Here is a 70914-nt window from a genome sequence, read left to right on the forward strand (position 1 = left end):
TCGAATTAAAATATGATCCAAAAACTACGTCGTCTTTTTGATTCTATGCGAATAATTTTTCTCTTCCATTGAATTTGGGAAGGAAAGAGGAAGAGGAGGAGAGGTGGGAATGGTTCTAGTAGAATCATCACAGACAAACTAATGTTAAGTTTTAGTTTTAAAACATCAGTTTGCAATAACTTTTTTTGGATTATACATATTCATACATAATCCCGAAGCATTTTGTTTTGGTGTTTTTTTAAGATACACCATTTTTTTATGACCAACAAATATTATTTTGTAATTAAGTGCGCTGCGTTTCGAGAAACTTCTTTGAGTATTTTTGAGTACTTGATAACATATATATATATAAAAAAAAGAAAAAACAAGGATTAAATCCTATTTCATAAGTAGAACTTTATTTATGTTAACAAAAACGATTTTGGTTTAAAAGTAACTCTGAAAATACGATGAAAATTCAATGGTAAAATTCGATAAAATTCTGTGAATGAAACTAAACCAATAAAACTACTTTAAGATTTCAACGGAGCCTTTCTGTAATATAATTTTGTATGCTAGAGTTTAATAAGCGAGTGAATGATGATCCCGCTTTATTTGTGAATGCGAGTACGATACTCCTTACACGTTTTTGAAACATGTCCCTAGCATCCGTGTAATGGTTGCCTACAAACAAAAGACTGTTCTATTAAGCTTCAAAATGGCAGCAAGGTTGTGATTTAAGTTCAACTTTTGTTTAACTAGAAATATTTAGTGACATTCACTTTGATTTTTGATAAGTTTTGACAAGTGTCTAAGTTCACTTTCCTACCAAAGCAAACTAAGCAAAACTTACCTCCGGAAGGTTTTCTGAGCAGTACATTTGCAACAGACTTTTCAAGAGGAAAAATAATAATAGCAAACAATATAACAGTCCATTTAAACAAATTTTTCATGTTTCATTTTCTGCAAGGCGGACTCATTTTTATCTTCCGAAATCAGTTCATGCTCAAATCTGTTTATATCTGGTTTGTTTCTTTTGCAAAAGTTTAGACACACTTGAGGCTTTACAGTGACGATTGTTGCCTAGCAATAGTTCGCAATAACTCACTGAGTTGTGCATTCATGCGATTTCTTCATATAAAAAGCTCTCAAACATTTTGAATTCAAATTTTATTAATTGCTTCTCCGTATAAACAAAAACATTAATGAATTAAAAAGTTGAATTAAGTGCTTCATAGAATATTCAAAGTTAGGTTTCACGTAAATATTCTTATAGCTAAGTATTGAAAAAAAATTTAACTTGTTAATGTCCATAATTGTTTCATTATTTAAGAGAATTTCTTGGCCGGGGACATTTAATGAATTGGAATAAGGTTTCTTAAAATTTGACATTAAAACCAATGCATTACCATTAAGAATTAAAAAGGAGGGAGACCTTTAAAATATATTTTTTTAGTGTATTTGCAGATATAGCTTTTAGCATTATGTTTGCATAGCGTATCATTTTAAAAATTATTTTAAGACTTAAAAAATGTCTTTTCAATTGGATCATTACATTGATCATGTAGAAACCATCCGGTTCACAAATTTTGAAGGTGAGATAAATGTTTGAGGAATTTTTCAAAACATTAAAGTAGTTGAAAATATTGCATCAAAATTTTAAAAGATTTCAGAAAATTTCAAAAGATTTTTTAGTTAAAAAGTTAAAAAAAAATTCATGGAAAAGTTTTGATGTGAAAAAAAATAAGAGTATTCAGTTGATGCTTTTTGATGTTTTTTTTTTTTTCTTTTCTTCATGGTTTTATTGACTCGAGAGCTAGGAAATCTTTCTATAAAAGTAATCGCTGATAATTATTTTTATTTTTTCTGATTCATGAAAATTGTTAATAGCCAGTACGCAGTGAAGAAAGTAACAAATATCACTTTATTGTCGACCAGATTTTCGGCCACTTCTTGACGCATTCCTTGTATGTTCTTTAAAGTAAAAAATTTTTTACAATAATGGTGTTAGATTGGATTCAAAATCAAGTTTTTCATTTTGCGAATTGGCTAGTTTCTGCATAACATAGTTCAATTAAATATTGATTTTAATGTTGAGTGGTGCGCCATTATTGAAAAATATCACCGACAATTTCATGTTGATTGATGACGAATTAATTAACGTTTTGGAAGATTATTAAATTGAATATTCCTAATGGAGTCCTGAATAATGAATAGTTCTAATGGAGTGAGTTTTCTCATATCGTTTTTTATGATAAATTAGAAAATTACTATCGAAACGCACGAAAAAATTAATAAATGGTGTTAAAAAGAAGATTAGAAGAAAAAGTATTGAGCTGCTCAATCCCTCTTGCTTATGCCTTAAATCAAATTTTTGTCAAAGTGGCTGCAAGATGTAAATACCAGTTTGAAGCAATCACTTAAAATGGTAATATTAATTTTTCATTTTCTCATTGCAACACAGTCGTGTATCTCAAAACAGTGCAAGTGGTGCAGAAAACTGTTTGGTGCAGAAAACTGTTTGGTGCAGAAGACTGTTTGGTGCAGAAAACTGTTTGGTGCAGAAAACTGTTTGGTGCAGAAAACTGTTTGGTGCAGAAAACTGTTTGGTGAAGAAAACTGTTTGGGATTATGTTAATGGAGATATTATACATTTAACAGCAAATTCAACGCACCACTTATACATGTCGATTTATTTTAATTGTCATCAATATTATCATATATTTTGACAAACGTATCAAGAAACAATCAAGACAAAACAAATGCCTCAAGACAAAACAAATGTATAAGAACAAATGAACACAGTTATTTCAATGATTATGATAAAATTAACTTTGAGGAGTGAAAAAAAAAAACAAAAACCCAAAATATGGTTCTTTTATAAAAAAAAAAGTAAAATGATTATTATTGGTATACACACTAATAGAGCTTAAATTGAAACATTTTTTACTTATCAATGACTAGTGTTACCACCTCTTCATATTATTGCAGCCTGACAGCGCCGTAGCATACTTTCAATTAGAGATCTAATCGTTTCTTGAAGGATACCTTCCCACCCGCGGATTAGCTTTTGTCGCAGCTCGTCTTGGCTCTTAAGTGGTAAATGTTGGCTTCTAACATGGCGTCCCATTATGCCCCAAAGATGCTCTATTAGGTTCATATCTGGGCTGCAAGCTGGCCTCTCCAAAACTTGAATATTAACATTATTTAAGTATTTAATAACATTATATGCTGTGTGTGTTAGAATTAGGCCAGATGAATAAAAATGAGCAACTGCTTTTACTCAGTAATTGGTCAGCTTTACGTGAATAAAAACTTCAGCAGTTTTCTTCATAATTTTATTCGCGTAAAGGTAAGCAATTAACTCAGTAAATGCTCAATTTTACGTGAATAAAAACTTAAGAAAAGTTTTTCAAAATTTTATTCACGTAAAGCTGACAAATTACTGAGTAAAAGCAATTGCTCATTTTTATTCACCCGGCCTATTATCCTGCATAAGAAGGAATCCATCTCCAATATACAGTGCAAAAGGTACCATAAAAGGTTCTAAAATGTCTGCTATGTATCGTTTAGAAGTCAGACGTCCACTATCAACAATAAAAAGCTATGTGCGAGCTGTTAAAGATATTCCGATCCATACCATCAATGAGCCGCCTCCATATAAAGTGGTTTCTCGAATGCTACTAGCAAAATATCTTTCATTTGGTCTTCCGTACAATCTTGGGTGATGATCAGAACTTACAAGCCAAAACCTTGACTCATCTGTAAATAAGACCTGTCTCTAATTATGCATATCCCAATTCATATGCCTCCTTGCAAAAGCCAGTCTGTTTCTTAGGTGGTCTACAGACAATCTGGGACCAGTAGCTTCTACCCGAGGTGGTCAATTTAAAACACGAAGTCTTCTTCTTATGGTATCTTGACTAACAGCAGTTCCACGAACCTCAGCAAGTTGTACTTGGAGACTTCGTGCAGTAGTGAACCGTTCTCTCAGTATTTGAAGCATTTAAAATTGGTCCTCCACGGCTTTGGTAGCTCGTGGTCTGCCTTGGCCAAGGCGTCTAGCGTGATCATTGGTTTCTACAAACCTTTGTAGAACTCTACCGACTGTTGTATGAGACACTCCAAATCTTTTACCAAGTTGGCGATTTTTTAATCCTTCGTTGGACAAAGTAACAATTACAACACATTTATCACAACTTAAATTTCGTCTAGAACGCTGCATTGAGAACAGATGTGTTGCTCAAATGACAGGTATCTTTTCAACTGTTAAAACAATTTAATTAATCTTTCTCTCTCTCTCTCTTCTCTCTTTTTTCCTTAAAATTCGCATTAAAAAAAAGCTTTCCTTTTTTCGCCTCAAGTTCAAATAAAAAATTCCTCTAAAATGTATCTTTAGATGAATGTATGCTATTCCAGTCAATGTTTTTTATTGAACAAGTTCGGTGAATCTGAGTAAGCTTGTAATATAATTTTCTAGCAAGATCATATGCTACCAATTACAAGTTATCACATTTTCCCTTTATTCTTATTTGTAAACTCTGAATACACTGCCGGTACAACGTAAAAAGGGCACAAGACATTTTGATCACTAAGTTGAACATTTAATTTTAAAGTTAAACTTTGTGACGTCTTGTGCCCTTTACAAGGTGTGCATCGCAGTTTAGTTTTTCGATTTTTTACGATTAAAGTTATTTATTTATAAGTTATTTAAAATTAATCTAATTTTCTGAAGTTTACTAAAATAGAACTCTTTATGCGCTTAAAACAGTCAGGAGTTCGGTGTGACACGTTTAGATTCATGTATGAAATTTTTATTAAAAATTTTTAATCGAATTAAATCGGCAACTCTTCGCAATGTCTTGAAACATAAGGATTGTGAGGCATTGAAACATAAGGATTGCGAGGCAATGCAGTTTCTTTCTGAAATCCAGTAAACTTCTATGTTTAAATATACAAATTGTTTTAAATTAGAGTTATCTTTTTCTTTTACAGAAAACTTTATTTTTAATCTTTATTAATCGTAAAAAATCGAAAAACCAAACTGTCATGCTTACCGTGATCGTAAAAAGTCGAAAAACGAGACTGCGATGCACACCTTGTAAAATACGCAAAATAGGCTTGCTCGACTAAAACAATACCATTCTCCATTTGAGTGGGAATGGTGAAACTGCAAAAGGTACGGTAAAATGAGGTTCATTTAATTAACAGTTGCACAATAAGAATCAAATAAAATAATAAAGATGATATAGTTAAAAAAAAACTTTGTGCAGACTCTTTTTTCACGATTTACAAAAGCCGTTCTTACAAAATCTGACATGTCTGGAGGAATCTGCACAGTGGGAGGAATTACGAAAATAGCTGACCAAAATGTTGGTGCTGTAAAAATGAAACATTTTTCGTTAAAAGCACACAGCATGTTTGTTTTCTTGGATTAAAGTGCAGTAGAATCAATAAAATTAGAAAAGAAAAAATTATTGAATGTACAACAGAATCCTTTTATTTTACTATTAATCGAAATTCTCATCAGACTTCTTTTCATCTTGCAAATGCATATTTCGCTATAACACTTATAATCGTAAGACAGGTGGACATAAACATAGTTTTCGGTACCATTTATGATGCCAAAATTATTTATTTTTAGCTAGCTAAATTTGTTATTCCTTCCACTGGGTTTCAATTACAGAAAATTTCCGTTTTCTTTAATTCGAGTCAGACTTTCTTTGATTGATTTGATTTTTCACGATATACATTGTTCATATGAATATACATGTATGTATGTATGTATGTATATACATACATGCATACATACATACATACATACATACATACATACATACATACATACATACATACATACATACATACATACATACAAAAATACATACATGCATGCATGCATACATGTTTTAATATATGTATGTACATATATATACATATGTATATATGTTAGATTGATATACATAAAAGTATATGCTAATAAAAGTAAACCAGTATATATATATATCATAAGCATAGTCCTAAAATCATGGTAAAAGCGACATTGAAAATTGTGGAAAGCCCATCAGAAAGTGATATTGAGAAATTGCGAAAAGAAAATATTGAAGCTCATTCTAGAATGTTTAAAGAGATTTTTCCTGATGGTATATTACTAGATAAGTCAAATCTTATCCAAGTTTCAACCAGAAGAAAGCCAAGGTCTACATCACGTTTTGCAAAACCTGTAATTCAGCGAGAATCTATAAAGCGCTCATGTAAGAGGAAAAGAAAGATTTCTGTAGATGAGCAAAGTGATGATGAGAATGAAGATCAATCCACTTATATACGTTTTTCGTGGAACAAAAAAGACTCTAAAGGCTGCTCTGAAAAAAATAAGTATATGTACCTGAAAGGATTCGAGGATACTTTTTCTGATGATAATGTAAAAGATGGTAAATCAAAAAAGATTTTCCAAAAAATTCGACCATTTGAGTTGATCAAAGAAGAGGATTTAATTCTGGTTGCTGAAAGAACAAGTGATAAACATTATGACTCAGTTGATGGTACTTCTTGTCATCAATGTCGACAAAAAACTGATGATTTAAAAACTGTATGCCGGGGGAAAAACTGTCAAGGAATAAGAGGTCAGTTTTGTGGACCATGTTTAAAAAATCGTTATGGTGAGTGTGCCAAAGCAGCAATAATGAATCCCACTTGGACTTGCCCTCCATGCAGAGGTATTTGTAATTGTAGCTTTTGCATGAAAAAAAAAGGCAAGCGGGCCACAGGTATACTAATTCATATTGCTAAAAAGAGTGGTTTTGATGATGTCAAATCATACTTAGGGGATTAGCTGTTTTTTGTTCTTTGTTATTTGTAATCTTTTAAAAAATGCTTTAAACTGAAATTGTTCTTCTTTATTAACTTTTTTCAGTTAGTTTTACAATTTTTAGTCAATATTTTAGCTTAGTTCTACTTAAAATGTTATCTTTTTTTATTTAGCTTTTTATTTTTTATTAACATTTCTAAAGAAAAGAAAAAGTTTAACTGGTTATTGAAAGGAAGTATCATACTGTTGTTGTTTTTTTTTATTTTTTTGCTCGTAGCATTTACATAAGAGTGCTTTTTTTCAGAAGATTTTGGAGCTCTTATCTTGTACTGTACATCAAAACTATATTTTTTGAATTCAATTACATAATTTTTAATGTACTATCTAAGTTCACCTTGTTCTAGATGTCACTCATGAATCCAAGCATTTTAAGTTTATAAAATATAAATTTACATCTTGATATCCATCCCCAAACTAATTTCATTTGACTTGTTTCAAATTTGTCTGCAAAAATTCCAAATTGAACCTAATTGTATTATAGAAAAAAAAGTCCTTAAAAATGCAGTTCATAAGAACCTGAAAAAAGAAATTGAATTATGAGTAATATCTTTATAACTGATCCAAGCTGCTATGGCTTGTTAAGTCCAGTTTCATTATGAATATTGTAACATTGGTCGAATACTTTTGACCTCTTTCTGATGTTATCTGTTTTAGTAAACTTACAACAATATTTGAAAAAAATTAGTGATATTAAGTATAAAGTTGGCTAAGATCTCCGCATTTCAAAAATCAAAACAATTCTTAAAAATAAAAGGAAAATCTGTTCTTTTTTATACTGGAATCCCCCTCAGTTTTCATTGTTATTAAAAGTCCTTTTAAAAAATTTTTATGTAGGTGAGAAAAAACATCATTCTACAAAGTTTTTGAAAACTTAGACTTTTTAATCGAACTTTGTTTTAGATCTATATTTTTTTTTAAATAAAGATACTAGTTGTATTACATAGTAGTTCACATTCATTAGCGGATCCAGTATTGATCCCCTGGGTTGATCCAGTATTTATGGTGTCAAAATTATACTCAGAGGTTTCTTCGCGAAGAGATTCGAATCATAATAAAGCTGAAAGTTTTTTTTATGAACTCATTGTTATTGAAGCCATAAGTTCAATAATTTTTCTTACGGAATAATTTTTTTCATTCGATAGATTATAAATAACAACAAAGTGTAATTATTTTTTTAGTTTATTTAGTGCACAGTTGAAGTGCAAACCAAATTAAAATAAACCGAAACAAAAAAAACGGAAAAACGTTTTAAAATCCCTTTTGCCATATTTACTGCTGCCTTAGCTACTACATCAACTTGTTGCCTTCTCAAAACTAGTTTTGCTGTAAAAGAGCTAATTTGTGAACATTTTTAAAAGAATCTTTAATTTAGAATAACAGTCACAGACTGAGATTTGTATTTCCACGTTTTTTTTACTGTCCTGTAAAAATCATTAAATTTTTACGCTCCAATAGAGATATCGTGTTAAATCTTTACTGGCATTATAATTAATAATCCCCAATAACCACAACATTAATTAAAATAACACAAAAATATTTAAAATAACTAGAATCTTAACTATTAATTATAAAACCAAAGTGGATTTCAGTTAAGTTGTCTTGAATTATAGAATCTTTTAACTTATTAAGTCTTAAATAACATCGCTAGGTCATCCATTTGTTTTTGCGCCATAAACGAAGCACATCCAGTTAATTTCGTATCAGTTGCCCGTATCGTATCTTTAACCAGGGCTGTGGAGTCGGAGTCGTGGAGTCGGAGTCGGAGCTCATTTTGGCTGGAGTCGGAGTCGGAAAAATTGTACCGACTCCGACTCCGGTTTAAAAAAAATCTTTCAAAGTTTCATAATTTTCATAAGGATTTTATAGTTGTTACAAAACTACAAGTCCCAGAATGCTCTGAAAGCTGTAGGATATCCTGACACAATGAGAATTGTAGTTTGCAACAACTGGAGGACAAGGAGTTTGACATGTTATTTTTAGGCCTTTAAAACAGTGATAAGCAATAGGGTATTTTGCTGCTTATCACTGAGAATCATATATCACCTCCCTTGCGCTCTCCTCTAGCTTCCGTTAAACTATATAACTTCGTGATCCCCTAACTCCCGACTTAAATTGTCTGGCACTGTGCTACATATTCTTAGTAGAAAGCTAGGCGTGCCACCACCAAGCACCAAAGAGTTGCTCCACAAACAGAAAGACTGTAAGTATTCAAATAGCTTTGTTTCTCTGGAGAGAGAGAATATTAGAAAATTAGTGATTGAAGAAGCTGTTAAACAAAAAGAAGAACTTAATGAATGTCTTAAGGGACGCTTTGTGTTTCTTAACAGAGTGAACTATTTTGCAATCAATGTTTAATTCTTTTTTGAAAAAAATGAAGCAGTTACCAAGACATTGGCAGTAAAAGACGCCAAAACTAATCACACCAGCGAATTTCTCCAGGTCTCAGTAGAAAAGATTCTTAAAGAATATGAACTTAAAGAAGAACAAGTTCTTTCATGTTTGAAATATTGTCCAACTGACAATATTTCAAACATGATTTTGACAAATTCATGTTATTAGCGACTGCATAAGAGTTTATTGCATAACCAGAGTTCAGAAAAGTTGTTTATTCAGAAATTGTTTTCTTATAAATATTGTTTATAGCACTAAGTGGTTGGATTATTTGTATCATAGTGATGAAATAGCCGATGTTAACATTTTACTACAGTTATTTGTTGTTACGAACAAATAACTGTAGTAAAACAAACAACTATTTGTTGTTAGAAATTGGTTACTTATGAAGGAGTCGGAGTCGGAGTCGGAGTCGGGAGTCGGAGTCGGAGTCGGAGTCGGTCCATGATAAAATCAAGGAGTCGGAGTCGGAGTTGGAGTCGGAACAGCAGCTTACCGACTCTACAGCCCTGTCTTTAACCGTTTTAGTCACAATTAAGCGTCTTAATAGCCTACTTAAAGAACCAGTTGTTGTTTAGTGTATTCCGTTGCACGAGAGGCTAACAACTTAATTGTAACTATGTTAAAACAAACTGCTCTAAAAAAAAGCAGTTTCCATTTTCTTAAGTTCTATGAAGTCATTTAGGAAAAAATAGTTAGATCAATCTACGGTGACATTTCGTTTCTTAACAGTTCCAAACATTTCTGCAGTTGATTTTCTCATAACAAAAGATACACCTTTTGCAATTCTTTCATTTGAAATATTCACACTGCTTCCATGTGGGGAATTGTCTTCTGCGTCGCTTAGTACAAGATTTTTGATAATAGCTTCACTTTAGACATGATCACCATTTTAAAATTTGTAATTTATTTCCTGTTAAATATTGTTGTTATTTACGGTTTTCTTTTTGTATAAGGAGAAATTTGTAAGGTTTATTTTTCAAAACTACATTACTGAAAAATAAATATAACTTTAAAATGATCATTTATTGGTAAATACTGATGGAATGTTTATGTTCGGTACTACTTGTTGATTTTCATCTTTTTTTGTAATAGTTCTCTAAATACTCAACAAAATTTAAACAAAATTATATTGATGCAACAATCACATTACATAAAAGGAAAAAACGAGAACTTTTTTTTAGACGGCTATATATCATCAAATAATGAACTGATGAAAAAGATTCTTAGTTTTTAACCTTTTGCTTTAAGACCAGCCTGACAACGCACTATGAAGCGAAAAGCTTAAAAAGTGGCCATAAGTGGAATTTTTTTAATACACCATTTTCATTAATTTTTTTTTACAACTTATTAGAAAAAATATCATATGATAAGAAAAATATATATTTTGGTTCTCTCATGTCTACTATCCTAGTCAGAGAATTGGAACAATAGTTTAATAAAAGCGTTTATCACTTTACAAAATTTTGAGTTTTGGCCGCTTTTGGACCATTTCTATCACTGTGCAACGCTTCGACATGGAATCTACAAGTTTCAGATTTTTTCAATTTGCTTTGCAATTTGTTGCGAAGAAGTTTTTTTATTTCATGGTTTTTCTTTAGGTTTTTGATCTAAGCGATCCCTAAGATTTCTTTTTTGCAAAAAATTAATTTGTTTTAGTTTAAGAAACTAATTAACCTTTCGTCACTTTTATTGATAATTATGGAACGAATTCTCATACTGCTGTCACGAAATTGTTTTAAAAATTTACGTGACCGAAAAAGGTTTAAATGGTTTGGTTCCAGACAGAAAAGCGTATTTGAACCTCTCTATATCTTACTTTCATTCTCAAGTATTACTGCACATAGCACTCTAGATATAAACAGAATACAAGTTTGGTATATCTTATTACAAAAAACGTAGTTTGTCCGGATTAAGTATTGGAATCTGTTCTTTGTTGATTAACATTCCCTCATGTAAAAGCTTCTTCTCTCTATACTATTAAGCGTTCCTTAATGTGTTACTAGCATCAGTTAAATATCATCAGCTAACTATAATTTATGCTATCCATATACTTTTGCTAAATGAAATGCTCTATTTGATTTTGTTGTTTGTTCTTTCATCTCAAGTATGTGCTACAGGTCAATTTGGGTTTAGGAGTTTATTTGGGCGCAAAGAACAACCTCCTGCTATAGATGGTTCATGGTCATCTTGGAATTCTTGGACTACATGTTATCAGAACACTCCTGGTAATTCAAGTTTTTTTAGTCCATGGTTAAACTTTAATTTAAAATCAAGAAAGAGGTTTTGCAACTCACCAGCCCCTTTATATGGAGGAGCAGATTGTCCAAGCCCATCCTATAGATACCAACAGTGTAACTGCGATAATCCACTTTTGTTGTCAACAGAAAGGATAAGCTCTTCTCAAATTATTGCCTCAAGTTTTTTAAAGTCAAACCCACCAAGTAACATACGCTTTTTAAGTAATAATACTGGCTGGTGTTCTGAATCAAAGTTAAATTATATTTCAAAAACATTTCTTATGATTGACTTTGGGCATTTTGTTAAAGCAAAAGCAATAGAATTAATAGGAAATGAGAATGGGCGTGTTAGCAAATTTATGTTGGAGCACAGTTTAGATGCAAATAAATGGGAAACCATCTATACAACAAAAACCACAAATATATTTACAGGGAATTTGTTACCAAATGAAACTAAGAAAAATGATTTCAAAGAAGATCTTACTCTAAAGTATTTGAAAATTGTTCCAATTGAGTCTTATAATTTGCCTTGTTTTAAAATGGAAGTTTTTGGATGTATATATACGTGTGGCAAGCTTTTGACCAACTCATATGGTAATATTGAAGCTCAAAGTTCTGTTGATTTTGATCAAAGTTGTCTCTGGAAAATTGAAGTTTTAAATACAACATCATTGAGATTTGTTTTTAAAGTATTTTATCTGCTTTGTGAAAATGGTTTTCTTGGATTTTATGATGGAGAGAAACCATTCCAGTCTTCTTCAATCATAAATCAAGTTTGCCTTAAAGATTCTTCTGAAGAAATTCCTTCAATAAAACTCAATCATAATAAGATTTGGGTTCACTTTGTATCCAATTCATCATCTTCAGAAGATAGTTTTAATATTGATTATTTCTCAGAATGTAAGCAAGAAATTGATCTAAATATCGGTGAACCTTATAAGATTGAATCTCCTAACTTTCCGAATGATTACTTAGATAATTTAAATTGCGAGTGGCATATTTATGTTCCAAAACCTATCAATGAAGTAGAACTAGTTTTTGAAAGTTTCGGTGTTGAGAGTATTGGTATTGAGAGCAGTAAGGATGGGTTATGTTCACATGATCTATTGACTATAAATGTTGTTGAAAATGGAGTTGAGACATCTCTTGGTTCATTTTGTAATATTAACAAACCAAAGACTCCTCTTAAAGTGAAAGCACAAAAGTTGCACATAGTTTTTAGGACAGATGCTGTTACATCTGATATAGGGTTTTCTATATTGGTGAAAGCTGGAGAGAAAGTTGTTAAAACAACACCAATTTCATTTTCAAGTAATAAAAAAGCTTTTGTTTCAAATATAATTACTTCCCCAAGAGGTATTGGTACAAATGACAGTTTTTTTGGAATCAAAAAAGTGCATACCTCAAAAGGAAGTGACGAATGGACTGTGATAATAATTTCTGCTTTTTCTGCATTGCTTATCTTTTTGTGTATATTTGTAGTTGGTCATAGCATTCATAGATATATTAAAGGCCGAAATGAAATGAATGCCCATTGTGCTAAATTGATGGCACAGGCAGAAAAAAAAGAAAAAGAAGAAAAACAAAAAGAAGAAAAACAATTACTTTCTAAGACAAATCCAACAAAACATAATGCTAAAATACTCAAGCAACCATGTGAAAGTATTATGCAAAATGATGAAAATATGTTTGCAGCTGAAATAATTCAAGAACATAATGCTTTGGAAGGGAGATGTAACTCTCCTACTGGCATTGACCAGATTAGTCAACTTCCAATACAAGTTAATGTGAAAATAGTTAATTCAAACATAGTCAACTTGGAAGAATCACGTGTATAGAATTTTAATACTGTTGAAAATTTTATAAATGTTATTTTTTTTACATAAATATAAATATAAGCATGAATTTATAACTGTTATATAATAGTCAAAACTATTATTAAAACATGTGTATGAATATAAAACAACTTTTTTATACTTACATAATAATTGTTTGTGTTTGCTGATCGCGGACAGTTTTATTTTTAAAAATTCAATGACTGGGCCCTGATAAGGAGGATCAAATATTGACTCATCTGCATTGACTTTTCAGAAAAAAGTGGTCTGTTAGCATATTCCATACCAATTAGCTTCCTTAAAGGCTCTTAACAACTATAAATGAATCTATAAACTCCAAGGATAGATTTACAGGGCCTGTACGCAGATTCTTATCAAAGATAAGTAACATAAAGCGGCTAGAAAAGTAAGGGATTATTGAACAGGAGAAAATTAAAGAAGGCTGCAACTTCTGACTAATTTTGTGGCTTCATAATACTTTTACATTTAAATAAAGAATTTTTTTTCTTTCGATTAGAAAGAACCCAAATATTGATTAACAAAAAAAAATTATTCATGATAATAATTTTTTAAAAATATTTTATTGATAATTTTACAATCGGTATAGCAGTGATGCAAATATTGAATAATGAAAGAACAATTTGCAGCAGTGTTCAAGTTTATAAATCCCGAATTTTGTGTAGGGGAGAGTGGGGAGAAGTGGGACGCCCCTATAATTTTATTTTGCAGCAGCGCCAAATCACTATTATTTAATGTAAACGTATAGATTTCATGTGCTCTTTTTATTAGACATCGTTTCTCGTCCCTGCGCGCGGTGAAAACCCCTTTTTTTGAAAGTACCCCAAAAAAGTACTTTTGCTGACAGCCTTGTAACTCGTGTATGTATTTATTTTAGACAGCTATTGCACTTCTTTTTATTTTATAGGGAAATGCACTTATCATCTAACATTTAGTAATTAAATTTATATTTTAGCTTTAACTGTGTGGCTGTAATTTTAGTTTTATTTTGTCTTCCCTAAATAGGGGTGAAGCGGGACAAAGAAAAAAGTCGTTGTCCCACTTCTCCTTAACGGTTTTGCGTTATTTTGTTGCGGAAATTTCTAGAACATTTTAGCTACGGTTTTTTATAGTTTTCAAAATAAAAATATTGAGACGTTTAGTTGAAATATTTAATTTTAGTTTTAGTTCTTATACAGTTGATTTAAAACAAAATTTAGAAAGAGAGATCTTTATTAAAGTTAAATTTGATTTGATTCATCATTATTATTTGGAGCAATTTGAGAGTTCTTTTTACATCAATAATTTGAAAGCATATGTAAATAAAGTTGTTATTTCATAGTAGTCTCCCTTAAATGTCCCGCTTCTCCCGCACACTTGTCCCACTTCTCCCACACTTGTCCCACTTTACCCCAATAGCAGGGTTCCTCTTAAACTAAAAAAATATATACTTTATTAAAACATTCTGTCAATCTTAGGGGATGCATTTGGTGCCCCAAATATTGCTTTATTTGTTAAGACTTAAGGTTCAGTTCATACATCAAATAAAAAAGATATTGCAGTTATCCTGAAAAAAAAAAAATCGTGTCCCACTTCTCCCTGCTCTCCCCTAATAACATTAATATTTGTTCGTTAAAATAACAAATCTGCAGTTTTTTATTAATTTATATTTTTATTTGACTTTATTGACATTTTTAAAAATAAAAATAATGTCAGTATTAATTTGATGAAATACATATAAATCGAATAAACTTATTTTGTAACTAGAAATTATGGGTCTTGCAATGAATTTTAGTGCAGAAAAGAGACAACTAATTACAAAATTTTAGAACAAGAAGAAAAAACATTAATTCAATAACATTAATTTGTTCTCCTAATATGATCAGAAATGCTTTAAAATGGAAAAATATTGGTGAAGCAAGAGGCTGAAAAAGAAAAACGACTGAGAATGCAGACAGATAAAATATGCCGCTGGATCATTTTTTAAATTTAATTGTTTCTTCCAGAACAGTACGTAGGTGGTTAGTAAAAAGTAAATTAGTCGCAAAAAGCCCTTGAAAAGTTTCCCTATTTGAAAAAAAGGCATGTGGTAGCAAGAATATGTTTTGCAAAAACACTTAAATGACCTGCTTCAACATGCCGTAATGTTTTGTATTCTAATGAAAGCAAAATTGTTTATTATTGGGTCAAGTGGACACAGGATATAGATGGGAGGCTGCTTAACTCTTTATAAAAACCGCAATACAACTATAAAAACTGTTAGATATAGGGGAACAAAAATAAATAATTGGGCTTTCTTTTCTTATAAAGTCGTAGAACTAACCCATAAGAGTGATGCCTTGAAAAAATTTGTCGCAAAATATTACAAATCACCATGTTGCTTTATGCAGAGGAGGATATTGAGCCAAAATGGATTTATAAAAACGACAACGACCCAAAACATACCAATCGCAGATTAAAAATTTGGCTTGTGGAGTTAAGGAATAAAATTATGTATTGGTCTGCACAAACACCTGGTTTCTATCCAATTGAAAACACTCAGACGGATGTAAAAGTAACGGTTTATAGAGAAAAACCAAAAAATCAGCAAGAGTTATGAAATGTTGTCCAGAATGTTTGGAACAAGATTCATAAAGAACTTTGTTAAGCTCTGTTAAAAAACTTTATTAATTCTATACCGAATGAGTGCAAAACTGTAATAAAAAACCGGGAGCATGTGATAAAGTTTTTAAGTATTTACTTTTTTTTGTATCTCTAATTGTTTATAAGATTATCTATTCGCAACTTTCCACAAAAAAATCAACACTGCTGTTATTTTGTCCAACATTTTTTTTTAAACTTAAAATAATAGCAAAAATTTTGAATTTTCTACTATTTAGTTTATCGTATCACAATTATTTAATTCGTGATTTAGTTATACATTTGCATTGGCGATAGCTATTTAAAAAAGATAAGATGTATTCGTTGCTTTTGATCACATTACCATTTTGTCCACAACTATATATGGACACAAAACTTCCATTTTAAAACAAAGCCGGTTATTTAAAACGAAGCAGCTATGATTCAGTTGGAACAATTTTTAAACACTTTAGACAAAGATCTTCTTAAAAGTTTCTCTCGTCATCCCATTTGGTAGGAAGTCAAATATATTTATTGTGGTTGCTGTTGACGATATTTTATTTATTTATTTTATTTGATTTCACCTTAACTGTGCTCTATCTTGAATTTGTTCTATTTTCATTTCCTATTAATTTTATTAACTTTACTTTACCAAAATACCTTAAGTTAGTAATAAAAAATGTTTTTAAAATGTAATTTAACTTTGATTTTGAACACCAGCCAGATTTAAGGTGGTGCGACAATCCGTTTCATCATTTCGTCAAAAAAAGTATTAGGAAGTTTATATATTTGAATAAAGTAAAAATATATATTATGTTGGAGTATATTTATTGCGGCTTATTTCGCGCCTTTTTTTTCGATGAAAATATTGGTGTTTTTTTTTTTCCTTTTTAATAATAATTTTAATGATTTGCTGTACTTAATAAAAATCTGAGTTGAAAATTATACTCATATTCGCTATATTATTTTGAGAATATATTAATATTATAATTATACTCACATTCTTACTCACATACTTATATACTTACTCACATACTTATATTACATATCTTACTCACATTCTTACTCACATTCGCTATATTATTCTGTACGCATTCGGACGGTGGCGGAGTCGCTTCGCGATCTCAACGAACTGTTCGGTAGGGAAAAATTAGCAAAAACCAAGTTGAAAGATGGACCTGAAAGAACTTTGAATCGTCACTCCAGAAATAGTCTTAGCTCTACAAGTCAAAAATGTCCAGGCCAATTGATTAAAGACCAACTTATATCGACGACTTCAAAAAGAGAATTATTTTAAATGTCATTTTTTTAGATTAAAAATTATTAATGTTGCTATTATTCTTTTCACAGTTATAAAAGATTTTTTTTCCTTTTTAAAAAACTACACAAATTTATCTTTTTCCAAAAAATACATAAAATGAACAAAAGTTTTTTGAAAAGACAATCACACTAAATGGCGGGCACTCAAAAAGCATGAAGCCCAGGCCAAATCTCTGCCAGTTTTTAGTTTTACCTTTTGCAAAATATTAATTTCGGTAAAAACTATAGTTACGGCAAAACCTACGAAGTGATAGCAGCGAAGTGGGTAAATACATGTTTATACATTACACCACTTTAAAAGTCAAAGGTTTAATTGACACATGCTACTTGAAGTGTAACCTGAAGTGAAAGAGGCGCAGCAGTTTTTAATTCCTAAAAATTTTAAACTGCCTTTTTTCTCCTTCAACTTTTAAATTTTTTAGCGTGAATCAAATTTTTGCAACAAATCAAATTTTTACCCTGCGTAAGTTTGTCGTCATAAATATAAGCATGAGTATGCTGTCAACGTTTAATTTTCCATTTTAAAATCAATTTTATCACTATACCAGATGTTAAATGCTAAGTGTTATATACGTGAAAGTTAAATGCCGGGTTTTAAGTACGGTGGCACCGTACTTAACACCAGGTATTTTTTTATTTTATTAAAGATACTATGTAAGTTAATGATCTTCAGAAAATTTCACTGATTCAGAGACAAGGGCGCATCTCTGTTAGTAAAATTAACTAGAATTGCAAATATTTGCTTATTCTCGTAATCTGAACACTTCAAAATCCTCAAATTTCTACAGCTGAAGTTAAAAACCTTTCCACGACAATGAAATTTCGCGGAAAGATTTTAACGCGACAAAGAATTATATAAAAATATTTCCATCAAATTTTTATCCACTCATCAAATATCTGCAAAGATTTCGTGGCTCCTTAAAGCTCCTCTTACTGTTTTCTAATTGAAGATTCCAAAACCACCACTCCTCTAAACATCAACAGCTAAATACCTTTATCCCTATCCGGATTTTCTTTTTTCTTATTAAAAGAATTTCTTTTTCCTTGTTAGTATTAGCATGAAAAAACCTTGAATCCTCTGATTACAACCTTCTTCTCTAGCCAATATATGAATTGTAGACTTCGTAACTAAAGATCTAGTATGTATACCCCCAGGTCTTTTCCCAGCTAATTAAACAGTTTTCTAAAAGCTAAATCTATCTTACTCATATAATTTGCCATTAAACGCAATGCATTCAAATCGGGTTTTAGGTTTTTTTTTCCCTTGCTTTCCTCTACATTTAACTTAACAGATGCATATAAAGCAATCTAATTCACGCGTCTTCAAACAGCAAAAATTCTACCTAAATATTTCTAATCTTTCAGCTGAAAGAGTTATCAACTTTTGATATGATAGTGATGTTTTAATTTCTTTATCTCCACAAACCCGTTTCAATATCGCTGATTTATAGCTGCGAATCATGACAATGGGGAGAGGGGGAGGGAGATTTAAAAACCCATATCTTTTCGCGCTTTTATGTTCTAAAAAAAAAATAATCAGTCCGATTATTTTACACAACGCACGTGGAAAAACTGTTTATAATTTTACTTTAAAAATACAGGAGTAACTTACAGTGTGCTAAACTGATCTTTATCAGTCTTTTTGAGTCGAGGTTATTTGTGTTTACAATATTTAGATTATGTGTTCTGAGCAGAAGAGAGAGAGAGAAAAAGAATTTGGAAATTTGAAACCAAATTTTAAGTATTTACTTTTTTATTTTTCTACAAAATTTATTTAGAAAAATGGCGACTTTATTTTCATATTTTAAAAAATCACCTGCTCCCAATAACAACAATAATATTCCAACAAAGAAAACAAAGGTTGATGATCAAAGCCCTGGAACCCCATTGACTACAAAAAGAAAAGATAAACTTTTAATAGGAGATTTAGTTTGGGCAAAATTAGCAAGTTATCCATTCTGGCCTGCCTTAGTGTGCAAACATCCATCTACTAAAAAACATTTTAAAAATTCTTTTGAAGTTCATGTACAGTTTTTTGGTGAACCTCCTACGCATGACTGGGTTAAAGTTAGGTCAGTATTAAACTGCTCACTTACACATTGTATACTATTGTGGAGCACTTTGCATTGTTATGTTTGTTTAAGTAGATTATGAAGTAGTTACATAATAATTACATAGTTATTATTATATTTCTAATTCTTTATTCTCTCATCTTATTAAGTGTGCCTTTGTATATTTCATATTGAAGAGTATAATACCAAATAACTCCAAGTAGCATTTCTTGACTGATAAGTGCAACTAGGCAATACACTTTTTTTTTTAAATATATGCATGTGTGTGTTTGTGTGTCTGTTTGTGTGTGTGTGTGTGTGTGTGTGTGTGTGTGTGTGTGTGTGTGTGTGTGTGTGTGTGTGTGTGTGTGTGTGTGTGTGTGTGTGTGTATGTGTGAATTTGTAATGGTACTCCTTCTTTGAGGTCAATGCCCTAAATATAGGAGTCATAAATTTTGACTCAATAGCCTTTACCCAATCTTTTTTCTTTAGTCTATTTTCTTTATTTTCCATCATTAAATCATGTATCTATAGGATTTAAACCAGGATCTTGTGATTATTATTTTTTTTTTTCAGTTAATGTTTCTTTTACTCCTCTGCTGTATGTTTTGTATCACTAGCCTGCAGAAAAATCTATTCTCCTATTTTTTTTTTTTTAATGAAACTGCATTATTGTCTTAATTGTGTGTATTTTGATCAGTTTTACCTTCAATAAGGTGAAATAGCCAATTGGTCATTGGATGAAAAAAAACATTCCTAAATAATCATGTTCCCTTCTTCATTTTTTTTGCTAATTTTAGGGTACTAAATCTAAAACTCCCATTCTCTTTTAACTTTTATATTAAATTGTTGAGATAAAATATATTGCATTTTTTGCTAGAAACAATTAATTTATTTTTATAAGAAATACTTATACATGCAGCATTTAATTAGTTATGCGAAGTTTTGCATTTTTCCTTAAGACCTCAAAGTTTTTGTCTCTAAATGTTACTTAAAATAGGCTATATACATCTTTCTACTAAAGTTATTGATGTCTGGGTCATTTGTTCACTTCCTTGGGGATTTGTGTAGCCATATTGCAAAAAAAACAAAAACTATTAAGAAGTAAAAATAATGTATGTATGTATGTATATATATATATATATATATATATATATATATATATATATATATATATATATATATATATAACAATTTAAAAAACTGTAATAGAAATTTTAAAATATGATTCAATAGTAAATTGATTTGGTGTAAATTATATTCTAAGAAAAGGTCAGGATGTTAAAGTAAGAATTTAACCATTATTAGTTTTTTAAGAATTTGCAACACAATGAGTTGGTTTTTTCAATGAAAAAAAATGTGATGAAACTGTTTAGATTTAGCCAAAAATTTATCCAAAAAATGTCTAAAACTGTTCTAAATTTCTTTGCAAGAGAAAAAGTTTTCTTTTCTTTGTTAACCTGTGTAATTAAATGTTTTGTAAAATTTATTTCCATGTTCATTAGTTTAAAGAATGTTTTGTTAAATTTATATATATTTGTGTGTACAAAAGCTTGTTTTTTATATTTGATAATATATGTGAATAAATATTTTTATGTATACAGTGATATTTTAGTGATACCAAAAGATTTAATGAGCTTCAACCCTCAGATGAAGAAGATTTAAAGATTGCTTACAAGCAGGCTGAAGCTGCATTGAAGCTAAGTCATTCAGAAAGAATTGACTCCTATTATACTTGTGCGGCTTCAGAAGGTGAAGAGGACCAAGATGAAGATAATGCTTTGATAGCATCAGTAAGAGTAGCTATTATTTAGTTATGTTTAAATATACAGTTATTAAAGTGTATGATGATCCTATTTTCTTCTCTTTTTTTTAGTGTATGTCTAAGATAATTCTATGTGTGTACTTGTTAATAAAATATTTCATTTTATAAAGCATCTCATAAACTACTTAGTACCAAAATATCTCAGAAACTACTTAATTATTAAATTATCAAGAGAATACTTATTAACTCAATAACCCAAACAATATTTAAGTAAATTTTTTATTTGCATCCAACATCCAATAAAGATCCAACTATTTGCAACACATTAACAAGTGAAGTAGGCCAGTATGATTTTCATAGAAGTAAATTTGTTACATTTTTATAGCAAGGTTACTTTACTTTATAGTTACTTAAATGTACACAAAAGTGAACCTCTACTAAAAGTGAAGCACTAAAGTGAAATTACATTGAAACTATGTTGAATAAAGGTTGTGGATAAAAGTTTCAAATTCATTTTTTGAAATTTTAAGTTTTTTTTATTTAAAGAAAAATTAAAACACAATCATTAAGTCAAGGTTTGCTATTAATTGATAAAAATTTGAGGTTGTTTAAAATTTACAGACCATAGAATGCCCACCCACTGTTGGAATTTTTTTTCTGTACTGCCTTTAAATTATTTTTCCAATTGCTCAAGAGATCATTCAGTTTTTATTTTAGGTTGAAATTCTCTTTATTTAAATTTTCCTCATTTTTTACATTATTTTATTTTGTAAATCTACTATGAATATTTGCTATATCATATTATGTTGTGTTTTTAAGTTTCCGCTAAAGCAAATAAATAGGTATATGTTAATATTTAAAAAATCCAGGAAAGTAAGTCTTAAAATAAGAAATGGAATTACTTGGGAAGTCTTAAAGTAAGAAATGAGCTCATAATGAAAAGTAAGTGGTTTTACCAAACTAACAAGCTGTATTGACTGTCTCAGCAAACATGAGAACTTCAATCAACACTTCAAAGATCATTGTGCTGAGCATTTTCTGCTTCCTGTCTAAACTGACTTTAAACCAATTGTTCTTATGTTATTAAAAGATTTAATTATCATTAGTTTTTTGTTTGTAACATGTTAGCTATGAATAATTAGAACTTTAGATCACTAGAATTTACCAGCAATTCAAGTGTTAATATGTTAAATGACCTTAAAAATATTCTGACACATTGTTTTAACATTAGGATAAAAAGAAAGAAACTTCTCAAAGCTGATCTCAACCTGAGATCAGCTTTGAATAAAAGTCAGGCATCAACATTTCAATCAGTCTTTGTTTAGGAGTCATTTGATATATTTAATACTTCATTAAGCTCTGTAGACACAGGTAGATCAGACTCTCTCCCAGAAATTCTTCCTGTACCTATGAAGGCCTAAAAACCTTTTCCTAAAGGTATGTTGTTATGCGGAACTTATGAAAGATAGGTTGGTTTTATCTACAAGAATAAATTAATATTTTGGAATGCCACTAATTGAGAGAAGATCAAAAGATATAGAATCATTTCATTTTTTGGATCACATATCAGCTTAATATACATTAATAACAAGATCTCAAGAGTTCAACAAATCTGGTGCACAGATGGTGTTATCTTTGCTGAGACATACCTGGCATTTAGATTCCTATGTACTAAACTTTGCTTTTGCTAGGTTTAACACACCATTTAAAAAATTTAACAAAAAAATTTAAGAATTGTACTAATTTAAAAAAATGCAATAATTTATACTGAAAGTGAAGATGGTAATACTGTATTAGCATAAACCTTTTTTTTTTTTTTACCAAAGTAATGATTAGTCCTCTAATTTAATATCTGGTTAATAGGTAGGTGTAACCTCCAATGTAATGTCTGCCTGGTGGTATTCAACCACCACACAGCATAAATACTATCCAAATTGTAAGGCCACAGCTAAAAATTATTTTCTCTTTCAAGCCAGAACACAAATTAGGAAGAAAGAAAGTTGATAAAGGTTTTGAATGGCCTCAACTTTGCAGAAGAAAAAAAAACTCTCAAAAACTACCTCCCAACTTAAAATCTTTAGTAATTTTGCATTCCTGATTGATTTTCCAATTCTGAACAAAAAGAAAAGTAGAAGTTCAGTAGCTCCCCTCTTCTAGGCATGCTTTTAGGAAAACATTTCATCCAGATCATACTCTCTTTAAGTAAGGTTTTAATTATGGTTTTTGTATTCCACTACTAATTGCTTTTTGATAAAATATCCATAATTTGATTGGTATTTTCACAGAATTAAATGACATCTTGCTTTAAAAGTTCTTTGTTAATAAACTAAATACATAAAACTGTGTGTACCAGTTAGTTTATAAATTGTTTTGAAATGCTTTTCTGATATCAATTATAATGATTAAGCAAAGAATTAAAAGTAAAGTATTTCCCTGGCATTTGCAAGCAATTAAAATGGCTGCCATAAGTTAAATAAAAATAAATTTGTATTTAGAAAAAAAAGGTAAATGGCTCTAAGAGTAGAAAGCGTTTAAAACTACTTTTGGATTCGGAAGATGAATGCGATAAAGAAAATATCAGTGATGAAGAGAGTAGGTTTCTTTAGTAAATTTTCAAGATAAATTTTAATCTTTGTTTCATTTATCTTTTTTATATATATATATTTTTTTATTCAGATAATTTTTATGAAATGTTTATAAACAAGTATTCATAATTTATTCAAACAGTATTTAAATGTTATATATAAAATCTAAAATACTATTTATATAATCAAACTGTAGGCCCTTATGAGCCACCAGATGATGTGTCTTCAGAAGAAGAATACGAATCTGTACAATCAGACGATGAAGGGGTAGTATTTTGAGGTTATTTAAGATCATTGTAAAAAAAAATTTGTAATTTTACCACAGTTTAGTTTATGTGGGTTATTTAATTATCTCTTTAGGATATTGTTTTTTAAAGTTTTTTGCTATGAAATCTTTATCTTGAATATTTCTTGAATAGACCTTTACTATAAAATATTTTTCATAGGAAACTCCAAAGAAAAGAAAACGAAAATCATCAACTTCTAAACAAAAGACAGTAAAAAAAAAGAAGGTCACTAACACATCTTTAAATATCACACCTTCACGTCTTACACCATCAGAAAAGTTCAATCAATCATTAGATAAGGCGCAAACTGTACTGGCTAAGTTTGCTTCTCCAGTAAGTTAACTTTTATATATTGACATTTTTATTAAGATTATTTTTAGGGGAAATTTAATATTTACAGTTTATCGTAAGATGTTCTGGAGTTCAAATTAAGTTTTTAAAAATGCTGAAGTTTTAAAGGAGATCATTTTATGGAGATCATGTTGTAAAGGACATTTTATGGAGATCATTTTATGAATCTCAATCTGTAAATGTTAATGAAATTTACAATAAGTAAAACATAATAATTTTATTTAAACTTCAAAGTTCATACTAAAGAAGTTCTTGCGCATCCTGCAACTTCTGTATTGTTTTCATATGTTCTTTAACATGGCAATGATGTTGTTATCTTTTTTCCATTTATTGTTAATTCTTTGTCAAGGCAGTTGTAGTTTTCCTGAATTGAGAAAACCTAAGGTGATACATAAAAATGAATAGAAAAATCAAAAATGTATACAAATTTACAAAAAAGCCTAATATATATCTAAGAGTGCTCTTATAGAGAAGTGTGAGAAATGAATTTATCCCTGGTAGTGCTAGATTGCTTTTTCACAATTGTTAACACAACATTAAATGAAAATCATGAAAATAAGTTTAAATGAAACTGTAACAAAAGGGAAACAAGTCACATACTTCCAACTTTAGTGACTATTTCACCGACAATATGAATGATTTCATGACTTTGTTTGATCAACAGTTTAGTTGTCTTTTATTCTGCAATGACTAGCTTTCACTTTGGTACTCATTGAGCAATTCACTAGTATCCTTAAAGTACATAGTATCAGCATTTTGTTTCATGTTTTGATCAAAGTCTGTGTTAGCTGTTTTAAAAATAAACACATCCATATAAAATAAAATAAAGTTAAAAATTTGATGTAATCTACTCCCACACCCAATGATGTAACAAAGAGTCCATTGTTAACACTGGTTTCCTACTAGAATTTACTGATGTTGAAAAATCTGATAATAGGGTTCTAAATGAAGACCATGCGGAAGTTGCTTTAACTAACTAATTCTGTTTCAACAGCTAACCCAGTCTTTCCCGATGCACGTTCTTCTGAATTGAATTCTCTTTAGCGATTTTTTTCCTAAAAGGCAAGAGTCATTACAACATCTGCATTTTTTTTTAATAAAATTTTATATATGGTGAATTTTTTCACAAAAAGCACCTGTAAGCAAAGTGTTAAGTTTGGTCCCATGTAATTGCAATAAAACAAGTTTAAAAATTTGCACCTCTGTAAAAATGTTGTTGGAGTAAAATATTATTCTGAAAATAAGTTGATAATGCAAAACAATGTGCATGCACTGACAAGTTGCTTTCAAACACTATGCAGAATGAAAAGGTTTACAGCCTGTTTTTTCATAGACTGTAAACCATTTTATATATGCATGATCAAGCTAGATTGCAGTGTTGATGTGCTGTCTACTTTATTCTGACAAACTACACAGTCTCACAATCCACATATATATGATCAATGTGAAAAAAGATGGTTCACTTTCACTGCTAACATACAGACTTGTTTCACATTTTAAAATGAAATTGCAAATAAAAAAATATTGGGAAATTTAGTCCTAAGTAATAACTATTTCTGCACAGTAGAAAAGCTGTAATTTCTGCAGTGACTTTTTAAATGTAGTTGGGATTATTGTAGAAGAAATTACTAAAAAAGAATAAAATAGTTTGCTTTTTATAAAAATTGAATAACCTTATAGATAATTATGTTCTAAAGAAAAGAAAGTTGATTAACTGTATTTAGATTAAAACTCTTACAAATTTAGCTGAGGTTTTATCATGTAGATTGAGCCATAAGTATGCAGTATGATATTTTGGTTTAAACTCTAGCTCTGCTGCTTTTTGTTTTATAGGCTGCCTCATTTAGGCATTTGATATGGCAAATTAAGAAACTATTGTTCATAAGCTTCATTAACTTTAAATTAAAATTTAACCAAATTTTACCTATTATCTTCAAGAGATTTAGAAAAACTAGTATTGGCAGGTATCATTCAGTTTTACCATCTTTTCTTAAAGCATTTTAGTAACTATTTAAAGAGTTTGTGCATCATATTGTTGGTTTTTAAAGGCTGGTTTATTTCTCAAAAGTTTCTTTTTAAAAAATGTTCATTTTTGTTGTTAGACCAATAAATTAGTTGTCTCTCGTAAGTGCTAAACACAACACTTTGATAAACAACTTAAATATTTTCCTTAAAATCTATTTCAGCACAGTGGAGAAATTTTGATTTCTGCAGATGATACAGAATAATAGTGTTACTAAGAATGTTCTTTGGCTTTTCAGAGTTATTTTTTGCATTTGTTGTTTAGAAAGGCTCAAAGAAAATTTTTTTTTTCTCAGGAATTTATCTATGAACTTAATTTAATCTTTAGATTGCCATTTACCTTATTATATATAAAACATTTTCATGCAAGTTCTGTGTTCATTTTGATTTTTTTTTCTCATTATTGAAGGTATGAATCAGTAAATAAGATTCTTGATATAATTTATGTGATCAAATGAAAATGTATTACATTATTTAAATAGCTGAAAGTAAATTAAATCAACTCTTTTAAAAATGCAATCAATTAGGTAAATAAAGAAGTAGTTGATCTTTTAGTTAAGAGCTCAGAATTTATCTTTGAATTGCTGGTTCATTATTTTCTTTTTTCTGCATGAAAGTGAGCTTATTTTATGAATTATATTTTTTTGTGAATAATGACAAATAAAGGGGTTGTTTCATGAAAATTATCCGTTTGATATATTAATAATGATTATCAATGCAGAAAAATCTCTTTTTATAAAATAAATCTTTGATAGAAAATAGTGTATCAGTGATTTTTATCAATAATTAAATGGCTATTAACCACATTAAGAACATGGTTGATATAATTTGGCATGCTAAGATCATTAAGAATTACTGATAATTATATGTACTAATAATTATCATACTGATAATTTTTATGAAATGGACCTCCATATCCTCTGTTAATCTCTTACTTTGAGATTAGTTTATTTTAAGATAAAATAATTTCTAAGTAATAAAAAGTCTATAAAATTAAAATTCTAATTAAATGAAAATTAAACCATTTTTAACTTTTTAGGGTCAATCAGCTCCTTCTCCATCTCTGCCCTCTTCAGAAATCCTAAATATTGAAGAAAAAGATCACCTTCATTTGACACTTCCTTTCCTTAAAGATGGTCAACGAATGGATAAAAATAAAAAGTTACACACAGATCCTGAATATGATAAGCGAACATTATATGTAAGTTCAAATTATGTAGTCAGTTAAATAGCATTTCGGTATCAGTTCTTAACCTTTGATTAAAAGTTGTGCTCTTTGATTAAAAAAAATGTAGAAAAAGATATTTCACTAAATCTCAAAAATAATTCTTTCCGAAATCTTTTCTAGGTTCCTGACTCTTATCTTCAATCAAAAGAAATGTCACCTGTAAGTTTATTATTTTTTAAACAATATTTTTGAGAATAAAAAAATGATATCAAGATATTTTTTTGTGTAATTTTAGGGAATGAAGCAGTGGTGGTTATTAAAGAAAGATCTCTATGATACTGTTATATTCTTTAAGGTGAAGATTTTTTTGATCATCTTTTAAAAATTTTAGTTAAATTGTTTTTTTAAATTAATATTTGATTTTCAATTCCCTGATTGTCAAAAAGGTTGGGAAGTTTTATGAACTTTATCATATGGATGCTGTGGTTGGAGTCACTGAACTTGGTCTTACATTTATGAAGGTTGCTTAAATTGATTTTAAATTATAGTTATTTTTGATTTTTTTAATATTATCTCTATCTGACTATTCATCAGGTTATGGGACAAAATATTTACTTTAAATTTACTAGCAAAATACCTTTTAAATAATTCATTGAATAAAATTCTAGGGCAAATTTGCTCATTGTGGATTTCCTGAGGTTGCTTTTGGTCGTTACTCAGAAGTTCTGGTACAGAGAGGGTTCAAGTATGTTTTAAAAATTAGTAATTTTTTCTAAGTATAATAAATTTCTATCAAAGTTGGCAGCTTCTTCATTCCTTAAATTCAAGGAGTGTCTACTTTTTCAGCTCAATCTTTTCCACCATTATACATGCTGATAAGTCTTTAGGATTTTCTGTTAAATTTGACATGTATTTTAGTCATTTCAAATAGTCAAATGATTGGGCTATTTAAAAAAAGAAAAATTACTAGTTTATAATTGAATAATCTTGTAGTTTTTTTTTAACTCAGTATTTTAATACTTTAATTTGAAGGGCTCATTTGTTAAACTGACATTCATTTTCATTTTATTCTTGTTTAAAAATAATCTTTTTGATTTCTTTTTTCTTTACATTGATAATGTTTTTCTTTTGACTAAACAAAAATTCCTAATTAAGGTAAATTTCTTATTATTATTCCTAAAACTTCTTACATAAAAGTAGAATTATGGATACTACTAATTAAGAACAGCTATTGTTAAAAAAAAAGGTAGCTATTTAACAATGTTTCTAAATATAGGCATTTGAAGAATTTTGTTCCAAATAACAAATTGACAGCAAAAAACCTGAAGTACTTTTTTTTTTTATCACTTACACTTTTATAGAGTTGCAAGGGTAGAGCAAACTGAAACACCCCAAGCAATGAGTGAACGTAAGTTTCACTTTACTTCTTATTACTTTTGTGAAATTCTTTTGTGACATTTTCAATCTACTTTTTTAAAAAGGTGCGGCAAAAGTTGTTCGAAGGGAAGTTTGTGCGGTAATAAGTAAAGGTAAGACCATTAAAGTTTTTAAACCAGTGTTCACTAAAGTTTTAAGACTTATTTAGCAGGTGTTGATTAAAGTCTTTAGATTTATTTATAAGAAAAGTTCTCCTTTATTGTAAATAAAAATTTGTATGCTGCAAAAAAAAAAAAAAAAATTAAAAAATTAAGAAAAACATTTTTATCAAAAAATTAACTAAAAGTTAGATTGTATCTTTAAAAGGGAAATATTTTATTCTCATTCAAGTTTCTTGAAATGTTCTTGCATTCTTACGCACTTTAGACCAAAACTTTTAGATCTGTCTGTTGAAGTATATATTTAGTTAGCAAAAAGTAATTTATCATCTTCAAGGATTTCAATTCTATAAAATAAATCATTAAATGGGTTGTAATTGACCTCAAAAATACTGTTGCAATGCTTTTTCATACTTATTTAGTTTAGGCAATCTGAAATACACTAAAATAAATAAAGCAAAGTTAAAAGAAGGAAAGAGTTAAAAGTGAAAGTATGAGAGTAGTTTACATAAAGTATTGTTTTTAATTTTTTTGTGTGCAGGTACACGAACATTTAGCTTTATGGAGGGCCATTCTGAAGAAAGTTCTACAGCTTTCTTGTTGGCTTTTACTGAAAGAGTATGAAAAGACTTTTCATTTAATTATCATTCATCATCATCATCATCATCATCATCATCATCATCATCATCATCATCATCATCATCATCATCATCATCATCATCATCATCATCATCATCATCATCATCATCATCCCAAAAATTTGAAATGATTAGAATCAGTTCTGTTTTTATAGCCTTGTGAAATTGCTGGTCATGGTGGAAGTGATTTTGGTGTATGTTTTGTTGATACATCAACAGCAAAATTTCATGTATGTTGATTTTTTTATTATACAAATTTATGAAAAATTTTTGAAATTTTAAAACTTAATCTTTGTTTAATAACTAAATTTTGATGAATATTTTCATTTTATGTAAGCATGATTTTACTCTCTAATAGAAGAAAAATGGATAATTTACAAAGATTTACAATTTAAAAATTACATATAAATATTTATAGTTAACAAAATATACTTAAATATTTATAATTTAAAATTTAAGTACTACTGTGGGCAAAAAGTAACGGTAAATTTAAACTTGATTTTTTATTTGATATTCCTATAGGAACAAATGTTTTTATTTTTAAGTTGGCACTACTGTCACTAACATCTGTTCTAAATTATACGTCAAAAAGTTCATTAGTGTTTGAGATATGTGTCTTTGTGTAAACAGCTAGAAGTGAATTTTTTGTTTTTTATAATATCTGAAACTATTCAACAATGCAGTTCCATTAAATTTTGTGTGCAGAACAAAATTTATGCTGTGGAACCATTGAAAGTGCTGCAGAAGGCCTTCAATGAGCAAGCTCGATTCAAAACTATGAGTGGTACAAAATGTTCAAAGAGGCTCAGGAAAGTGTTGAAGACAAGGCATGGCCAGAACAACCATCAACATCAACTTATGAACTTAATGTCAACAAAATAAAAAAATTGGTGCCTAAAATTGTCAATTGACAGTCGGAGACCTTACTGATCTTGTTGGAATATTCAAGGATCAGTGAAAAACATTTTTAGTGACCATTTGGAGCTCAGAAAATTTAAATCTTGATTGATACCAAAAATGTTTAATTTCATGGAAAAACAGCACCGCATTGAATTTTGTGAAACAATATTTTCTGACTATCAAGACAAACTGAAACACATCATAACTGGAGATGAGACTTGGATTGCTTATGACTCTGAAACAACTGATCAATTGGGAAATACCATGCCAATTGATCAGTTGTTCCAGAGTTGTTTTTATTCAACAAAGTGTACAGTGAAAGTCTAATACCATTAGACTTTCACTGTACACTTTGTTGAATAAAAAAATTATTGTAAGCATTGTTCTAGGCAAATGGTCACCCAGAATCTTAAGGGACTTATTGGATGCTGCAACATGATGTTCCTGATGTAGATTACAAGTAGGCTTCTTGAGCCAAATACTTTTAATATAGCATGGTGACAAAGAAAGGACATGCCTTATGCTACTATTTCAATGCTCAGAGTAACTTTCGCTTTGCAGATTTTTATATGCATGATATATAACTAATGATTTTGTGAACTGTAATATCTTGCTTTATATGCAATTTAAACATAAACCATTCTATGAGGTACATCTCCTCATTCTGTTGCCTTTAGGTATTTTATGATTGAAAAGCATAGCCAGTGTTATACCATGCTTTTGACATGCTGTGTGCTTCTAATGTAGACTAGAAATTCACTCCATTGATTTATAGCTGTTTTTCTGAAAAATATTGGTTTACTAAAAAAAATGTAGTCTTTTTTTTTAAAAAAAAAAGGTGAGTGATGGCCCAAAAAGCACTTCAGATCTGAAACCTATATAATTGAGTTACTACAATGAAGACTTTGGCTTTTATGAATATTTCCAAAAATATTTCTTACTACAGTGTATTCAGTCTGTATTAATTTAAAACCTATTATGTTATGTATGTATGTATGTATGTATGTATGTATGTATGTATGTATGTATGTATGTATGTATGTATGTATGTATGTATGTATGTATGTATGTATGTATGTATGTATGGTATGTATGTATGTATGTATGTATGTATGTATGTATGTATGTATGTATGTATGTATGTATGTATGTATGTATGTATGTATGTATTTATTTATGTATGCATGCATGCATACATAAATAAATATAATGCATGTATTAATATTACTTAAAGTTGGGTACAAGATCAGTCTATTATTAAGATTTGGCAGCTATTCCTAATTAAAATAGTTAAAATAAATTTGTTCTAGTTAATAATTTAGTTAATGAGAAGAAACCTGTTTCAATGCTTTAATTGATAAACACAAATAAAGTAAATAATAATAAAAAGGCTGTGCATTTATATGATGAAAGTACAGTTTCTGTGGTTTGTATTTACAGTGATAGTTTTGCTTGATTCTTCTTTTTAGTTAGGCCAGTTTACAGATGATCGACAGTGCTCAAGATTTCTTACAATGATCTCACAGTATCCACCAGCACAGGTTTCTTATCTTTTTAAAACATTTTTTTGATTTTTTTTTTTGTGATAAAGTTTAGTTAAAAAGTTGCTACTTGTTGTAATTACTTTTGGTCTTATACTCTAATAAAAGTTTTTATATTTTTTAAGAATATTTTTAAGAATTTACGGAATGAGAACAGTTTCATTTTTAAGAATGATTATTAAATGAGAATGATCTCGTTTTATATTCCTTTTCTTTTTTTTTTCTATTTCTTATTGATCTCCAAGTTAATTTCTATGAAGTTGGTTTCCTGTTAATGGAAATATTGCTATTTATCATCAGTTAAAGTAGTGAAAAAGGATTTGCCTGTTCCAAAGACGATTTAATGCGCTTAGATTACAAGATTTTACAAATAACAAATGTTACTTGTTCACATTTAGATCAACCAACTGTTAAAATTCCCATAACTATACAATCATATTTAAATTGTTTTTATCAAATAAAATGTTCACATTCATCTATATTCAGATTATCTATATTCACTTTATATTAAAACCATTAAGAATGTACATGATTGTTATTTTAGGTGCTATATGAAAGAGGAAAAATTTCAAGTAAAATGCAACATATTATCAACCACGAATTATCATCAGCAATTAAAGATTCACTTGTTTCAGGTAAAACATTTAACGTTTTGCTTTTATGAGAAAAATTAAATGTAGTTTTATAGTTTAGTACTGATGACCAGGCTGTAAGAAAGTTTTTATAAAAGCCTAGAACAAAATATTAACAGAGGAAATGGTATAAATAGAATTGGAGCTTTTTAAAGTTTATGTTATTGGTGTAATATGTATGATCAATAAAATATGTGCTTAAGTCAATCCAGCAAAAAACTGCGCTTCCCTAAATATATGCATAACCGGTGCTCAAATATCTTTAGTTTTTATTTTACGTATAATTTATTTGGTTATTATGAACATTATAAGTTTTCTTGACTATTTTTCATTGATACTTTCATTTTTACATGATTAATTTCAGGATCAGAGTTTTGGGATAGCACTAAGACATTGAAAGTATTTCGAGATGAAAACTACTTTAGCGATGAATCTAAATCTACAGAAACAGTGATTCTTTTTTTTTATTTTACAAAAAGAAATATGAAATATTTATTTCATGTGTATATCTAATTGGAAAAAAGAAACTGCTTTGTTTATTATTTATTATAACCATGAAGCAATTGTTACTGCAATAACCAATTTCGTGTGTGTGTGTGTGTGCGTGTGTGTGTGTAATATATGATATATATAATGTATATATATTATATTTTAGGATTGGCCAGAACTCATAAGATCTATGATGGCAGATGGTAAAATAGTTTTGACCTAATAAAACCTTTTATTTTATATTTAAAAAGAACATATTTTATTACAATAAAACGTTGTTTTGCAAAAATAATGTTTTATTATAAATTGTATTAAAAATAAAAAGTAAAAAAGGAACAAGTTGCAAAAAAGTTCTTTAAAATTTGTGAAAAATTTAAACAGTACATATGTAATAAAAAGGTTTTTTTTTTTTTTTCATCATTAAAATTTGAACAGTTATTTATTTACATAATAATAAAATTGTGTTTTCTCTATTTTGCTATTTGGAACACTTACTTTTTTTAAAGGTAGCATTAATTTTTGTTATACAAGATTAAATGAAAAGTGTAAGCAAAATATTTAAATTTCATGACACAGAAATGAAAATATAAACAGTTGGTAGAAGTGAAATGAGTATTTGATGTTTGTTCTTTTGTTAGGAGATATAATTGGTACAGAAGCATCTAAGAATTATCAACTTGCTATCAGTGCGTTGGGAGGATGTACATGGTAAGTTTTTATATCTTATGCTTTTTTTTAAAAAGTTTTTGTTGGGTAAATGTTTTGCAAGCAATTACGTCACCTCTGTTGAAAAATCATGTAAAGAAAATTTAAAAGCTGTTTTGTTTACATTTAGTTTTAATTATTAACAAGCTTATTTTACTTAAAAATGTTAGTCTTTCATTTTACCTAAGAAAAATCAGCAAGTAACGATTTATCATATTTTTTCATGTTTGGCAAGAACTTTTCTTTTAAAATCCAAAAAAAAGTAAATATTAAGCAAATTACACAATCAAATGCTATGTAGTTCTGAAAGCTTTTTTAAAATAAGTCTATTTGTCTAATTATTAGTTATCAAAAAAAGAGGCTTTATCCTATAATTCACTTCTTTAATAAATTATATTTTTCTTTGAAATTTTTTTTATTTGTTAGTAAATATAAGTTTGTTAGTAAATAAAAAAATATAATTATTGTTTTAAACAAACCATTTGTCAAATTTTGCTTTTGCCACCAAATATGCATTCAATCAACATACATGTAATGACTTTCTGCTATTTTAGCCAAATAATTTTAAGATGTTGATAACCAATAATTGTAATCAAAATTTGCAAATGAAATGGCATTTGAATAAATTATAATTACTTTCTAAACCTTTATTATTTCGTAAATATTTTCACAAAAATAGAACTTTTGCCCAAAGAACAAATCATTATCATAAAATTACATCAAGATCATCATGTGAATGTAAAGTTTCCAAAGTTGCTCAGTACTTAGCGAGGCAAGATCAGGGCAAAAAACCTTCAAAATGCCAAAACTCAAAAATCCAAAGAAAATCCAAGGAATTTACTTTTAAAAATCACAGTGTGAACCTCAATGTGAAACTGTCACCACAAATTATATTGAAATGCTCTGAAAACAGTTTATCATAATAACAAAATTGCATAAAAAGAACTTTGTTAGTAAGGCCAATAAAGTTATACAAGTGTAATAATGTAATGTATTTAGATGGAAGCAAATTCAAAATCTTATCTTTGAAAGATTGAGTCCATTTACAGTGCAAGCCAGGTACAACACCTGAACACAACAATTTAATAACAATTGTTAAACAGGGAGTTACTTCTGTAATGAAAGTGGGCTATATGGCTGCTTCTGGTATAGGAAGCTAGTTTTTATTGATGGGGAATAGGACCAGTATGTTTACAAAGGCACCAAATAAAAGCTCCTTAAGTGAACATCAAATTTTATTTTCCAAGTACCCTGCATCAAGTATTAAGTAATGGTTGTTAAAAAGCATCAAAAAATAATTTGAATAGTTTGCACAAATTTCAGATCATTATCTGGCAATAGAGTATGGGATTATGGGATTATTTAAATCGAATAATTCAAGACAAACAAATTAACAGCTTTAATGATGTCAATGTGGTCATTGAAAGTGAATGACAAAATATCTCACAAAAATCTTACAAAAATTGTTCATTCCTGTACAAAAATTGTGTGGTTGCAGGCAGTCTGAGAATTAGTTTAAAACTGATATTTTATTATGAAACTCTCCTTCATAATATCCTATCTTGGGTGTTTTGAATTTGACAGACTGCTAGTAAAACTTTACTAGCAGTCTGTAAATGAAAGTTATATAGATAACAAGCATGGTTTGTTAAAATTTTATATATTAAATTTTTCAAATCATATTTTTTAAATTAAAAAAAAAAAAAAATGTTTATATATGCCAACTATGTTTGTCAACATATCTATGTGAACATTTTTCTTAGCATTACATTAAAAATTACATTTAAAAATATAAATACTTTTGATTACATTTAAAAATATAAATACTTTTCTTAGCATTACATTAAAAATTACATTTAAAAATATAAATATAAATAAAAATATTTAAAAATAATAAAATTCTTAGCACATTTACATTTAAAAATATAAATAATGAAATAAAAAATTTTTAAAAAATATTTATAAAAATAATAGATATTGTATAATTATATAGTGCTATTCACAAAATAGTTATTAATTAAAAACATTCTCTTACATAAATAGTTAATTCACGTGTTTTGAGAACAAAAAGTAATAGTGATGCCCTCCCCTCATTCTGTTTAAATATGAATAAAAAAACTAAAATGATTCATATTTAGCAAGTGAAAGATTTTTAGTTGATCATTATGAACAATTATATTTAGGTATTTAAAAAAATGCTGCATAGACCATGAATTACTATCAATGCGTCAATTCCAGGTGAACACTTTTTTTTTTCTTTTTTTTGTCATAAAATTCTTTGATTACCAATAATGTCATGTAAATGCTTTAACACATTTTATTAGGAATATATTCCAATGGACCAAAAAATACAAAGGAATGACATTAGTTTGCCAAAATATATGGTTAGACAAATTTCAAAATATCATTCAGCTTTTCTAGTTATTTCTACCTTTTATGGTTATAGCTGTAGCCTTTTTTAGCAATGGGTTGTATTTCAAATTGTGTGAAATTTTTTTTTTAAAAGATTCTTGACGGTGTTACATTAGCAAATCTAGAGATCACAGTTAACTCAGATGGTAATACTAATGGAACTCTGCTACAGTTGCTAGACCAATGTGTTACTATGTTTGGTATGTATACATAGTTTAGGTTCAGTGTAAATCCAGTATTGAATTTATTATAATTGTGTTCATAATATTTCTATGGCTGTTATGTTTCAGTGATTTTTTCTCTAGTTTTACTTAATTTGAACTGAGTTTCAATGAAATTAGTTTTCAGTTATTTTCTGCAGGAAAGCGCACATTCATGCAATGGATTTGTTCACCCTTGTGTGGAAAGAAAGCTATTGATAATCGGTACATAGTTTTCTGTTGATTCAATTCTGTAATCCAAAAGTTTGATTCTAAGTATTAGGTTTGCTTTTTATATTTACATAATTTTTTTTAGTATAAAGATCTTTACACAATGCATGAACTCTTTTATCAGTATATTTAAGAAAGGCTTGAAGTTTATTATTACTATAGAAATATAATCTTAATGAAATGATTTCAAAAAACAATTTCACAAAACAATTTCACAAAAAAAAATGTCTATCCATGAGTAAAATTATAAATGTCATATTTTTTTAGCAAATGTTTTTGAAATATTGAATGCATTCAAATTTACTTGGGAACAGTTAATTTCATAATTTTCAGTAGGAAAAATTTAAATTCAATAAAAAAAAATCTAAAAAAAAGAACCTCTATGGGATTGGAGAATAATGACTAAAATATACATCTGCAAAATAAAGCTTATTTCCAACCCTTAGTTATGAATCACTTCTTTGTTTTAGAGATACTTTGGTATGAATTTTAATTGATACCATGGATTTTTACTTAAAAGGAAGTTTTAAAAGCACTTAAGTTAAAAAATAGTGTGAATGTATGATTTTTGTTGATAGGGCACAACTCAAGAATGATTAACTTTTGGATAATGTAAATTTTTTTTTTATAAAATCTATGCTTGTAACAAAATTTTAACAAAAACCTCATAGTGATCTTCTGTACGAAGATTCTTCTGTAACAGTTCACACATGAAGTTGATTTATGTACAAGGATTATGGTAGCAAGTTCCCATAGTCTGTAAAAAATATTTTGTAGATTGGATGCTGTAGAGGATCTCATGAAGAATTCATCACTGATCAGTGAGGCTCGGTCAATTATGAAAATGATTCCTGATCTTGAGAGGATTTTAAGAAGGTATCTGACCATTTTTTAAAGAAATATTTTTTCTGTTTACTTTTTATATTAGTTTTAAGTTTTCAATCTACATTCAAAAACTTTTATACTGTTTTTAACCATGATATTATATGTACAATAATTATAAAAAGACTTCAATTTTGTACAATTTAGAGTGCACTCTCTGGGTTCATTAAGGCGAAGTAAGGAACACCCTGATAGTCGAGCTATCTTTTACAATGATGAGATTTACAGGTTTTAAAGTTTTTTTTTAATGAAACATATACATACATTACATACATTACATACATTACATACATTACATACATTACATACATTACATACATTACATACATTACATACATTACATACGTTACATACGTTACATACATTATATACATTACACACATTACATACATTACATACATTACATACATTACATACATTACATACAATACATACATTACATTACATATATTACATTAACATACATAAACACATCAGTTTTTAAAGTATAATTTTTCCCAAGTTTTCTCAAATGAGATGGACTTTTATCAAAATAACTAAGTTAATGAGAGCATCCAGAGGAATATTAAAACTAAATCTTTCAATCAGATGAAATAAATGTTGCTCTGTGAAGGCAAATTTTATCTACTGTTCACCTTTTCTCGCAAAAAGTAATTCCTGAGGGCAATCATCAATAGATCTTTATATATAAGACCTTACAATTCAAGAACTTTGATTTTTTATGATTTAAAGTAATCCATAACAGATTCAATGTTTTGAATCACAAATGTTTTTGTTATCTTGTAAAATTCATCGACCAGTCATTAACTATCCAAATAATATGATCTATTGCAAGTTTTATTCTGGCTTTCAAAATTCTTACAGATATCACTAGTTTCTTAACTGGATGGCTACCAAACAAATTCTTTTGAATTAATTTTTGTTTAGATTTTGACCCTTTAATTTGTGCAATGAAACTGATGCAAGTATATTAAGTTTGACAGCATTCTTGCAAAAATCATTCATGGAATTGCCTACCAATAATTTATTGGGCTTTCCAGTTGTGACTTAGGTCTTCCAGTGCAAGAGTTTTTTTTAATAGTTTTGACGATAAGTTTTACTTCACTGCTTTTGAAATATCTCAAAGTAATTGAAAAAATTAAATTTCATATAAATTTTGGCCTTTAATTTTATTTATAAAAATTTGATTTAATTGTGAGGTATAATACTGTTTCTAAACTTTTGCACTAAAGACTTTTAAAAAAAACAATTACATTTTAATTAACCATTACAGTTTATAAATTTTGTGGTTTGTTTTATGAATTAAATTAATATAAAGAATATTTGTCAAAAATTTCAGCTGATTTGAGAAAGTTTGTGAAAAGTTACATTTTAAAAATTGAAAAAATTTTGATGGTTTTAAGCTTTTGCACACTGCTATATGAATTAAGAGGCTTTTAGCGTGTTTATAAGTTGTAGTAAAAGCTTTTGCTAACATTTCAATGGTAGATTTAATAAAGTCATATATTTTTACTTTCTATTATATAGCAAGAAGAAAATAAGTGATCTATTAGCTGCATTGGATGGTTTTAAAAAAGCTGATCAAGTGATTGGTTTGTTTCAACAGCAACTTGCTAACTTTAAGTACTATTTTTTTATTTTCACAGCTATCTTTTTATCACGAAGCTAGTAATAAATGTTTCAATATTTTTGGGCTTCAGTCCTGTGTTATAAAGTTTAAAACCTTCTGAAATTCAAATCCATCATAAAATAAATATTCATTACCATATTAAATAGAAAAAATATTTTACAAGTTAGCACCTTTAGAATTTTAGAAACATTATCTGTAGACTGTTCTGGTTTTTATTAAAGCTCCACCCTTGTTAAGAGTCTACTATGTCATGATCCTGTTAACAATGGTAAACAAATTAAAGTTTAAAAATTTCAATCTCTTTTATTCCATAAAAGTAATTATGCTATAATGTACATTGTGTTCTTTTATTTTTTAAAGATTATCTCCTAATTTCTAAGCTATTTATATTAATGGTTTATATAGAATTTGGGCAGTTTCCTGATTTATCCTCCTCTTTGACATTTTTCCTGGTATGTTTTTTTTCTTAGATATTTTATAAAACTCAAAGGTAAATAATGATTAAGAGTTTTGATCTTCATAATCTCCTTATCATTAACTATGGGAATTGCAATGTTACAATTACAATTTGCTTTTATTATTTTTTATTATGTGGCAGTATTCATGGCTACATGAATTAAAAATCATATAAAATAAATACTAAGAGAACAGAAAACCTTTTACAACTTTTAAAAAAATGGGCGACCCTTTTTTAACATTCATATTTTGTTTAAACATTTAAAAGTAAATTTAAGTTACACAGTTATTTTGTTTACAACAAAATAACTGTGTAGCTTGAATTTACATGACTACTACAAAATGAACAAACCATTAAAGAAAGTTTTAAAATTTTATTTAGCTGGTATTAGAAGCAATCATAGAACAGACCCATTAAAAAAAACAACAACTTCTAAATCTTGTTTCATAAGCTCTATCATAATTTGAGACTTAAAAATTTGCTGTGAATGTTATTGTCATGATATTAGTTTGAAATAATTTATGTAGAGTTATGTGTACAGTATTGCCACAATAGTAAAAAAATTGTCGATAGCTAACTTTATAACTCATGAAAGGAACATTTATTTAAATTTTGAATGAACACCTGATTTTGAACTTTGCTTTGGATTTAGAATGCATTTGACCATAAGAAAGCAAAAGAAACTGGTCTCATACATCCAAAACCAGGTAAAATTATCTTAAGTTTTAAGTTTACATTTGATCCATGAAAAAAAAAAACATTATTTTATTATTATTTTAAAAAACCTTTCTTTGTAAACAAGTAAACCATACTTTGCACTCAAACAAAATATTTATGAGACACTAATTAATTTTTTTAAATCCATAAATTTCAAAATCCAACTTATATATTATAATATGCATATATGTGTGTACACATACATACATACATACATACATACATACATACATACATACATACATACATACATACATACATACATACATACATACATACATACATACATACATACATACATACATACATACATACATACATACATACATACATACATACATACATCAAGTTTTCTGTATCAAGTTACTTTTGAAATAATCTACTTAGTTAAATTATGCCAATAAGAGAAAAAACTTTCTCACATATCTGTTTGGTTTTACATAAAACAAATTCTCAAGTTGACAAAAGTTTGTGTAACGTTTGAAATAATAAGTCTAATTACATTTTTGAGTAAATTATCAAAAATTAGTCTTTGCAACAGAAAGGTTTAGTTTCATTATAAAGTTATGTAATTTTTAAGTTGTATGATATATAAAGATAATAAGTCTAATTACATTTTTGAGTATATTATCAAAAATTAGTCTTTGCAACAGAAAGGTTTAGTTTCATTATAAAGTTATGTAATTTTTAAGTTCTATGATATATAAAGATAATAAGTCTAATTACATTTTTGAGTATATTATCAAAAATTAGTCTTTGCAACAGAAAGGTTTAGTTTCATTATAAAGTTATGTAATTTTTAAGTTGTATGATATATAAAGATATAAATATTTTGCAGCTTATGAATGGTATTTAAGTTATTTTACTTTTCAAAGTGTATATTTTAACTAAAAAAAAAAAAAAACTAAAAAAATAAGACCTAAATATTATGACAAGACTTATTCATTCAGTTATTTAATATTTAAAAAAGCATATATCAATATTTTACTTTAATCTATTAGGAGTGGTTTTGGAATATGACCAAGCTTTAAATGATATAGAAACCTGCGAAAAAAAACTTGATGATTATCTAAAGCAACAAAAAAAAAGACTGGGATGCGGTGTAAGTGTTTAAATGATAAAAATTTGAAAAAAAACCGTGTAAAAATATTTAGAAATGTAACCAATCCCAAGTTGATCAGGATTTCTACCAATGAAACTCCGACAACAATGTCTAAGTTAATGAAGATTTTTTTTTTTTTTGCATGAACTAACTTTGTTGTATTTGCTTTTAAGCTTGAGTTTCTCCCTTTTTCGTTCTCTTAAAAATGATCATTTCCAGATCTTCTTTCTTGAATGCACTTTTCTTTTCTAAATTAAAACAACTAAAAATTCCAAAAAGGAATAAAATTAAATATAAACCTAAAATTTTAGCCATTTCTATCTTGATTAAATATAAATCTAGACTTTTATCTTAATTAACCTTAAAAATTGCTAAAGATTTCCATATAAATATTTTATATTTTTTCTGTAAAAAAAAAAACAAAGGCAGGTAAGAAGTTATAAAGACAAAGTTTCTCTTTCGAAATTAAAGAAAAAATTTATCCAACAAATTTTACCGCTGGAAAATTTTGTTTAATAAACTTTACCGAGGAAAAATGTTTGTTGTTGATCATGCAAATCATTCAAGTTGTGAATTCTTTCGGTTGCATACTTCAACTGCTCCTTTAGCTCAGTTATAATTTCGTCACGTGTTATTGTTGTGCTCTTAGCCATTTCTTTTACTTTTTTAGACTCTAACATGTCCAAATCTAAAAAAACGAAAATAAGTAAGTCCGGAAGAGATTGCCATGCTTGAGGGCAATCAATTTTTTCTAATAATAAAATAACTCAAACATCTTATGGTCCGGTGAATTGCACTATCGTGTACGTAAACATGCATTAGTAAATTCAAAAAAGCTTTTTGTGTAAATCTTTCAAATTTTTTACTATTTTTTTAAATTATTTGTTTCTTTCAATGAAATACTAATAAGCTCATAAATATAAAGTCATTGATGTGCACTGATGTGATTTTCAACTTACTATTTGCAGCCAGAATTTCTCTTTGTTTTGGCCTGAGATACCCATAATCAAAGACTAAGCCACCTAATATTAATAATATCAGCATACCACCCATCGCTAACACAGCTGTAGTGTACATTTCGCTTGTTGGATCCATCAAATCAAACAGTTTATTTGCCTGAAAATAGCATTTTTTTAATGTTTATAAATATCATGTGTATAAATATCATGTTTATAACCATTATGTTTATAAAAATCATGTTTATCAATATTTCAAAACTGTATAAATAGGAAAGTAAAATTTTTACCGGAAATTTTTTTTCTACATTATCTGATTGTATGGCTGCAATTTTCACTAGTTGCCTATCTAAATACTTTAACATTTTCTGCTGCATCTCTTTTTTATTCATAATTCCTCCAAGAAGAATACCGTATCTCTTATCCTCCATTTTTACTAATTGGTTAACTCTTAATTTTTTTAACTCATCATAGTAGCCAGCTACATAGTTATCTACAAGAATACCTTCAATATCTCGCTTCCCAGTTTTTTTTACTTCTTCAACCATACTGTTAAAATCTGTGTAATCTAGAAGATTCTGATTCGTATTGAATGCATATAAATTAAGAATTTTTATTAAAAAGATTGTGCAATAAATGCGTATAAGAAACTTAGAGTACAAGATTTTATTACAGCAAAATTATGCACCATACCTTTTACTTTACATTTATGCGTAAATGCATATCTGTATTCTTGAGAAAACTGAATTGCCCCAACCTAAAAAAATATCATGAGGTGAACTCTCAGTTTTATCCCTTTTGAATTACTTCTTTTATGGATTGTTTTTTTTTTTAAACAAGTTAATATTCTAAAAGGTTTTTTTTTTTTTTTTTGTTACACCAGACACTAGAGCTTGATAGGCTTCAGAAAAATCATTTCAGTTATAAAAACTTTAGTTATAATGTTAACTTTTGTCTAAAGTTCAAAAGAAAGACATTTGACCAGTACATTGGTTTGTTAAAAAGTTTATGTTTTATAATTAATATGCAAGTCTGAAGATCCATCTTATGAATGGAGTTCTGAAGTCTGAAGAATATCCCTTTTAAGGAGATTTCTTTACTGATTATGTTAAATAAAGAGTTTTCTAACCTTGGCGTCATACAGTTCTGTAGGTTGTATATCTCTTGCAACATATAAGCCTGCAGAGATGGCTCCAGTTAGTATTGAAATAATTATCACTCCAGTGGTTATCCAAATGACACTGAATATTCTACCTAGGTATCCTCGGGGCGCAATATCTCCATAACTATAAAAAAAGGGTGTTTTTTTTTTAAAATAACGAAGTTTTTTTTTGTTTCTTATTTTTTTGTTCTCTTTTTATTAATACTTTTTATTGAATATTAATATTTTTATTGAATATCAAAACATCAGCATTTCATCACTACATCAGCGTTTATTCTGGTTTTGAATTTTAAAAAGTATCTATTACCCTACAGTTGTCATGCTAACGTACGCCCACCATATGCCCTGAAACACACCTCGAAAAAATGTCTTCGGAAATTGGTCTTTGTTCCAATTCATTTCCTTTTAAAAGAAATTTTATTTAAAAAATATTTTATCATTTATACTCATTATCGTTGACCTATCCTTTTATTTTAATAAAAATCAGGAACTTTACCAACATCCAGATAATAATGCCAGCGCAAAACATCATAACTACTGTGATTCCAAGCAAAGGCAAACATGCAAATAACGCACTAAACACTTTTTGACCCCCATCGTTAACTGATTTTTCAAGAAGTAAGTAGCCAGGTGCTTTGATAATGGGTACAAATAACCTGTCCCTAGAGGAAGGATTAAATCATTTTAGTTTCCACTTTATTATTAACATTTTTTATTAAATAATGCAATTCACCGCAAAGACATTTTAAATCTCATTTGCGTAGGAGCCATGCTTTTATATCTTAGATACTGGTAACATGGCTCCATGGATAACAAACACAAAAATGTTTGAGGTGATGCCTTAGTTTTAGCTTAAGGTCTTCTAAAAACGTGTTGTTAACTGTTAGTTATAGCTTCAGGTTTTCAAGAACCTTGATATCGCTATAACAAAAAAAAAAAAAACACTAGTTGATTTGGCTCTAACAATCAAAATGTTAATTGATACCGCTCCATCAATAAAAATGTTCACTGGTATTGCTCTACCTAAAATATAAAATTAGTTTTTACACTTGCTTACGCAGCTCAGTTTAGTCTACCTTTGACTGTCTTGATCTTGTCCCCCTAGTATAGGAAGTGCGATGTCGTAGTTGTTATCGATATCTGATTGAACATCTTTAAGTGATTTTAGTCGATTGTTTGGGACATCCCAATTAATGGTACTTTCCCCATGTCCCTAAAAAAATTAATTTATAATGACACATAAAATGAGTCCCTGTTAAAAAATTAGAAATCCTTTTATATGATTATAGACTTACTCTGGGACACTTTCCACAAACGACTGGGATCATAGCTTCTAGAATTTCATAAAAAATTCCTTTGTAAATTGGAGTCTGTTTCTTGGTGAAGTTTTTAATGCTTTGTGTATACGGAGGATATTCGTACCATGTGACATTAATGACTTTTGGGCAACTGCATTCCTCTGAAATTTTTAGACACTCAATAAAAATGTCAATTGCAATTAAAACTTACTATAATTAAATTTTACAATTAATTAACTACAAGAAATTATAACAAGAAATTACAAGAAGTTATAATTATAAGAAATTACAATTAAAACTTATTCTCGTGCCGGTCAAGTATTATACGAGTGTCATTTAAAATGGTGTAAATGTGTATTAGTGTCATATTACTGATACTAAGCTCTAAAGTGTTTTTGAGATTTTATGTATATTTTTTGTGCTCTATTACCTACTATCTTGAGAAATATCTTTTCTTTAGTAGTTCCATATTTATTTGATGCTCTACATGCATAGTCTCCCTCATCATCAAGTATCAATTTCTCTAGTGCTATACTTCCGTTTTTATCGTCATTCTAAATAGATTTTCAGAGCGATCAACTAACAGTTCATTCAGTCAGTCATAATGCCACACTGCCTTGTAGCATTAAAAGTTAAAATATTAATTCCTAATGCATTCATTTATCTTGTTTTTTCTTAAAATTTTATGTTTTAAGATAAGTTATTTTATTAGAATTGTGTATTCTGGTAAAAAGCAAAATAGAAATATCTTTAAAGCAGTTCGTCGTTCAGTTGTCAAATGTAACTATGAAATTTTAGGTTAAAAGCGAATTTCCTTTAAGAAAAAATTAACTTAGTGGATAAAAGTGTTAGGTAGACGCTTTAATGTAAAAAAAAACAACTAAAAGTTAAAATTTACTTACAAATAATTTTTTGATAAATAAAATACCATATCCACAAAAACCTGTTTGCGTAAATATGCAAGGAGACGAAGTGCACATCGAATAGTATTTAAAACTTCAACTTTATACTTTCAAGTTATTTGCATTTTCTCACTTAACACCTATATCCACTCGTGCCTTAGTATCGGTCAATTTAATATCTATCGGTTATGTAAATTTATGAGTTAAAACTTGAAACATGATTTTTTAACCATAATTGTTTAAGCGAATCTCTTATTTTGTCGGATAACTGTAAAATGATACTAACCTTGACCATATCAGCTCTAAGTTCATTTAACAATTTAGTTGTATTGTCTTCTTTCAACCATTTTATTTCCGTTTTTTCACTATACGATACTACACAAGATAAATTCACAGCTCCATTTTCACTGGCTTTGATTTCCCTAGTGCTAACTAAGGATTTGTCCGTTCCAATTTTTACGATAACTGGATAATCTGTAAAATAACGTGCTTTTTATTATTTTTTTGCTGCATTTTTAGAAATTTAGTCATAAAGTTTAGGTTATCTCTAACCCTAAACATAATTTTACAGATGGTCTGTAAAAATGGCTGACAAATTTTGTTGTAATGTTAGGTTATTGTTTGCTTTGCCTGTATAGGTTTGAAAATAAGGAATGCGGAAACAAGTAATTAAGTAATGCGTTTGTGATGTTTCAACCTGATCTAAAAGATAATAATCAACATAAGTTTGTCAGTGGCGTAGCCAGACGTGAGAAAGCGTCGAACACTGAGTGTAAATTTTATTTAAAGCTCGTTATATTTCTTTACTAACATTCTATATCCGTTGTTTTCTACATCTAGCTAACGCCACTGGACGTACACTCATCGTGTTTCTTTTGAATTAACAGTTGTTTTTGTCGTTTATTCTCTGTCATGAAAGAATCCTAACGTTTATTTTCCGTGTTCCTCCGAAAAAAAAAAAAAAAGTAAAAATTTTCTTAATGAAAAAATGTTTTAAAAAATTCCATGTTTCAGTGAAACATAAAAGCTTGTCAACTCTTACGTTTTTCAGAAACCCGGGGGACGTTTATGTTTTACCTCGCGGAAAACTATAGGAAACAGTGCCGTTGAATCCTTTTCCGTTAACTCGGCTGTCCGTTTTAAAATTGATAAAGAATCTTATTCCAGAAATAGTTATTTTGATCGAATTCCGAACCTTCATGCCACACAAACGATTGGTGTTGGGGGTAGAGAATGAGACCTAAGAAAAAGTTATATAGAATCATTTTTTCCTTAAAACTTAATAACGCAACCAATAGATGCAAATAAGTATGCTAATGAATTTCAGCAAGATACTGAAAACAAAATAACATAACTATTATAAAAATTACTAAAATATTATAAACAATAAGTAAATAATATTCAACTAAAGTGTTTAAATGATTATCTAAAATGTAGAAAAAGTTTTGCTCAGCCCATAAGAAGAAAAATATTTAAACGTTGATTTTAAGAGAAAATTTCGGCGGTTCTTTGTTTTTTTGTTGCTTTTTTTTTTTTAAAAAAAAAAAAAATCCAAAAACAAACTTGGTCCCATCCACTTTCTTCGGTTCCTTGTCTGAAGATCATCACGTAATCATAATAAAGACAGTTTTTACTAGGTTCTAAATCAAACAGATCGAATGTTATTTGGAACACGCCTGTTCCGTTTAACCCATTAAACACAATTTTGCAGTCTAAATCGCCGTCGTAACCTAGCGAACTTTCAAATCGTGGGCTGTTAAAATCAAAAGTGTCCTCCAGACTAATATTCCTGTAAGTGTCTTTGTCGCATAGCGGAACTAAATTTAAGATTTCTTAAAGTCAAATTTACTATGCTCAGAATACATAAAAATCACAAAACTTCAAATTAAAAGAAAGAAACCTTGTAAAAACCGATTGTTGTCAATGTCACTGCTGCTTCTGACCTAAAATACAAATTTAATATTCGACAAAAAAAAAAAAGTTGGCAAAAGTGTCATTTAAGAAATTTGTTTGCGTTTATGGAAATAATTTTTGCAAAGAATTCTTTTTTTGAGCATTCTTTAACAGTACTTACCGACGTAAATAAGAAAAAATAAAAAAAAGAGATTAAAAATCGAATTTCTGACATATTTTATGACTTCTTGTTATCAATGAAGGAAGAAAATTTTCGTTTTTTTTATTTGAATGCGTATTTACCATTCAACGAAATTCTGATATGTTTATTATCAATTTTTAATGCATTCGTTTATACTATTTTTTTTAGCGTTGCTACAATTTAAATTTAAACAATCCTTATTTTTTCATTCTACCAGGTTTTTTTTTAAAGAAAAAATTTAGCAAATATTGATAAAGAAAATGTCAAAAAATACGAGGTTAACAGTTGATATATATAAAAACAAGACGTTATTGCTGAGAATGCTTTTAGTTTGGTGTAACTTTTACATAGAGCATTGTGTATTGGGGAAAAGGAAATAACCGTTACCAGATGGAAATACCCGAGTCTGCGCTTCGTACCCAAACCCCTAATGATTACCATTTAAAATCGCAAAGAAAAGGTTTCAAAAGGTAAAATATTCTCCTTTTTTGTAGTTGTATTTTCAGTACAAAAAACCCATTTTATTTTACATTAAATGGTCAAACTTTTTTTTTTTTTGATAATCTATTGTAGTCATGTGTCAAACATAAGAATTGCTGTAATTTTATGAAGTGTGACCAATGCTTGAATCATACTAGCCTTGCCTTGTAAAATACAGTAAACGTCTTTGAAGCTTGCTGTAGGAAAAAACGTTAATGAAGTTTACCAATATCTCGTTATGAAATTTTAGAGACCATTGTTAACAATATTAGTTTCAATATTCTTTTTTCAAATAAATGTAAATTGAAAACTATCAACTTATTTGAAAAAAAAACTGAAAATTGAAAAAGGAAGCGCCTTACAATCGAAGAATTTAAATGATGATTTTTTTTTTTTTTTGCAATCTTGCACAACGTGTAAATTAAAGTTTTACCCAAAAATGAAGAGAAAAAAAAAATGCGAAAAAGAATGCATTGATGTAAATCTTTTTAAAAGCACGATTTCGAGGAGGTAGGAGATGCATTTGCAAAGTTTGAGTCAACCAAGGTACTATTTTCTAGGTTGCTGCGCAACTGTAACAAATTTTCGCGCCATCCTTAATCATTTAGATTTTTTTCGAAACTTAGGATGTTTTCTTTGTCCAACGCTTCCCCGTCGCTCTGTTGTCTGATTTCAACAATAGGTTGACAGTTTCTAGTTCTTATGTGCAGGTTACTTGTTACGCATTGTATATCATCGTTCTCATTTTCAACAAATTTTCATGTGTTGTCATTACCGTTATCAAACTCGTAATCTTTTCTAGACAAAATATCTGTAGTTTTTTTACTTTAATTTTTGTATTCTTGAAGTTATTGTTTAACACGCAGAATAACGTGAATAAAACAATTCAAGGTTTCAAACGACGCGATGTCTAAAAATTACGTAAGTATTGTCTCGATTTGCACGCTTTCTCCATCGCAAAAATTCACACGCTCAAAAGTATTGTTTGGTGTTTAAGGTTCTCGAGTTTTATGCGATATACTTGCGTTTGTGATAAAACGGTTGCACATAAAAAAATATTTTGAATAAAATCGAATTTAAGCTGGTTTTCCTTGCCGCATAATAATAGTAGGATGTCTGATCTAGATGAAGTTCTAGAAAAAAAATTTAAAACACCGTTAAATTTTTCTTAACAGCAAATTTACAGGTGATTTAAATTTGATGTTAAGGTAATGGGCGCAGAAGATTTAATAATCATAATTATTCTGTTCTCTTGACAAAAGTTTAACTTTCTAGATACCAGTCTACTCAAATTGAAAAGTTAGTGGCAGATTTAGATGTTTATGAAGAAAAGCGAGATGCGTCACTTAAAGATACCATGAGAAGCATTTTTAATCGCTTTGATAAAGAGTAAGTTTTGTGTGTTTTTTTTTCCTATGAACTTTATGTTGTCTTTTATGCTGCGTCGTACGGTTGGTGTTGATATACAATACCAAAGTACCTTTAATTGAGGCCGTTTTCAATTTTTCAAATAGAATTTTACAAGTAACTTAATTCTATTCGCTGGCAAGAATGCGCTTGGATAAATTCATCTCAAATATATTTAAGTATGGCAAGGCTGTAATATAAAAAATCATACTTAACGTTTTATATAAAAATCATACATATAGTTTATAAAAATCATACGTAACTACGTTTTTTTTTGCTCATACTGAACTTTTTTGTTCTAAAGGTGAACCTTTATCTGCATCTAAAAAAAAGTTGGGGGCGGAATTTCATTATGAAAATCTGCACTTTTTATATTGATTCAACTTATCGGAAAAAAAGTTGTTTGATCGCATGTTTGGATCTTTATTTAATTATCTTTCTAGGTATCAGACTTGGGAGCGAGCTGTGAGATGTTTGTCCATGTTGGATTGTCTCATTTCACTTGCTACGTACAGGTATTTGTTAGTGCCTTTTGAAGTATAGCGTTTGAAGATAAGAAATATTCTAATTGTAAGAAATGTTCTAATTTCAGAACAGAAAAAAACCATAAAAGTGAGTTATAATACCTGCCGCATTATATAAAAGTTAATTGTATCTCATTATGGTTATTACTATTTTGTTATAAATTTTAATTATGCTGCTATCGTAGTGATATTTTTTTTATTGAAACAAAATTTTGTTAAAATATTTTTCTTGTGAAGCTTAAATATCGAAGGTCTATCCTGTCGTCCTGAAATCTTTGGTTTGTGCGATGAAAATGGGAAAGAAGTGCAGGTTATTTTTGTAAATATGCAAATGTACGAATAAAATATGCAAATGTACGAATAAAATATGCAAATGTATGAATAAAATATACCACTAAACTTATTGTATGTCATAAAGTTAAATCTGTTTTAAATTTGGTAAATTTTTTTCTTTTTTTCTATAAATACCGTTGATTTATTTTTTCAACTCTTACAGCCGTTTTTCGAGCTCGTAAATTGCCGTCATCCTTGTATGAACCAAATTAACACTGGTGAACTAATTCCTAACGACATCGTCATTGGAAGAAATGAGGTATATTTAAATTCTCTACAATTTGTTATTGAAGGTTGGCGCGTTAAAACAAAATTTACTGATTTGAAATTTAATGAAAAGAATTTTTTAAAATCCTGAAACTAGAAAAAAGTGAACGAATTTTACGTAAGGATTTAAAAACAACGCTCTACTTTTAATAAATTTCACTTTTAGGATCCTAAAAATAAAGAAAAGGCTTCTAGTTGCTTACTGATTACTGGACCGAATATGGGAGGAAAGTCCACGCTGATGCGGCAAGCAGGCGTTTTAATCATTATGGCCCAGATGGTGAGTTGTATTAAACAAAGATTTTATTTGCTTCAACATTTAACGTTTTCACCACAAAGAATAAGGGTAAAGTTGCCGCGTTTAGGCGAGCGCTTTTACTTAGAAAATTTCGTTTAAAATTTTTGCATTGTTGTTTAACATAGGGTTGTTACGTCCCGGCCGAAGTTTGTCGCTTTACGCCAGTCGACCGTGTTTTTACAAGGCTTGGTGCACGTGATAGAATCCTACACGGTAAAATGCTTGGCTAATTAATGATTCTTAAGTATTTCACAAGGTGTCTAAACAACGTTTAAACTAAATTTTTTTTACTTAAAAATTTTTTTGCAGGTGAAAGTACGTTTTTTGTTGAATTAAGTGAAACCTCGACGATATTTCGACATGCCACTAAGCACTCTCTTGTGTTGTTAGATGAACTGGGTTTGTTAACACTTCTATTGTTTGGCAATTTAAAAAGCTTCAATAAACAAGTTTCAATTTTAATGTGTTACGATTGAACTATGAGTTTTTATTTAGGTCGAGGAACTGCCACGTACGATGGCACTGCCATAGCATCAGCCGTTTTACACGAACTTTCGAATGGACTGGGGTGTCGAACTCTTTTTTCCACACATTATCATTCGATTGTTGATGAATTCGCGAAAATACCGAGCGTAAAAGTTGGTCATATGGTAAGTCAGTAATTCAAACTAAATCCAAAGTTAAAAAAAGAAAATGGAAATTAAAAACCCTGCTAAAAATCTTTTCAATTTTTTTTGCTGTTGCATATAGATGTGTGTGCACCTATAACTTTTCTTAGTTTTGATGTTTCTTTAAAAGGCCTGTATGGTAGAATGCGAAGATGAAGAAGGCGATCCCACTAAAGAAAATATTACTTTTTTATATAAACTCACTTGTGGTGCATGTCCTAAAAGCTATGGTTTTAATGCTGCAAAATTAGCCGGAATACCTCTGTGTGTAAGTAGATCGGCATGAAAAATTATATTTGAATTTTGGAAATGAATTTTGCTATAAATATAAATATATCGATTTGTTTTTTTAGATCATTAAATCTGGGTATCTTAAAGCGAAGCAGTTTGAAGAATGCGCAAGAACGATTAGAACTCTGAGGTAACAGAAAAACAAAATGATGCAATTTAGTTGATTTTTTTTAAAAAAACAATTACAAAATTTTTTTTATATTTAGGTGCTAAAGTATTGCTTTGTTTATAGATCGATTCTGAGTACTACTCCCGAGGAGTTAAGAATAAAACTTCAAACGTGTTAATTTCAAAAGGAGAATTTCGGGTTGATGCCGTATTATTTGTGGCGTTAAGTAGTTTTGATGTAAGGCCGTCCTTTTGTTTGTTTTTAAATTAGAAAATCCTATGAGAATTTTTTTTTAACGAGAAAATCTTAAACCAATATAAATTTAAACGGACGATTAATAGACGATTTAAATCATCTGTTAACAGACGTTTCAAACTAACGCCATCTTCAGGATATAAATTTCGTGGTTAATAGACGATTCAAACTAACGCCAACTCCAGGAAAGTCGGGAAAACTCACCAACTAAATTCACCGAAAATTAAAAAAAAAAACACAAGAAAGAAGTTTTAACAGTTTAATTAAGCCAGTCCAGTGTGGCCTAGAAAGAATGAAACGTATCTGAAATGGAGTCCTAATAACAAAACTTATTTTTACACTATTCCTATTATTAGCTCCTCGCTTTTGACAGGTCTGTTATTAAAGAACATCTTGTTATTATAATGCACTTTTGTTATTTGAGTGCAAAAAAAAAAAAAAATACCATAGATACTTTTGTAAAATCTAAGTATTCAGTTTGGTCAGAGAAATTAAAAAAAAAAAAAAAAGGTTTCAAATAAGTTAGTACTATTTGTAATAGTATTATCGTTTAGTACCCAAACATATCGTGCTCATAAGGCTTACCAATCCATTTCCCACACAAAGATTCGTTTAGAGCTTTAAAGAGACATTGTTTAGTTAATTGGTACTCTTTTGCTAGCATTTTCGCGTTGTGATACGTTTGTACTGTAATATTGTTCGAGCATAAAGAAACAACCAGTTGTAACTTATCAAAAAACGCCAGTTTACACAACCGTGACGGCGTCTGAATAATGGTTTGTCCAGTGATTGAGTTAACGGCCTCGACTGTGTTTTGACCGAAATACCAATTAAAACTATTAGAAGTTGCTTTTGAAGTATCTCGAATTGTCTCATTATTACTTGGAGTTCCAAGAGAAGGAAAATTTAATCGATAAGGCTGTGGACAGTTTTGTATACTTGCTGCCCTTTTGAACAAGGCGCGGTGTAAAGCTTCATAATTGTAATGAAGGCCGATAACTATACCTTGTAAGTAAACTGGTTCAATAAACAAGCTTAATATAGCACCTTGAACCCCTAACACATTCCATTTCAGAAGCTTATCACTGCAGGACATAGTACGCAGGCGTTCACCTTCTAAAATTCCATCTGACGTTTGAATAGTGTTTTCGGGAACAGGAATCGTTCCTAAATGTTAATATATATTTTAAAAAAATAGTTGCGCAAGTTTTTTTTTCTCGAAAAAGATTCGATCGATAAACTTGCTCAAGAAAAAAAAAAAAAACATGTACACACCTTGACCGTTTTCTATTTTCGTTCTTAACATACCGGCCGTTTTATTTTTAGCGTTTTTCTGCGTTTGTATCGAAAACACACGTCCATCACCACATGGTGCAGTATTTATATAGAGATATATCTTTATTGTAGGTTTTAAAACAAATTTACCATTTGCTTTTTTATTAAATATTACGTCAGGCTTCATTTGTAAAGCTTTGATTAATTCATCGTATAAATATTGTCGGAAACCGCGACAAGCAATTATTTCCCCATGACAATCATTTAAAATTTCACCTTTTTGGCCGATTTGTTCACCACTAATGCACTTGGTACCTGTACCAATGCTGATCACTTTCAATTTCGGAGCTACATTTCCGTCTTCGTAACTGCACAAAACAAAGCCGGCAATAACTTTTGTCTGTGTTTCATTTTGTAATAAAGCTGAAAACTGATTTTGGACAGCATCAGCGATTGCGTCACTAATTTCACCAGGGAGTTCGTTTTTAGGCTCTGTTGTGACAATATCAGTCGTTTCTTTGCAACTTTCTGAGTCTATACCGTATAAAACCTTTAAAGATATTCGAGCTGCTGTAGTTTTTGCAGTCTTTTTGCTGGCTCCCTCACCCACAAACTCGTGATCACCAATGTAAGCAATTGCCTTATATTTTTTTGCACCCTCAAGATTACTCTCAGTAACGGTATACTTTACAAGTGGGTTCAATTTGTTAAGTAAGACAATAGGTTGATGAGCCTGAATATGACCCGTTTCTTTTTCTTCAACCACATCTTTAAAATCTATTGCTGTCCAATCAGCGGGGGATATCCCATTTAGTTCTTGGAATGCTTTCAAAATAAGTCGAAGTTTGGCTTTTTTCTTGGACTGCGCTTTCGATTTATATAATTTTCCTTCTATCTCAGCTTCTACATTAAACTCAGCAAGCCCATTTAACTCTTTAACTTCGCTTTCCACAAAGTTTATACCTTGATACAATTCGTTAAAGACCTATGTTAAATATTAAAAATAATATATTACATGTGCAGCTTGATACTACTCTATGATAAATATAATACAAAAGTATAAAAAAAAACAGCTAGAAAAACAAGAAGCCTTACTGTATTTGGATGTCTAGAAGTATCGATCTTCCCAAATGAGTCACTTTTCTTTGGGTTTATCACTTCAAGTACTTTTTTCGTAGCTCGCAATTTTGCAAGACTTCTAGTGTTACCAATAGCTTCGTATGCTACGCCCTCTACCACCACTGTGGCATGGTACACAGGTTCATTACTACCTGGAAGCGGCTCTTGCTTAACAATTTCAAACTTAACATCCCCGCCTGTAAAAAAAGTTTAGTAGGATTTGCAACAACTATTTAAATATGATTTTAAAAAATTATTCATAATCATCTTTAGATCCTTAAATTTGCTTTTAAAGCTACTTCTTAGATCACAAAATTTATTTTAGTCGCTTATTTTTACCGACAAGATTTTTGAGTTGAGCGAGGGGGAACATCTTCTCAGGATTAGCTTCATCATTTTTATTGAGGTCATCTCTGTTATGTTTGATAGACGTTTCGAGACAGTCACTGAAGTCTTGTATATTGTACAAGCACATAAAAACTGATTTTGCAAGATTTGTTTTTGCTAATTTTTTACTGCGTCCCTAAAAATAAAACCAAATTATCAGAATAATTTTAATTAAACTAATCGAAACTACGAAAATCAAGTCAGGAGTTTTTAATAATGAAAAACAAAAATGACATCATTTAGTTAAACTAAATCATTATCAACGTTTTCATTTTATTTTTTACCTCTCCAAAAAATGTTTTGTTGTGTATTTCTGCTTCAGCTCTGAACTGATGATCACCCCTACCTGACCCTTCCATCCAGCTAATATCAAGATTAGGGAAAATTTCTGATAGCATCATTGCAGGATGATTACGCACTTTATCTACGTCGATTGATTGATGATTAGTGAAAAACTCTCTTTGAGTAAGATATTCTTGAGAAACTTCACTTGCATCCTCTCTAGGAGGATAGTAACCATCCTTTCTAGGGGGATAGTAAGCAGTTGATTGCATGAAAGGTTCTGAGTGATTAAAATGATGTTGCTGCAATGGTATATTTGATTCTCCATAATCATCTGTGTTGGGTGTGTAAGAGAAGTTTGACGTTGTCTCACTGTAACTTTTAAAAGTTGATCCAACTAGTAAAAACACATAGAACAAGCAAAAATATATAATTTAGCAAGAATATTATTGAGTAACAATGATTATTTGAAATCTTACTCTTGTATTGATTTAACTGAAAACAAACAAAAAATTTAAAATCAAGATTTTTGTTAACTTAAATATTTTTATTTCATAGCAACAATAACTACCTAATTCAAGTTGTTTACTGACCTTGACTTCTCATTGAGCTATTAATCAATCCATAGAACTGAAGTATGTTGAGTGCAAGGTTATATTTCGCTTTTTGTTTTGAGGTACCAGAACTTTCAAATAGTTGCTCATTTACAGTACAATAAGCTAGAAATTTTGGCTGTTGAGGTGTTCCTAAAAAGAGTTTTTAGTTTATTGAGAAATATAATAACAACTTTCAGAAGGGCTTGTTGTTGTTATTATATTGAATGAGTTGATTCATGAACCAAAATGGATATCAAGTTAATTGCTTACTGGAACTTAACAGAGTCCCAAGCTCAGAAGATGATTTTTTTAAAAAAAAAAAAAAAAAAAAAAGAAAAAAAAAGGGGGGTGGGGGTGGGGGAAAGAGCGCAACTCTTGTTAGTTTTAGATTAAAAAATTTTTTACTGTATTTTAAGTCACACAACAAGAAGAAATGACATCTAGCAGTTTCAAAGAATTTCACAGAACAAAAATAATAACATTATTAAGTATTACTATATAATACTGTTATGTCAATATTGAGGAAACCAAAGTTCTCTCCTGAGTCAAACTCAATTATCCAGGTCTCCTCAAAGTTGTTTTTACTCAAGATGGAGCTCCTGAGCATGCTTTAAAAAAGACCTATATATTATTGAAAATAATTTTCAGTACAAGCCAAAAATCATCAAACCTTCCAGTTCCCCAGACTTCAACCACACCTAGAGGTCTGCAGATTTATGCATCTAAATAATGCTATGGTTAGTCTTAAAAAATATACACATACATGTTCCTATTTTATAATTTTTTCTCATATCAATAAAATTTATGTTTCTTGTTAAATGCTCAACATTTTAAGTGACTACTTATTAAAGATTTTTTTTTTCTGTCACTGAAATTTTCAAGAGGATCCTTAAAGATTTGGAATCTTTTTATAAGTCATGTTACCTGTTATATCTTTGCAAGAAATTCCATAATATTCACAGGATCGTTATTTCTTCATTGTGAGCATTGGTTTATTTATTTAGTTTATCTCAATTTCAGAGCTGGATTTCAGAAACTATGGTTTATGCTGTGCTTGTAATGCCTCAGAGTGACATTTCCGATTGAGAAAAATTCTGAATTGTAGTGCTCAAGGATGATTCTACATAAGTGGTATAAATTTTAAACTCTGACCTCTTAAAATTAAATTGGATAAATTATAATCAACAAAAAGTATTTAGAGATAACAAAAGATGACAATCAATTCAACAATTCATTTTTAATTCATCTTTTAATATCAAAAATATTAAAAAGGGGCTCTGCACTTCAAACTATTACTTAGATGTAAATTTTTTATGATGGGTCCTGTTACATTTGATATGATAAAAACAAATCATTAAATACATTAGCTAACAGTTTTAGTTCATCTTAATTGTAATTTTTAACAAGTGCAATATATTTGTCACATTTTAAACTCTATTTGTGAATATCAGACTTGTAGTAAACAAATGCAGCATGACTAAACATAAAATAAATCAGCTTTTAGCAACCCAACCAACCTTACCCTCAACCAAAACCATTTTTTAAAGATTTAATTTACTTGCAGTTAAGAAAAAGCAAAATTTAACACTGTTTTTAATAGTTCTTTTGGCACACAAAAAAAAGTGACAACTAAAAATCTGGGCAAACATTTTAGTTTCAATATATCTTGTCTAGCAATGTTTTATAATTTTACAATCCTACCCATTATGTTGCAAATCCTCTACAATATACCATAGTCTTTATTTTTTCAGAACTTAATTAAGCATGTCTAAAAGCTTGAATAAAGAGACACTCTGAAAATAAGTGTACACTTTTTTGGATTTGCTTAAAAAAAAAAAAAAAAAAAAAAACAGTTATTGCTAGTCACTTTCACATGTAAAATGTCCCAAAATCGACCATGTTAGATATACTACAACAGTATAGGACCAGAGCAAAAGTTGGAAGTGGTCAGATTGCAAGAAAAATGTCTAAGAAACAGCTAAAACGCATATAAAAAGTGATTTATAAGGATGGTGTTTCAATGCTCAGCCAAGAGATTTAATTTTTTCCAGCAGCATATATTCAAAGTTATCAACGAAAAGACAAGCATTTGTTATCGTAAAAAAACTAAAACACCAAAAAGAATATCATCTTAGAAACTGGTTGTGTGTCCTAGGTGCAAAAAATGGTTTGTATTTTTTTGGAAAAAATTGTGATCATTGACGATGAGTCATATTTTCCTTTAAGCAACATCAATCTTTCTGGCAATGCAGGATATTATACTGATCCTGAAACAATCCCTAATGAGGTCAAGCTCAAAAGAGCAAATATGAGCCAAAATTATTATTTTGGATAGCCTTGTCTGAGAAAAGAGTTTCAAAGCATTACATCGCTCCTTTGAGCCAAGCAGTTGACAAGGATGTGTACATTTGCAAAGCTCTGTTTAAATTAAAGAAGTTCATCAATAAGGTTCACAAAAACAACTAAATTGTGTTCTGGCCTGATTTAGCTTCCACACCCTATTCAAACAAAGTACAAGATTACCTAAAATGTAAAAATATTGAATATGTGCAGAGACAAAAACCCAGCTAATGTGCCTAAATAGTATTCAATTGAAATTAGAAGATAAGTGTAACCAGATGATTGGCAAGCAGAAAATCTCTGCCAACTAAGAAAATGAATCAAGTATTGTATGAAAAAAATCAACTAAAATCAAGTACATAGGCTTGGGGTGAGTACTTTCACATGAGTTGACCGTGTTTGCCAAAATGGACTAATAAATTAATATACATTTTTTTATTTTGTAATATACAAGTTTCTTGTTATTAATCTTTTTAAAATAATAAAATTGATAACTCTGTTCAAGAGATATTTATTTTCAAAGTTTGTATGTTTTTTTTAGTTGTCACATGTTATATCATTATTTATTAGCTATAATGAAGTTCATTTATGTCACAAAACACACACAGTAAGAGGAAACAGATGAGTATTTGAATTTTTAAATATTAAATATTGAATTTTTAAATTTTGATTTAGTGTGCATCTGAAGCTCACCTTTTCTTTTTAAACATCTATTAATTATGGTAATTTATTTTTTGTTTGTTTTAAAGCTAATACATTTTTGAAATATAAATGAGAAACTCAAAGAAGTCCTTTTTCTATTTCTTTGCTTAAGTCTAAGATTAATTTGTTCAGAGTAATTTGCCTAAAAAGGGCATCAGATAAAAACCTAACTACTTAACTACCACCTTCTATTGTGCATGATATGTGTTTAACTATAGGACCTATATGTATTAAATCTTGAATACATGGTAAATAATATTTTTCAGGAATAGCTTTTTGTAAGGGTTTAGGACTGAACAAATTTGCTCACTGTGATTAGTACTTCTTATGATTAGACATATTACCAATATAGTTGAAAGCAACAAATTTGTAAACATATTAAAGAGCATTACTTCTGCTATAGGATATGTACTTAGTGTGCTGATAGCATATCCCATAGTCATTAAATACACATTAGTAAGTTATAGATTTAAGGGCTTTTTAATTACTCTATTGATATAAGTCTTGTTTTCAATTAGCACAAAAAATATTTTGAAGTAACATGATTACATAGGGCTAAGGGTTGTAATGGTTAAACTTCCATAACCTTGAGGGATCTCTAACTATTATATGAATTTTAATTTCTTGTGGTATATTATGGTATCATGCTGTAACTTTTTTGGGGAACTGCATTAACATTTTCCAAAAAAATGTTGTGACTTATCCTAATATTGCTCTCTGTTTTTCTTATAGCTAAAAACAAAACCACTTATTTAATTTCTTATACTGAATATCTGTAGAAATCTGTAGAAAAAAGTCTGTAGAAATAATAAAATATAACATTACAAATGATATAAATTTTACATTAATAGAAAAATAACAAGTTTACCTTCATCATTAAACTTCACAGTAATTGAAGGAAAAAGTTCATACAACTGGGAAACAGGATTCTTTTGCACATCTAATTTTGTTCGTTTGTTTTGAATATTAGGACCTTCAGAATCAGGATGACGGCGCTTCATAAACATCATTGTTTTTTTTGTTACTTAGACAATACATAGAAATATATAATATACAATGTATATATATATATATATATATATATATATATATATATATATATATATATATATATATATATATATATATATATATATATATCCATGTCATAAACAATGATAAAAATATTTATCATAAACAAAAAAAAAAGCTGTATATTTTAAGGTACATATCAGTTAAGATATACAGCTGATTTTGTATACCATCCATTTTATATATAAAATTATGGTTGTACACAATGAAATATCTATTCAGCTTAAATTTTTCAAAGTAACATTTACATTAAACTTATAGAACTAAAAACATTTAATTAGAAAAGATTTATGCTAACATTAGACTAAATTACTATGCAATCTATAGATAAAAGATTGAATTCACATAAAGTGATGTCAATTTATTTTATATTCAAAGTAATCTAAAACTAAAAAATTAATTTAGATACAGTGCAATCAATTTTTCACCAATAGATTGCATAAAAAATTAATTGCACTGAATCTAAATTAATTATGTAAAAAAGGTTTAATAAACCTTTTAAAAAAGGACAAAAAAAAATCTGCTTTTTTTAAACACAGTTCTGTAATTCTATAACTATCAGATTTTTAAAGCTTTAGAGACATCCTCCTCTGTCTTACCAAATCTTTTGAAACGGCCTATAGTTTCTTCTACGTTCGAAACTTTTTGTTTTCAATGTCAATGACGAAGCTATGCAAAAATTCAATGCACAAAGAAACTGTTTTATTAAACTTTTACTTAGAATTCCTCAGCCCTCCCATAGAAGCGTAAGCATAAAAGCATCTTGGAATAAAACGAGCTTTTTAATGAGACTGATTTAAGGAAAGCTTCATTTCATAAATGAAAACAAAAAAATGTTGCTGTTTTGTTACTTATTTGTTGCAAACTTAAAACTTACTTGATATTCAAGAGGGTGAATGTTATTTTTATTGAACATCAACATCACAAACTTGAGAAATTAGAATTCTCCCCAATAGGGCAATTGACCAATCGAGCCAACCATTGGCGCTTCTTAAACCTTTTTAATTTTAATTTTGCCATTGATTGCAATAGAAATAATATAATTACAAATTAGTAACTTCCCATTCTAAAACATGAAAAGCATGTTAAATATTTTAAGAAAGAAGTCAATCAAATTAAAAAGATATTTAGAAACCATAAGAACCATGTATTTAACATGAAAATCAATTTAAATTCAATTCGAATTTCGAGTCTAATTAAAGTTTGTATTTTTGATATGTAGAAAAGTGTACCATAACAAGAAGCATCAGAAACATCAGCCTCCCACTTTTGAGCATAATTTGCAAAGTTTTTTTTAGATTTTCAATAATTAAAGAATTTTTTTTTCATTTGTTTTCATTGGCATCAAGTAATCTTCAAGAATTAATTGAAAAAGAGTTTTAATGTTGATTGTATTGGAAAAATATTGACTCAAAGTGGTAAGGAGCGTGAGGACACTGATAGGGCACAGCCATAGCCATTATGATCAATTATATACCCAGGACCAATAGAAACGTGCTCTGTTCATTGAAAATTAAAAATGAAACATAATAAAATCTTTTAAGAGTCAAAACTATTTAAATATTTTAAAAATTATTTGTACACACACGGGGCCCCGGGAATCTTCCCCGTCCACCCCACCCCACCACCCCACCCCCTCTCGGCGGTACAGCAAAGCACCGAAGTCGAAGAGTATGAAGAACCAAAAGAGAATCCACTTGACCAGGGTAATAGTGATAACACTAAATGTAGTACTAGTATTCTTATTTCAAAGAGAAAAAAAACTTTATGCAGAGCCTTGGTTAAATAGCTTTAATACCAGTTAATCGAACCAAACCGTCTGATTGTAAACAAATTATGAGACACGTTCTATTTCTAAGTAATCATTCAGAGAATATCAAAAATAAAGTAAAGAATCAGAATACTGCATATGTTTTAGATGATACTGGTATTGTGATTTTGAGTACAAAAGTTAAATACAGACAAAATCGCAAGTTTAATGTCATGGAAACTATGGAATGGCAGAATTTGATGAAAAATTAAGAAAGAACAAATCACTCTGATAAAATAAAAGAAAACTTTATAAAAAATTTTCATTTTGATATTGGCGTACCTGACGCAATTTATGAACTAAAAAATCAAGATTTTTATCAGAGAGAAGAAAAAACATCATATCAATTTTTATTTGGACCAACAATAGGAAATGAGAGTATTATTTTATATTTTGAAATAAATGTACAACAAGAAGAAGTAGAAACAGATCAAGATAATTTTGTAAATCTAAAGTTTCCTAAAAAAGTAATCCAATGAAACAAGATAATAAAATTTTTAAAGCACTAAAAAATTATATTCATGAAGTATTAATAAATAAAAAAAAAAGAAGTTGAAGATAAATGCTTTTCCTAATTAATCATTCAAATAAAAGGTCTCCTTTTTTTTTGATCAGTGCCTCGAGTCTAGGACGGAAGGACTGGCAGGTGCTGATTATATAGTTTCTTGACATTGAGTTCTAAGCAGAGGTAATGGATGTCTTTAGTGAGTTGACAATTGGTGGGCTTTTTGGCAAGTTTTATTCGCAACTACGCTCCACACACTGTAGTCAAGGGGATTCAGATCATGGATTTATGGTGGCCAAGAGTCTTCGGGCCAGAAATTAGCCGTATTGTGCTGAAGATATTACTGGTATTAATACGCTCAAATAACTAACGCCCAAAACTTTTTTCATGTATTTGTACAAAAAAGTCTACATGTATCAGAAAACAAACCAGCAAATGTCTTCTTCACGTATCAACATAAAACAATGCTTTTTGTAGAATAACAAATTATGTAATATTATATACAAACATAATTAACAATCATGAAGCAGTGATATTTTCATTAACGTGAAGTAAAATTAGAAGTAAAAATAATTGATTTCGTTAATGTGAATAAAAATTTAAAATTAGGATATATCTGAAGAACGAAAACTGAAATAGAATTGAATAAGCATCAAAAAACAAAAATAGGAATAGAATTAGGAATTATTACCGAACGAAAATTATTGAATATTAAAAAAAATTTTGATACACTAATTAGTTTTTTTTAACAATTAATTTACAAATTTTGCATACTTGCTTTAAAATTGGTGCACATGTTTGACCATAACAATGATATTTGGAATGATTATAGAATGTATCTATAATTAAAAAAAAAAATATTGTTTTAAATTCATTCAATGCTAAACAATTTTTAAATGTTTGGCTGTAATTATAGTATCATTAATGTACCACTATAGAAACTAAAAACACATACTGATGTGCATTAAATTTTAACTGATTTAAATTTTATATTGCAGGATCTGCAACACTGAATAAGCGGATAAACGAGCAAATTCTTCTACAATCTGCACAACTGAAAGACTAGATGAATCGTACACGCAAAGTAACAATTTGTCTTGATGGTTGGACGAAGAAGGGTCTCACAGCATCGTTCCTTGGAATATCTGCTTGTTTCTATGACACCAACATTGATAAGGCACGACATGCTTTCCTAAATTTGATGGAACTCCAACATCCCCACACGGGTAAGATGCTTGTCGAAAGTTTAAAGAAATGTCTTGACCAGTGGGTTATTAGAGAAAATCAAGTTATGTTGATTGTTTCAGACAACGGGTCTAATATGATTAAAGCCATCAGGCTCTTACAGGAAGTGCATGCAGCTAAGAAATCTGACGAATCTGAATCTTATGAGTTTGAATCTGACGAGTCTGAACATGAAACTGATGAGGAAGAGATCCAGTCTCAGTCAGAACAAACTGATTTATTTCTGCCAGATTATATTCCATATCGTCGAATGCCCTGTATGGCTCACACACTCCAGCTTCTCATAAAACCAGTTTATGAACATTATAGTGCAACCATATTAGAAACGAGACAAGTTGTATCAAGAATTAGGAAATCAAGTGTGGCAATTGAGAAACTTATTGACAAGTGTGGGAAGTCTGTGATAACTGACTGCACCTCAAGATGGAACAGTACATATCAGAAGATTGACCGGCTGTTGAAAATAAAGACATCGGTGAATGAAGTTCTTACAGAAATTGGTACATATTATTTTATTATTTATGTTATTAGTGTGTATAAATTATTTTCGGAATTTTATTAAATTTACAAAATTGCGTCTTACCTTATTTAAACTAAAAAAACGAAAATGGTAATAAATTGTAAGAAGTTAATTAGTCATTAAAATTAAAAAACAAGACAGGGTATATAGTCTTTAAATTAGGTTTACTAATAACACGGAAATACTTTACCCTGTCTTTTAAATCACATTGCAACAGTATGGAAAAAAGAGACGTATATCAATGATAATTATTAGTTATTACAATTGTTATTAGTAAACTTTAATTTCAGACGGTTTACTTAAATTAAGGAATCGACACATTCAAAGCAAGTGAATGGGTTCGTCTTCAAAACATTTCTTCACTTTTGGAACCCTTTGCAGTACAAAAAGATATACTTCAGACCGATGCCTTTCACAGGTTCTACCATCTATACTCAATTTGGAATGCTATTTACAAGAATATCCTACCAACAAGTCTTTGACAGCGAATCTTCTTGGAGATCTACGTCAACGGTTTCAATCAATTCTGCAGCCAGACTCAGATACGTTTAATCCTCTTCCGTCTGCTGCATGTTTGTTAGATCCAACCTTTGCTGTCTTTGTCCTCACACCGGAAATGGGCACCTTGCTCCATGCAGCAAAGATGTATATAATAAAAGTTTGTGGAGTAGAACAAGAATTACAAGCTGCTGCTGAGTCAAATGGATCTGAATGTGAATTTGCTCCCATAAAGCGCTTTAAGTTCTTGTCAAATAAAATCTTTACAAAAGAAGGAAAAATTTATAACCAAGACAACTGTAGTTTCGCATAAAAAAGATCGTTTTTTAGTTGTGCGTAAACGCCGATGTATCTTTGTAAAATTCAACACAATTTATATACAAGTTAATTCCCTAGGTATTCACACATATCTTTTCACACATACAATTATTTACAAGTAGGCATTCCCTAGGCATTCACACATATCTTTTCACAAATACAATTATTTACAAGTAACGCTTTAATGACATATCCTTTACGCACATAACTATTCACAAGTAACGCTATAATTACACTCCCCCTTGGTCATAACGACCACTTCACCTCACGGACTATATCGCTCAGGTGCCATCCTTTTTCGGGTGCTTCTTCGCAACATTGGCGTCTGGTTTGTCTCGTCTTCAGGTAACACAACGCACAGTTCTTCATCATCTTCTAGATCCTCATTCGACTTGTTATCAACTCTGACGGGTCTTAGGTCGCGTATGTGCCGGGATACTTTGTCCACTTCTACCGTTTGCTCCGAAATAATTCCTGTAATTCTCCCAATTTTGTATTGAGAGTCACATCGGTTGTCCGGGGGCTTTACCCATACTTCATCGCCGAGTTTAAACTTGTTGGTGATCTTCTCATGAGGTTCATATGCGTTTTTATCGTCGTCAATTCCTCTAACTCTAATTTCGTAATGGTATAATTTATTTGCGGGTGCTGTAGATGACTTACAACAGTCTTTTGGGCTGACGTTATACCAATAAACTGCCTCGGGTATGCTGCACGGAACTCTCTTCGCCGTTCTTTTCACTGTTCGATGGCACCGTTCTGCAATTCCATTCCCTGAAGGAACGTAAGCGCACCTGAAGCGAAGTTTAACGTTCCATTTGTTCATAAATTGCGAAAATAATGTGCTTCGAAATGCTGTATCATTATCCGTCAAAATTTCGTTTGGACCGCCTCGTTCAAGAAAGATTTCGTTTAATTCCTGAATGACACATGCACTAGTTTGGTCTTTAAGATGGCGCCATATTGCATATCGTGAAGGCCCACAGTCAATCAGGGTAAGAAAATGTTGCCCCTCATAATGAGTTATATCCATACCAAGCCGTTGCCACGTCCCTTTTACTTCGATCTTCCCTTTCGGCCACTTTATCGGACTTGGATCAATTGATTGACAGGCTACACATTTTTGAACCACTTGCCTGACTTCTTCCCTGCTTACTGATGGGTCAATTCTACGAACAAAATACAATGTTCTCTTCACACCATAATGTCCCGTGGACTTATGAACATGGTTTATTTCTTTGGGAGATAGAGAAGCACTAATCGTTCCACCTGCAGCAAGTTCAGCGTGCTTATCGATCATTTTCAACCAACTTCCAGGCACTCGAGTAAGTACATCGGCTAAGTTAGACTCCGAGGGCACTAGTTTAATATCCACTCTGAGTTTGTATTCCTCCACAATATTCGTAATGGTCTGAAGCCGTCTTCTAATCAGCATTTCGTTTGAAGCCTTTGTCTTCAATCTAGATTTTCCAGTCAGTGCATCGGTGACCCAATGTAATACTGCTTTCGAATCAGTGCAAATATGCAAGACATTCATCTTCCAATTGAGACCCATGTTTAGTCCTTTGATTACTGCATCGAGTTCAGACATGTTTATATGTGTTGTATCATCTTTTCTTAACCAACAAGCGTCTTCGATTATATTGCCATCAACTTCGATACTCACACCTAGCGCTAGTGAACTAGCATCCACCCACACTGTTGCCTCGTTGCCATAAACATTCCAAACTCCTTTGGCAGGATCGTCGTTACGTGTTCTTTTTACCATATCGTTCACCATTTTTTCAACAAAATCGCATTGTATCTTCTCATCCCATGTTTTCGTTAGGGCGTTTGCCGTCCTTTTAACAAATGACGAAGCTACACGCAACCAACCACAAACTGGAAGATTCCCAGTCATTTTTCCACATAAAGAGAAGATTTTTCGCCTCGTTAGAGAACTTGGAATTTCACCAAAATCGTTGTCTCTCTTCCAAAATAACTTCTTATTTTCAATTCCAACTTGTAATCCTAGAACTCTCGCCCCTTCGGACACACGAACCGCCGGCTTACAATGTAATCCATACATATCCAAATGATCAAGTACACTGCGAACTGATACGATGTCTTCATTTACAAGAATATCATCAATGTATGATGATGTTCCCTTCCAGATCTTTTCGTCTTGCGATAGAACTTTGTCCAAAACTGCTTTCATTATGACGGGCGCAACGTTCAGGCCAAATCCCAAACGTGTTAAACAAAACCTCTGTCCACGGAACACAACAGTTTGGTAAGCCCAGAGTTCCTCGCTGATTTTGAGTTGCATGTAGGCCGATGATAAATCAATAATTGAAATATTTTCTCCAAGCCGTCTCCAGCCTCGAAGTTTGTCAGCACATGCATCCGTGTTCGCCGTAAATGGTTCAATAAACGTGTTCAGCTCCCTGAAGTCTAACACTGGTCGCACTTTCCCTTTGTTTTGCTGCACCACTGCCATAAGTGGAACCAAACCTTTTACTGGACCGTGTTTTTTCGCTTCGTACTTTTGCAGCCATTTTTTCTCTATCCACCCTTCAATTTCTTTTTCGTAATCGTGTTTTATGCCGATGGGGATGGTATATTCAGCAATTCTATTCACCAGATTTTCAGGTTTGGTATTCCATTTCCACGCAATTATCCATTCTCTATTTTTCTTTTCAAATGAAGCTGTGAAATCCTGAGCCGTTATATTCATATCATGAACATCTATTGACAAATCGCTTTTTAAACCAAGTAAACATGCTTCTTTTTTCATAAAACAAACATCCCGCGTTGCAGAAATCGATACTCCACCAAGTGCCACTATTCCATTCATACCCATTATGAAACAAAAACCCAGCGGTTTGAAATTGACCACAAGTGCTTCCACACACACTGTATTTCCATTTGGCGCGGTGATTTGAGTTTGGCTAACACCTTCGCACTGCTGTTGTTGTCCATTTACAGTTACCACGCTCACTTCTTTCTTCGTTATTTTTGTCGCACATTTTTTATAGATGATGCAGCAGGTACACCCTGAGTCAATTAGCACATCCTGAAATACACCGTTAATATCCAAGAGCATGGTAGGTAACGCCATTATTGATTGTTTAGGGAGAGAACTGGCGCAGACGTCTTCTCCCTCACTCCGTTTTTTGGACACATTCTTGATATGTGTCCATACTCTTGACACGAGTAACACAGCACATCGCTTGACTCCCGTCTTCTACTTGACTTGTTTCGATAATTATGTCTTCTTAAATGACAATCTCTCGCAAAGTGGTTGGGAAGTTTGCACTCATAGCACACTGATTGTGTTTTATCTTCTAGCAACCTCGGATCACTACTTTTCATTGCAGCTACAGCAAATTTTTCCACCATCCCGTTGTTCCGTTCCTCGATCATCAGAGTCCTAGTTCTGCCAAATAAACATCAACTGCTTCTCCATGTTTCAGCTTTCTCGTGACAAACTGCTCGTAGGCTGTGAATGCATCAACGGCAAAAGCTTCAAGCAAAGCCTCCTTTATTCTCTTAAAATTTTCTTTATCAGCCTCTGTTAACTGTTGATACACTACGAATGCACCATCAGTGAGACGGAGAGGAACCACACGTGCCAGATCGGTTACACCAATTACTTTACATACCAATTCAACCTTTTCCAGCCACTCCGCAACTGACTGTTGATCGTTTCCACTAAACTCTGGAATTAACTTTAAATCAAGTTTAGTCGCCATTTCGCCGAAATAGCTTGTAGTTTCGCATAAAAAAGATCGTTTTTTAGTTGTGCGTAAACGCCGATGTATCTTTGTAAAATTCAACACAATTTATATACAAGTTAATTCCCTAGGTATTCACACATATCTTTTCACACATACAATTATTTACAAGTAGGCATTCCCTAGGCATTCACACATATCTTTTCACAAATACAATTATTTACAAGTAACGCTTTAATGACATATCCTTTACGCACATAACTATTCACAAGTAACGCTATAATTACAACAACCTCACTGTTGCAAGTCAGCTGTCAAGGTATTTGGTAGACATAAGCGGTGATGAAGCGCTGGCAAGTATCGGCCTGCTCTTTTGGAAACAAAACAAAAGCAAGTATAGCAAGATTGCAATTTTGGCTGAAGATGTACTGTCCGCCCCAGCATCACAGGCGTTTGTAGAAAGGATATTCTCACTTTGTGGAATTTTAACTGTTGGTCGCCGCAATCGAATGAAAAAATCATTAGACATGAGAATTTTTATGAAACTGAACATTAACTTGTAATTATAATTCAACCAGATATTTTCTTTTAATTTCGAAAAAAAAAATCTTATTATAACTCAATTGAATTATTGAATGACTATTTTATGACTATTTGTATCCTTATTTAGATGTTACTAAGGTGGTTACTATGGTTACTAAGTTAAAAAATTGTTTAAATATTTTTCTTGAAATTTATGTATTACATTATTTCTTGAAATAATGATAGGGGAGACCGGGACTAGTTGTCAGCAGGAGTAAGTTGACGAATTGCGTTTATCTGCAGAGTTTTGGGTCCTATGAATAAAACTACTATAAACATTCCAGTCACAATTGATTTACTATTATCAGTCAGGTTGTTTTAGTAGTTGTCGTTTTTCAGGATCTTTAGGCAGTTTATTGAAAAGCTTTTGGGGTTTATTGGCAAAATTTTCACAGGGGAAGCTGGAAAACAAAAAATATCTTTATAAAATTAACTTTTTTAAAAATTTTTTGTTCTAAAAATATTGAAAAAATTTACTTTTACAAAAAAAATATTTTTGAATTTTTTTACAAAAAATTTTTTTTAGGGGATTTTGTTACCAAGAACAAAGGTGGGGTGCTGTTTTGGCTTCATATTCAAACTACTAACTGCTACTAGCTCATAGAAATAATAAATAATTTTTATACATTTTTACTCACTAATACGTTAATAATCTTTTTTATAGTTTGCGCCAACTTACCCCGGGGTGGGGCAAGTTTTTCTTTTTTTAAGGCCCAGGAAGGAGCCATAAGATTTTTTTTTTAAATGAATGTAACTAATACAAGTTACCCAAATTCATAGACTTCAAGACTACACTTTAATTTTTTCAAAAAAATATGTCGTTCGGACTACTAATTGCTGTAAAATTTGATAGAAGTAAAATATGAACTGATTTAGTAACTGAAATAAGAACTAAAATGATTAAAATCATAAGAACTGAACTGAAATGAATTTCATCAGAACTGATTCAAAACAAGTAAAATTAAAATTAGAAATTAAATCAATGCTACAAGAACGAAGTAAAAATGGAAATTGAAATTATATTTAGAACTTAAATATCACTGGTTTATAGTATGCAACTCAGCATAAAACTGCAGTTCTTACGGTATCGAAGATAAAACTTCAATAACGAAAGTTCTTTTGAACCATAGTAAATTTTGGAAAAGAATGCCATTATAATTTGCTCAACAATTGACGATACATGGCTATAATATGCTTTTATCTAAAATAAGCAACAACTTATTTTTCTTCTTACAACAGATTTTTTTAATTAAAAAACTTATAACTTTCTATTTTTGCCAAATCTTTGCTTGCAAAACCGACCTTCTTTTTCTTATGAAAATATTCCCCAATTATCCTGCCTTATAACTACAGT

General features: G+C 29.8%; 7 protein-coding genes across 10 annotated transcripts in view; 3 read left to right on the forward strand and 4 right to left on the reverse strand.

Moving 5' to 3' along the window:
• LOC145188525 (uncharacterized) overlaps nucleotides 1-1019 on the reverse strand; it is a 15678-nt gene extending 14659 nt beyond the window's left edge. For both annotated transcript variants that reach the window (XM_090086549.1, XM_090086548.1), the window contains exon 1: nucleotides 833-1019. In XM_090086549.1, the coding sequence (XP_089942675.1) occupies nucleotides 833-932 (100 nt within the window). In that variant the 5' untranslated portion in view covers nucleotides 933-1019. The remainder of the gene's footprint in view (nucleotides 1-832) is intronic.
• A 4038-nt stretch (nucleotides 1020-5057) lies between these two features.
• LOC145189543 (cell division cycle-associated protein 7-like) lies at nucleotides 5058-7600 on the forward strand. Its single transcript, XM_090086571.1, has 2 exons — nucleotides 5058-5158; nucleotides 5933-7600. Exon 2 carries the CDS (start codon nucleotides 6008-6010, stop codon nucleotides 6809-6811), a length of 804 nt encoding a protein of 267 aa, XP_089942697.1. The 5' UTR covers nucleotides 5058-5158; nucleotides 5933-6007; the 3' UTR covers nucleotides 6812-7600.
• A 3378-nt stretch (nucleotides 7601-10978) lies between these two features.
• Nucleotides 10979-13483, forward strand: LOC145188990 (uncharacterized). Its single transcript, XM_080065519.2, has one exon. It carries the CDS (start codon nucleotides 11307-11309, stop codon nucleotides 13314-13316), a length of 2010 nt encoding a protein of 669 aa, XP_079921645.2. The 5' UTR covers nucleotides 10979-11306; the 3' UTR covers nucleotides 13317-13483.
• A 5304-nt stretch (nucleotides 13484-18787) lies between these two features.
• On the forward strand, nucleotides 18788-52613 carry LOC145188658 (DNA mismatch repair protein Msh6-like). Of its 2 annotated transcripts, XM_090086551.1 has the most exons (43): nucleotides 18788-18901; nucleotides 19028-19321; nucleotides 20916-21093; nucleotides 23561-23657; nucleotides 23847-23917; nucleotides 24097-24270; nucleotides 27350-27511; nucleotides 27659-27697; nucleotides 27774-27833; nucleotides 27925-27999; nucleotides 28147-28223; nucleotides 28840-28886; nucleotides 28960-29007; nucleotides 29555-29631; nucleotides 29807-29881; nucleotides 32021-32092; nucleotides 32637-32727; nucleotides 33089-33174; nucleotides 33380-33416; nucleotides 33852-33921; nucleotides 36102-36156; nucleotides 36243-36302; nucleotides 36425-36530; nucleotides 36692-36755; nucleotides 37539-37637; nucleotides 37791-37871; nucleotides 39171-39266; nucleotides 39495-39541; nucleotides 39679-39725; nucleotides 40383-40437; nucleotides 41449-41549; nucleotides 48314-48432; nucleotides 49718-49831; nucleotides 50293-50364; nucleotides 50611-50683; nucleotides 50870-50965; nucleotides 51140-51253; nucleotides 51397-51484; nucleotides 51581-51670; nucleotides 51767-51921; nucleotides 52070-52207; nucleotides 52293-52360; nucleotides 52463-52613. In XM_090086551.1, exons 2-43 carry the CDS (start codon nucleotides 19032-19034, stop codon nucleotides 52515-52517), a joined length of 3819 nt encoding a protein of 1272 aa, XP_089942677.1. In that variant the 5' UTR covers nucleotides 18788-18901; nucleotides 19028-19031; the 3' UTR covers nucleotides 52518-52613. The 2 variants fall into 2 exon arrangements, with proteins under 2 accessions (XP_089942677.1, XP_089942676.1); XM_090086550.1 differs by lacking the exon at nucleotides 18788-18901 and having other exon boundaries at nucleotides 18995-19321.
• LOC145188725 (uncharacterized) lies at nucleotides 40901-48053 on the reverse strand. 2 transcript variants are annotated; one of them, XM_090086553.1, is made up of 16 exons: nucleotides 47942-48053; nucleotides 47768-47810; nucleotides 47431-47684; nucleotides 46945-47107; nucleotides 46154-46341; nucleotides 45396-45519; nucleotides 44963-45126; nucleotides 44744-44880; nucleotides 44164-44329; nucleotides 43975-44069; nucleotides 43635-43791; nucleotides 43199-43262; nucleotides 42796-43073; nucleotides 42509-42665; nucleotides 42076-42237; nucleotides 40901-41797 (listed from the first exon to the last, which is right to left on the reverse strand). In XM_090086553.1, exons 1-16 carry the CDS (start codon nucleotides 47993-47995, stop codon nucleotides 41718-41720), a joined length of 2286 nt encoding a protein of 761 aa, XP_089942679.1. In that variant the 5' UTR covers nucleotides 47996-48053; the 3' UTR covers nucleotides 40901-41717. The 2 variants fall into 2 exon arrangements, with proteins under 2 accessions (XP_089942679.1, XP_089942680.1); XM_090086554.1 differs by lacking the exon at nucleotides 47431-47684 and having other exon boundaries at nucleotides 47942-48024.
• A 435-nt stretch (nucleotides 52614-53048) lies between the features above and the next one.
• Nucleotides 53049-60329, reverse strand: LOC145189415 (inactive double-stranded RNA-specific editase B2-like). Its single transcript, XM_090086552.1, has 7 exons — nucleotides 60164-60329; nucleotides 56251-56403; nucleotides 55660-56054; nucleotides 55328-55511; nucleotides 54965-55185; nucleotides 53870-54854; nucleotides 53049-53761 (listed from the first exon to the last, which is right to left on the reverse strand). The coding sequence occupies exons 1-7, from the start codon at nucleotides 60303-60305 to the stop codon at nucleotides 53145-53147; spliced, it is 2697 nt and encodes an 898-aa protein (XP_089942678.1). The 5' UTR covers nucleotides 60306-60329; the 3' UTR covers nucleotides 53049-53144.
• Nucleotides 60330-65527: 5198 nt separating this feature from the next.
• On the reverse strand, nucleotides 65528-68362 carry LOC145188354 (uncharacterized). The gene has a single exon (XM_080064939.2). The coding sequence runs from the start codon at nucleotides 68360-68362 to the stop codon at nucleotides 65528-65530; it is 2835 nt and encodes a 944-aa protein (XP_079921065.2).
• Between the last annotated feature and the right edge of the window lie 2552 nt (nucleotides 68363-70914).

The sequence above is a fragment of the Hydra viridissima genome, unplaced genomic scaffold (assembly GCF_058129835.1).
Source record: "Hydra viridissima isolate aposymbiotic clone 2 unplaced genomic scaffold, HvirCarnegie_v1 scaffold_5, whole genome shotgun sequence".
NCBI classification, from domain to species: domain Eukaryota; kingdom Metazoa; phylum Cnidaria; class Hydrozoa; order Anthoathecata; family Hydridae; genus Hydra; species Hydra viridissima.

Coding starts and splice junctions, on each gene's coding strand:
- LOC145188658 (XM_090086551.1), top strand. CDS start 19,032: ATGGCGACTTTATTTTCATATTTTAAAAAATCACCTGCTCCCAATAAC. Junction 39,542..39,678: donor TCATGATCCTGTTAACAATG/GTAAACAAATTA, acceptor TGGTTTATATAG/AATTTGGGCAGTTTCCTGAT. Junction 50,365..50,610: donor ATTTCACTTGCTACGTACAG/GTATTTGTTAGT, acceptor TTTCTTGTGAAG/CTTAAATATCGAAGGTCTAT.
- LOC145189543 (XM_090086571.1), top strand. CDS start 6,008: ATGGTAAAAGCGACATTGAAAATTGTGGAAAGCCCATCAGAAAGTGAT.
- LOC145188725 (XM_090086553.1), bottom strand. CDS start 47,995: ATGTCAGAAATTCGATTTTTAATCTCTTTTTTTTATTTTTTCTTATTT. Junction 47,108..47,430: donor AAGAAAGTGGATGGGACCAA/GTTTGTTTTTGG, acceptor ACTTTTTCTTAG/GTCTCATTCTCTACCCCCAA. Junction 43,263..43,634: donor CAGAACTGTATGACGCCAAG/GTTAGAAAACTC, acceptor ATATTTTTTTAG/GTTGGGGCAATTCAGTTTTC.
- LOC145189415 (XM_090086552.1), bottom strand. CDS start 60,305: ATGATGTTTATGAAGCGCCGTCATCCTGATTCTGAAGGTCCTAATATT. Junction 55,512..55,659: donor ACAAAACATTTTTTGGAGAG/GTAAAAAATAAA, acceptor TTTTATTTTTAG/GGACGCAGTAAAAAATTAGC. Junction 54,855..54,964: donor CTTCTAGACATCCAAATACA/GTAAGGCTTCTT, acceptor TATTTAACATAG/GTCTTTAACGAATTGTATCA.
- LOC145188990 (XM_080065519.2), top strand. CDS start 11,307: ATGCTCTATTTGATTTTGTTGTTTGTTCTTTCATCTCAAGTATGTGCT.
- LOC145188354 (XM_080064939.2), bottom strand. CDS start 68,362: ATGGCGTTACCTACCATGCTCTTGGATATTAACGGTGTATTTCAGGAT.